The following is a 72,089-nucleotide window of genomic DNA, read 5'->3' on the forward strand; positions in this document are numbered from 1 at the left end:
TGCAGAAAAAAAAAAGCAGTTGCCACACCAGTCCTCCTTCCTTCTTTTTTTTCTCTTTTCTTTTTCTTTCTTTTTCTTCTTCTTATTTATTATTTTAAATTTTATTTACTTTAGGTCTCTTGGTTATTATATGATGGTGGTTGTTTTTAGGTAGCTGGGTACTTTTTTTGTAGTTGTTGATTTTTTTTTTTTGGTTTTTGGGTCATACCTGGCAGCTCTGAGGGGTTACTCCTGGCTCTACTCTCAGAAATCACTCCTGGCAGGCACAGGGGGACCATATTGAATGCCAGGATTCAAAACACAGTCCTTTTGATTGAAAGGCAAATGCCCTACCTCCATGTGTGGGGCTAGATAGCACAGCAGCAGGGCATTTGCTTTGCATGCAGCTGATCCAGGGCAAGCCTGGATTTGAATCCTGAAGTCCCATATGGTCCTCTGAGCCAAGAGCCATTTCTGAGCGCACAGCCAGTAGTAAATCCTTAGGATAACTGGGTGTGGCCCAAAAACAAAACAAAAAACAAAACAAAAAAACTAGCTGTTTGCGATAGAAATAAAAATATTAAAATTTGAAATAAAATAACTTATTGTATAGTTTTTGACTATGCACTAACTGTAGTGCAGAGTATTTGGGTGTGGGTGTAGGACCACACATCGTAGAGCTTATGGCTCTGTATTCAAGGATCATTCGTGACAGGAATCAAGGAAACTTATGGGGCAACAGGGTTAAAGCTATATAAAAGGCAAGTGCCTACCTGTTGTACTACCTCTTCAGCCCCTTGCCAAAGTATTTTGAGCTTTAATTATATACAAATTGATTTCTTATCTAAGTGCTTTTGTTACCTAATCCTCAGAAGGATACACCCCCAAAAGCAAACAATATCTCTGAAAATTCTTTTGGGCTGTATTTATCATGAATAACAAAATATATGACATAGTTTTTAGATACTCTGGTACAAGCTGGTGAGCTCATTTTTTGTAATTTCTTTGTTGTGAAAATGCAAGTTATCTGATGGCAAGAAATGGCTATTTTTCTTGGTATTGTCATTTACTAATACAAGTACTAGGGACACAGTATATTGGAATAAAAGTGTGTTGTCCTGATGTGAATTGTTCTAGTAAAACTCAATTGAATTCTTATAGAAATGGCTCTAAATACCAAGTCAAAGAAATTAGATGCTTTGTGGGAAAGACATACTTTAAATTATTGCTACATTTTCTTTGCTTTATGGAGAGATTATTTCATTAGTCAATCTTTCTTCAATATACTTGATATTTATATCAATAGTATAGACTTAAAATTTTTTCATAGGGTTATTTTCTATCAAATATTTACAAAACATGGAACCCTTAATTAGGAACTCAAGTAAATTATTTTCCTACAGATACCAATTAATGAAAACTCCCAACTCCAGGAACAAAAATTTGAAAGGGGGTAGTATTCTAGACTGGAATTCTTAATGTACTAGTGACAGAAACAATTATACAAATCCCATTTCATAATTTCTTATACATCAGAGAGATAAAGTACCTCATACTGGGATGAAGCTTTACTTTTTACACCACTTAACCACTGTTGTTATCACTGGAGGATTATGACTATGCTAATTCTTTGTTTAAAGATCAGACATTCGTGAGCAGAATGCAACCTATGTTAGAGTCCTATTTTATTAACTTATAGAATTTTATAAGACTATACACATGCCGATCTTTATAGGACTGAAACCTTATCACAATCATTTATGTAATCAAAATATCCAAATAAAGAGAAAAAAAAATAATCTTAAAAAAAAAAAAAAAAAAAAAAAGCCACCTTGAATCAATATCATCAAGCCAAAACTATAGTCCAATTGTTTTGTTATACGGATATACCCGTACTCCCAATTTCTTATTATCTTTTAGGCCTACATTTTTGATGTCTTTTTTTTTTTTTGGATGGGGCACATCAGGCAATGCTCAGGGGTTTCTTATGATTATACTCAGGGATCACTGCTGGCAATGCTTGGGGACCATATACAATGCCATGGATCAAACATGGGTTGATCACATAAAAGGCAAACACACAACCTGCTGTACTATCATTCTGGCCCTTTTGGTGTCTATTTTTGTTATTCAGTCAAAATCATAGCACTCCTTCCACTATCCAGAGGACACAACATATAGCTGAAATCTGTAGGATAGAGGAAATGTTTCCAGAAAGTGTCTTTACTTTCCAGATAATAAACTAAAGAAACTTAATGTTATAAAAGTTCATAAAGAGTAAAAACAGGGGCCAGAGCGGTGGCACAAGTGATAAGGTGCTTGCCTTGCATGTGCTAACCTAGGACAGACTGCAGTTCAATCCCCCAGCATCCCATATGGTCCCCCAAGCCAGGAACGATTTCTGAGCACAGAGCCAGGAGTAACCCCTGACGTCACCAGGTGTGGCCCAAAAAGAAAAAAAAGAGTAAAAACAATAAAAAAAAAAAAAAAAAAAAAAAGACTATACACATGCCATGTTAAAAGGATGGGACTTATTGCTGTAGAGGAAAAATATTAAAACCCACAAAATTTTATCAGATATCTTACAGAGACTGCCACTGATAACCATAACACACAGATCCAGTATATTAATTCTTACCCTAGAAACTGGTAAACATGAGCACAATTTTTAGTTCTCTCTATCAGAATAGGAGTGCATGATTTTATGAGGCTGCTTCCTTGCACCATCAATTTTAATAGACCTTTGTGTAGGGAAATATTTTTCAGGTATAATATAGAAAGGTCTATGAATCCTAAATAATGCAACTAATATTATTCCTTCTATAGGCATTAATAAAACAATTTTGACTTAGGATTTACTTGTACCAGCCCCTCCCAAACCACAAACAATATAACTTTCATAGCACAGGAACCATATTTTGAGCATAAAATAAGTAGAACAGATCGTGTTTAGGAGATGACATATAAGTTCTGTTATAGAAAATCACTTTGCAGTATTAAAGAAAAATTTATTCAGTCATTACTAAATAAGAATACTAATTGAATTCCTGAGAAAAAAGAAGAAAAGTTCACCATTAAAAAATGTTTGGTAAATACTGGGGCCAGTATAGTTTATACTGATAGAATAGTGGGAATGGCATTTGTCTTGCATGCAGCTAACCCTCTTTCAGTCTCTGACACTCCATGTGTCCTGTGAGTCTACGAATTGTAATTCCTGAGCAGACAGCTAAGAGTAAGTCCTGAACACTCAGGTGTTGCCCCAAAATAGCAATAACAACAACAACAAAAATAACAACAAATATTTGGTAAATATTATTTAAGAAAATATGAATTTATAAAAATGATATGCAGAGAATCATATAGATGACATAAAATTTACATAATAAAAACCACAAAGTTTAATCTATATGTCCATAATGTATGTGCTGCATTTCACAGTGAGGTCAGGTATGGCAATAGAGCCATATCTGTATTACTGAGTCAGATGTCAACATTCTATTATTGTAGGTGGAGGGAATACATTTAATTTTGTGCTTCATGTTCAGAAAGGAGTAATGCATATTGGCTTTTGACCACATCTGTCAAGTTCTAGATGGGGAAATTGAAAGATATTGGCTTTATTCATGAATAGTTTAGTACTTAGCAAATGTCTCCCATTCCATTGCTGTTTCTCCAAAATTGAAAATAAAAGGCCCATTGATCTCTATGTAATCGGCCTGCATTTACTATACTTTTCATGAGAAAGTGTCCTTGTTTTCTCAACTCACTTGGGTAGAAATACCAAGAAATTATTTCTCATTGTACATTCAGTCACTCCCTGTACTTCTGACAACCTGCTCTAGTGAGGAGAAGTCCCATAAATGAAGGGGTCTGCAGTTGTCTGGCACAGCTAATCCTGTATGGTTCTTCTTTCATCCGTTCTTTCATTGCCCCCCCATCTACATCCCTGACTGTCTTTTTTCATGTATTCCTGGGGATGCACAAGAGACATACTGCCACTGGTGGGGTCAAACTAGTGTAGGCTGATTGTTAAGAAGGCCTCTAAATATCTGTTTTGTCTCTCAGGATTGAGACTGATCTAAAGACTTCAAGATGGAAAGAGTCTTTCTCTTCCTAGAAGTAATATTTTGTTCCACTTAAACAGATATTAGGTAATATATTATCTATTATTAGTCATTTTATTTATTCTATTTATTATATTTGAGTTAACATTTCTTTATACATAATAGTAATATGCATGATTAAAGGCTTTGGATAATTGGTAATTCTATACACATTTTCTGGTACAATTAATTGCATAATTACTATTTAGATTTCTTAATTACTTGTTATAATTCCATTTTAAACCTATGATATTACATTTTAATTTAATTCAATACTTATAAAAATATTATGATTGTGTGCCTCCAGTATACATTTGTAAAGACTTTTTTATTTAAACAACTTTATTACATATATGATTGTGTTTGGGTTTCAGTCATGTAAAGAACACCACCCATCACAGTGCAACATTCCCATCACCAATGTCCCAAATCTCCCTCCTCCCCACTCAACCCCCGCCTGTACTCTAGACAGGTTTTCTATTTCCCTCATATCTTCTCATTATTAGGATAGTTCAAAACGTAGTTATTTCTCTAACAAAACTTATCCCTGTTTGTGGTGAGCTTCATGAGGTGAGCTGTAACTTCCAGCACTTTTCTCTTTTGTGTCTGAAAATTATTATTGCAAGAATGTCTTTCATTTTTCTTAAAACCCATAGATGAGTGAGACCATTCTGCGTCTTTCTCTCTCTCTGACTTATTTCACTCAGCATAATAGATTCCATGTACATCCATGTATAGGAACATTTCATGACTTCATCTCTCCTGACAGCTGCATAATATTTCATTGTGTATATGTACCACAGTTTCTTTAGCCATTCGTCTGTTGAAGGGTATCTTGGCTGTTTCCAGAGTCTTGCTGCGGTAAATAGTGCTGAAATGAATATAGGTGTAAGGAAGAGATTTTTGTATTGTAGTTTTATGTTCCTACAGTATATTCCTAGGAGTGGTATAGCTGGGTCATATGGGAGCTCGATTTCCAGTTTTTGGAGGAATCTCCATATCGCTTTCCATAAAGGTTGAACTAGACAGCATTCCCACCAGCAGTGGATAAGAGTTCCTTTCTCTCCACATCCCTGCCAACACTGCTTGTTCTCATTCTTTGTGATGTGTGCCAATCTCTGTGGTGTGAGGTGGTACCTCATAGTTGTTTCGATTTGCATCTCCTGATGATTAGTGATGTGGAGCATTTTTTCATGTGTCTTTTGGCCATTTGTATTTATTCTTTGTCAAAGTGTCTGTCCATTTCTTCTCCCCATTTTTTGATGGGATTAGATGTTTTTTTCTTGTAAATTTCTGTCAGTGCCTTGTATATTTTGGAGATTAGCCCCTTGTCTGATGGATATTGGGTGAATAGTTTCTCCCACTCAGTGGGGGGCTCTTGTATCCTGGGCGCTATTTTTTTGAGGTGCAGAAGCTTCTCAGCTTAATATATTCCCATCTGTTAATCTCTGCTTTCACTTGCTTGGAGAGTGCAGTTTCCCCTTTGAAGATGCCTTTAGTCTCAATGTCCTGGAGTGTTTTACCTACGTGTTGTTCTATATATCTTATGATTTCGGGTCTGATATCGAGGTCTTTCATCCATTTGGATTTTACCTTCTTACATGATGTTAGCTGGGGGTTAAGTTCAATTTTTTGCAACGGCTAGCCAGTTGTGCCAACACCACTTGTTGAAGAGGCTTTCTTTGCTCCATTTAGGATTTCTTGCTCCTTTATCAAAAATTAGGTGATTGTATGTCTGGGGGAATATTCTCTGAGTATTCAAGCCTATTTCACTGATCTGAGGGCCTGTCTTTATTCCAATACCATGCTGTTTTGATACCTATTGCTTTGTAGTACAGTTTAAAGTTGGGGAAAGTAATTCCTCCCATATTCTTTTTCCCAATGATTGCTTTAGCTATTCTAGGGTGTTTATTGTTCCAAATGAATTTCAAAAGTGCCTGATCCACTGTTTTGAAGAATATCATGGGTATCTTTAGAGGGATCACATTAAATCTGTACAATGCTTTGGGGAGTATTCCCATTTTAATTATGTGAAGGACCTATACAAAGAAAACTATAAAATTCTGCTCCAAGAAATAAGAGAGGACACGCAGAAATGGAAGCATATACCTTGCTCATGGATTGGCAGGATTAATATCATTAAAAGGCAATACATTTGTAAAGACATTTTAAGTTCATAAAAATAAAATAAGAACAATTATATAATTAATGCCATTCTTATTGCAGAAGTTCTACCAGTTAAATGTGCTGCAATTCCATGATCCTGGTTCTCCCACTCAGAAAAATTCTAAAAGGGTCTGCTACCTACCTCAATCTCTAAGTTTAACTTTTGGCAGTTGTACTTTATATTGAGATTGCTCTACTTTTGGAAAATTTGTTGGAAATGATTTACATTAGTCATCACTTTTTCTCTGTCTTTGTAAGTGATCACTGAATCAAGTAGTTACTTAATCAAGGGAAGCAAGGGGAGGATATACTGTGTCTGCAAAGGACATTTTAAATTGAAATCATTCAAATATAAAAGCACAAGGTCATAATGGCATGCTCGAGTTTGTGAACCTCAACTCAGGTAAAGACTCTATGGGTGTTAAAAGACAATATTTCATCACTAAAAATAACAGCTTAGTCAGTAATTTTCCATTAGGCATAGGAATCTAAATTGTTATATTTTTCTTTGACTTCATAGTAGATTTTGTGTATTTTTTTCAGTCTTTGGTGGGTATGGTAACAATACAGTTACTATAGAATAAAAACTTTGTAAAGAAAATAAGTATTGCATTATGCTTTAAAGCTCACTGCAGAATCTTATATAAATATTACATTGGCTTGATAATTTTTATTGAATAAATAAGTCAATAAATTACTATCACAGCACTCTATTAGCATCATAGTGCCAAAATCAACTGAATTTTTTCTCTAAATTGTCTCTGTTTATATACCCAGTTTACAGATATTAATTCGAAGAGGTATTGTTTGAACACAATTGTTTCTATGTCTAATATATATGATGCAGTAATCATCACTATAGAAACATATTCTTTATAATTTGTGTTAAAATGTTATAAAATTTACTAGTTATTTATCCATTAACTAATGTTTTTATTTGGTAATCATGTGATATGTTCTATGATAATTGCTGAAATATATCAGTAAGTAGAAATACACATATCTATTTCTTCCATAAAGCTCACCATCTAATGGGAGTGACATGCACTAATTAAATAGTCACACAAGCATATAAATTATGGAGTCATAAAGTTATAAGTATAGTTCAGTAAACAAGTAGGGTATCTATTTAAAGATTAGCTATAATGAAAAAATGGCATAATTTCAGGTCAAGGCCAAGAATAATTTTACTAACAAAAGACAAATAAAGCAACTCTATGAAACCAACAGAGATTTCCAGGTAGATTCAAAAGTAAGACAAATGCCTTATAAAGAAGGAGTAGGTGAGACATAAGATACTAAGAGCATTTGTAATGAGAAAACAGGGTGAGCACATCAGTGAAAAGAGATATATGGCAGGGAATAGATAAGACCAAAGTCTTATAAGTTCACAGTATACACTTTCCACTTAATCTTTGGTGCAATGGCAGTTCATTTAAATGGCTTAAGTAAGGAAATGACATGATCAGATACAAACTTTAAAAGAGAAACAGTGACTGTCAATCCCCTGCTCCCACATGTAAACCTATTTAGAAGAAGCAGCTAATTAATGGCTAGAATCACTTTTGGACTGTAATTATCTTTTCTCTCCCTTTACTCATCAGAAGAGTACAACAGAATTATCATCATTGATGCTTTAATCACTGGAGAACTGTTCCACTTGATCAATGCTTAGAGTTCTTTGAATGCTATCTATTTTACAATACCAGAAAAGCCCATGGGTCATTTCTGTGCTCCATAGACAAGTTCCATAATTATTAAACCCAAAATTCAAAGTTTGCTTACCCAAATTAAAATATTGCCTTCAAATAATTTAACAATATGGAGTTATCAATGAAATCATTAATTAAATTAGCTAATGGTGAAAATTTAGGAATCAATTACAAAATAATTAAAGTAATGAGACTAGCGACATTTAGAAGATAGTATAAAGAGAGCAATTGTGTGAGATGGCAACTGTCCCTGGACACACTTAATAATTACAAACACTTAAATGCATTATTGGTTCCAAAATGGCCCCTTGTGGAGTACAGAGAAGAGAGAGAATATCCACTCTCCAGATACTATTCCAAATTTCTATTGATATGTTACGTGCATTAATTTATAAGCATGTTAACAGTGATCACACAGATAAAATTATTATTTCCAAAATAGAAAATCACTCTCATGTTTTAAAATCAAGTACAGGCAATATCTTGGTCTTTGAGCTGCTGCATAAATTGTGCCTAAACTTTAGATTTGTTAAAATATTTCAAATATTTTTATTCAGTCACTGCAAAGTTACAAAGTTATTTATGATTAGGTTCAGGCATACAATATTTCAACAATAATTCCTTTACCATTGTCTGCTTATCTCCAAGAGTGACCTCTGAGTTTACTTTTCCTCCCATCCACCAGTCATCTTCTACAAGAGACATTATTTTTTAATAAGCTTTTGTACTGTGATTTACAATACTTTTGCTAATAGTGTTCCATCATAACACTTTACCACCTTTAACCACCATTGTCTTCTTCATGCTGAATGCTTCTCTCCATCATAGATGTTGCCCTTTTCCTATCTTATCCCTCAGACCCCTCAACTGGCTGTTTCCTACTGAATACCTGTTTTCATATTCTTATTTTTATTGTTTTTGCTTTTTCATCATTATGCTCATCTTTATGCTATATATGTTCATATATATCTTATATACATGTATGTATATATATGTATATATATCCAATATTTGTTCTGTGTTCAGTGCTCTCCTTCTGACTTCCATTATTCAGCATGCTATCCCACCACATATTAGCAAAAATGAATGGTTTAATTTCTTATGGCTGAGTAATATCCCATCATGTATAAAAATCAAAGTGCCTTTATGCGGTCATTTATTCTTGGGCAATTGGGTTGTTTCCAGATATTTTGGCTATTGTGTATAGTGCTGCAAGGAACATAGGGGTACCGATATATTTTCTCCACTTTGTTTTTTACTTTTGTAGAATATTTCAAAATGTGGAGTAGCTGGGTCAAATGGAAGCTCAATACCTAGATGTTTTAGAATTGTACATATTGTTTTCTAGAAGATCTAAACCAGTAGACATTTACAACAGCAGTGAATGATATTCCTTTTATTACATTGTTCTTGTTACTTTTGATAGGTTCTGTGGTGTTCATTTATATCTCATTTATTTGTTTTGAGGTTTTTTGGGGGGGTTGGTTTTGGGTCCACACCCAGTGACTCTCAGGGTTACTCCTGGCTATGGGCTCTGAAATCGTTCCTGGCTTGGGGGACCTGATGAGACTTCGAGGAATCAGATCAAACCATGGTCCATCCTAGGTCACTATGTGCAAGGCAAACGACTTAGCGCTTGCACCACTGCTCCTGCCCCAGATAGCTCATTCTTTTGAATTGCATCTGCCTGGTGATTAGTGACGCAGAATAGTTTGTCATTGTTGTTGTTGTTGTTGTTGTTGTTGTTGTTGTTCGCCACACCCGGTGACTCTCAGAGGTTATTCCTGGCTGTGTGCTCAGAAATAGCTCCTGGTTTGAGGAACCATATGAGATGCAGGGTATCCAACCAAGGTCTGTCCGTCCTGGGTCAACCGCGTGCAAGGCAAACACCCTATAGCTGCACTAACGCTCCAGCCAACAGAGCAGGTTTTTAATATACCTTGTGGACATTTGTATTTTTTCTTTGAGAAAGTTTCTGCTCTTATCTTCTCCCCATTGTTTGATATGGTGGGAACTTTTTCTTGTAAAGCTCAGTCAGTGCCTTATATGTCTTTGATATAACTCCTTAATAGTTTCGTTTAAGTAACTTATCCCAATCTGTGGGAAGTCTTAAAATTCTGGTCATTATTTTTTTGAGTTACAGAAGCTTCTTAATTGAATGTAGCCCCATTTATTTATCTTTGCTTCCACTTGCCTTATCAGTAGTATTTCATTCTTAAAGATATCTCTTACACTAGTAGTTCAAGGGGCAGAGGGGAGAGGTATGGGATGCATGCTGGGAACAGGGATGGAGGGACACTGGTGGCCACTATGTATTTAAATTCTTAAATTCTTTGTCACTAAGTACCTTAAATATTACTGTGAAAGACTTGTAATTCACTTTGATCACAATAAAATATTTATAAAAAGAAAGGCTTTATTATATTTTGGGACCAGAGAGTTAGCACAGTGGTAAAGCATTTGCCTTGCATGCTGCCAATAGAGGATGGATGGTGGTTCGAATCCCGGCATCCCATATGGTCCCTCAAGCATGCCAGGAGCAATTATTTCTGAGCACAGAGCCAAGGGTAACCCCTGAAAACCACTGGATGTAGCCCTCAAAACAAACAAAAAAGGCTTTATTATCTTTAACCAAATGCTTTGCATTTTTGCCAAAATTAGTTTAAAAAAAAGATACCTTTAGTTTCAATATCATGAAAAATTTGACATTTTCCTCTGTTTTCTTTAAGGATTCGGGTCTGATATCAAGGTGTTTATCCATTTTTATTTGACATTTGTGCATGACTTAAGAAAAATGTCTGAGTTCTTTTTGGGGGATGGGAGGGATATAGCTGACCAGTTTTCCCAACATGACTTGTTGAAAAGACATTCCTTATTGAACTTGTTATTTTTTGCTCCTTTATTGAAGATTAACTGATCATGTATCAGAGAGTATGCCTCAGAATATTCAAGTTTATTTCATTGATCTGAGGACTGTCTTTATTCCAATACTATGCTGTTTTAATTACTACTGCTTTGTAGTACAGTTAGAGGTTGAATAAAGTGATGCTCACCAACTTCTTTTTTCCTTTTTTTTTTTTTTTTTTTGGTTTTTTTGGGCCATACCCGGTGACGCTCAGGGGTTACTCCTGGCTATGCACTCAGAAGTCGCTCCTGGCTTGGGGGACCATATGGGACGCCGGGGGATCGAACCGCGGTCCGTCTCCTAGGCTAGCGCAGGTAAGGCAGGCACCTTACCTCGAGCGCCATCGCCCGGCCCCTCTTTTTTCCAATAATTGTATTAGCTCTTTGGGTTGGGGAGGGAGTAGTTGTTCCATATGAATTTCAGGGGTGTTTTATCTATTTCCTTAAAAAATGTCATGAGTGTACTAATTTGGAGTGAATTGATCTGTGCAATGCTTTGGGAGTATTGCCATTTTCATTATATTAATCTTTCAGTCTGTGAGCAGGTTATGTATTTCTATTTCTTGATGTCCTCTTTTATTTCTTGAAGTAATGTTTTGTAGACTTCTATGTATAGATGACTCACCTCTTTAATTAAGCCAATTTATAGGTACTTGACTTCTTTATGCACAAATAGTTGTCAATGGTATTTTAAAAATAATTTATGAGGCTGGAGAGATAGTACAGTGGTAAGGTGTTTGCCTTGCATATGGCCGAACCAGGACTGACAATGATTAGATTCCTGGCATTTCATATGATTCCTTGAGCCTGCCAGGAAAGATTTCTAAGCATAGAGCCAGGAATAACCCCTGAGTGCCTCTGGGTGTGACCCAAAAAAACCAAGAAGAAAATAATTCTTACCTTCTATATTTGCATATAGGAAAGCCAACAACTTTTGCATATTAACATTTAGCTTGCCATATTAGTATACATTTTTAAATTTCAGAAGTTTTTATATGTAGGGTTTATAAATAATAGTGTCATGTCACCTATAAATAGTGAGAGCTTGACTTCTTCCTTTAACTATCATGATATTCTTGATAGACTTTTCTTGCCTAATTATTATGGCACATACTTCCATTATTATACTGAATACAAGTGATGAGAGTGAAACCTTGTTTTGTGTCTGATCTTATTGGGAAGGCTATCAGTTTTTCCCATTGAGTACAATGTGTTTCTGTAGGGTTTTGGTGAATGACTTTGATTATGTTGATGAAAATCCCTTCAAGACACATTGGTTCAAAGATTTTTTTTTATCATGAATGAGTGCTAAATCTTGTATAATACTTTCTCTGTAACTATATATGTTTTATTTATTTTATATATGTTTTACTTATATATATGTATTTATTTTATATATGTTTTATTTATTTATATTATTTATATTTTATTATATTTATTATTATTTTATATTTATATAAAATATTTATTATTTAGTTATAAATATGTTTATTATAATTTATATTATAATTTATAATATTTATATTTATATGTATTTATTTTATATGTTTTATTTAATTTAAAGATATTGTATATTATATTGATTGACTACATCCTTGCATCCTCAGAATGAATCCCACTTGGTTATGAACTATGAACTTTTAGATGAGTTGTTCTACTCTATTTTCTAATAGTTTGTTAGGGATATTTGCATTTATTGGGAATATGAGCTTGTAATTCTTTCTCTCTCTCTCTCTTCCTCTGTATCTCTCTCTCCCTCTCTATGTCTGCATCACCTCTTTTCCCTTTAACTTTTCTGGAAGTAGTTTTAAGATTGTCTAGTAAATCAAACCTGTCATTCATAATCTATCTCTTTCTAGCACATAAATCCTCCTTCTACCAGTTTGATAATAAATAACTTCAGTAGTTTTGTCATTATTTTGATTATCTTTCCTATTCTGGGAAATAAGATTATATGCTGATAATTTAATATGACAGAATCATTATATCACTAAGTAGAGATAAAATATGGAAACAAATATATATATATAACAGCAGATACGAAAATAAAGAATCTGATACTCACCCATATAATTATGTTACCACAAGAATCAGCTATACTAGTAACAATAAAAAATATATATATAAATATAAATATATATATATATGATATCCTTGTAGCCTATTACTTCAGTGAGTAATATTCAGTGACCATCTCTCATTTCTGGCATATTGTATTTAATAATACGTAAAATTAATAATGTAAAACATTATAACTTATATTTTGATCTTCCATGTCTGATCTATTTAAATCTTTAAATTTTGTTCTAATGATTTTAGCTATGTTGAATCATGTATATAAATAATCAACCTATACTAATTCAGCCCATCAATTCTGAAAGTTGGGTCCTAAATGAGCATCTGCTCTTTCACGAGTTAACTGCTGATTGTCCCTCAGAGTGATACCGCTGCCTGACTTGTATTAAAATAAATGCACTTCTATGTCGATAGTTTATAAAATTAAAATTCTGAAAATTTGAAAACTTATTTTCCATTTTAACTAATCCTAAGTATACTGTGTTCTTAAGTTCCATTATTAAAAAACTCAAATAATAGAAATACATTCCAATAATAAATTGAGCCAGTTACTATAGAAGACAAAGGAGTAAAATTTGTAATTAAAGATGATATAGGATTAAAAATCAATGGTGATCATCAGAAATCTGAAGAATTTATTTCCCTCTCAGCAAAATTGGTGGTTTGCAATTAGATTGCTTTATTTTTCAGATGCTAAAATTGACACAGAAATATCATGCTCAAGTTTATTTACCTAGAAATAGAATTGAATATAAGTTATGGAAAACTATTCCTTCTAAAAGCCCTTAAGTCTCTCACCCATTGTTGATATATTTTCATATTCTTAACTGAGAAAAATTCTTTTTTCTTATGAAACTGCTGATCTGATTTCATTACCTTATTCATCCTTCTCTCCTACCTTGACTCCATTATTTCTTTATTTTCTCCTGTTATCCAATTCTTCTTTATCTTTTTCTACATTAGTACAGAACATCAAATAAATAAAAATACAATGCCAAATATTAAAAGCAAAACATTGATAAATAGGCAAAGAGTAGGGAAACCTATAAAATTTAAACCCAGAAACTAATCATATCTATGGAATATTTCATTTCTCTCTGAAACCTATGTATTTATTCTATAAATATAACATTAAATGAGGTTAATTTAAACCCGTGACTTGAATAAAATTCTTTTTAACATCTTAGTTATCTAATTCATATATTGCTAATTTAACAAAAAGAAGATATTCATTTACCTCAGAATCAATTAACAAACAAAAATTTTGCCTGTGTATGAACAATCTACAATGCTCTATGGATCTAACTTTTGATTCTATGCTTTGAAAAGTTGAAGCTATTAACATTAATTTTATTAAATAAGTATGCTAAATATTTAGAAAATAAAGCTAATAAGCTTTACTAGTTTGTTGTTTGTCATGTAAGGAGAGATTTTGAGAAAAGAGTGAATGATTGGAGAATTAATAGTATATTTTATCTTCAGAATTGTCTCATATTCATGACAATGATGAGATAATGATGGAGTAAATGGGGTCTATTTATGTGTGAATATAAGACCACTTTGTAAAATTCCATGTAAAGGAAGAAGGGAAATATACGCAGCATATTGTATGACAAGACTTCCATTAGCATTTTATTTTATAATGATAGAACTTTTACTCATACATTCTCAAAATCCTTTGAGTCACTCCATTTTGAGAAATGTCTTAATAATATATGTAATGGCATTTTACTCGTGATGGTAATATTATTGATCTAACACCATTAACATCTGTAGCATTTTTAAGACCCATTACCTGCTTGGGTATTAGCCCTGACTGGCAAAAGCACATCACTTTCTCTGTTAAAATTTGGCAGACAACAACACACAAAAAAGCAATTTTACCTGCTACAGTGTCTGTCTGACTGCTTGATAATGTCAATCAATAAGTGAATTCACTTTCCTATGGTATCTGGTAAACAAGATGTCTGCTCCATTTCAGATGCAAACAAAAGAGGAGACAAGATACAGGTGGATCAAAATATAGTGTTTTAGTTGATATTTAATGGTCAGTTAGGAGAATATTGCAGACTTTTGGATAGAGATTCTGAACATTAAATTTCTAAAGAAAACATTGACAAGATAAACCATAACAACAATAGCATAGTGACCTGGACATTTTCTTAAACATATTTGTTGACTCTTTAAAAGAATTATGATAGAAGATAATATAAATTAAAGTAAATCTTAAGTTATATATTGAGTAAATATAGACATCTTACTAAAATCTTATCTAGAAATACATCTTCCTTCCTTTTATCTGTTTATTTATATTAGTAGTTAATAAACTTCATCCAAATCTGTGTAGTGAAAACTCAGTTCATTGTTGTTCCCATCCATACCTTATCCATACCTTTATATAGAATGGCTTGTACATTAAGATGTAAACTATTTTACTACTGTCACAATTGCCAGATAATGAATCTATATAAAATATAGCATATCCAGGGGAAAGAAAACTAATACAGGTATTCTGACCTTTGCATTTCTTTCTAGTAAATCCTGGTTTGATCACTGGTATTATGTGGTCACTGAGCTACCCTCAAAATATAGTCTGAACTACTTAACCCCCTTGTATTGCTAAATGTGCTACCCCAAGAAAGCAAAACTAATACCAAAATAACATATTCATTTTACACAGCTTGATTCACATATTTGTACTTTGTTTTCAGAATGTTTATGTGTTTTGAATTGTGGATAATACCTAGATCTATGAAGTAAATATTAATGCATTACTAACTGATCCCATAATAAGTACAACTGATGATGACCTTTTCAAAAACTCAAATAAACTGCTGAGAACATCCGCATGCAAAATAATAAAGGTCATTCAAGTTTTATCATTTAATTTTTATAATGCAGATATCAAATAAATTCTACATAATAAAATATAAATTTTGGGGAACAATTAGATATCCTGAATTATTTATTCTGCCACAGAAATTTTGGAAGTACTATCTCCATACAATGACTTAGCTATCACCACAAAGAAGGTGAGTTTGAAAAAAGCTAATTGGGAGTCAGGGTCTTAGCCAACCATGCCTCTACTTCCAATTTCAACTATATCCTATATCTGATTCAGCTGCATCCTGAAAATGTAAACAACTTCATTGTCTCTGCTATTTGGTGTCTTATAATGAACCATGTTGGGTGACCTATTAATGATGCTTAATCACAGCTCATAATTCTGTAACTGGTTACATTTAGCAAAGCAGTTCTGTTCTAGTTGTCATACCTTTGATATCATTTACATGAGCCTACAGGTGTGTAATATCCAAGATGTCTGTGTTAGGCATTTGAAACAAGTATACTGAAGGAAACTGCTTCAGACAGATAGGTTATGTACTTTTGGGAAATAATAATTTAATAATAAATAATAATCTAAGAAAAATTACCTACCTTGATGTAAATCAAATGGGTAAAGAAAATATCCCTTTAAAATGCAAATCTTAATATTTTTGGAGATGAGGCAATGAGTTAGCACTCAGATGTAGAAATCTAAGACACCACCCCCAAAGAGAGGTGGACTCTTTGGAAATGTTACAGAAGAATCCATGAGATTATGAAAAGTTTAAGGAAGGATATTATAAAAAGTGCAGGTCTTTCCCTGTAACACACCCAGATTAATTCAAAGAACTCAAGAAAAAATACTTGGAGCAATTACATAAAATATTCTCCCTTAAAGCCATTACTTTCTCAGGCCATGTACTGCATTGAACACTTATTTTTTTCACTTGTGTCTGTATCACTTATCATTACTGGTGTGCCCTTCAAGACCTGATGTATCTCAAACACATATTTTGGTTGCTTGTCTGTCTTTTTATTGCTTTTCAATAAAAATTGAAATTGATGTCTCTCCTTTGAACAAGTATTTTCTTTACTTCTTCCCTACTCATACCTTGATAAGTAAATATTATTCAATAAAAATGATCTTAAGTTACTATTTTGCCTCCTCCTGAAATTCTGTTCTGTGAGGTAAAGGCTATGATACAAAACACCTGTGCTAAGGATAGAAGTGACTCCAGCAAAAACCAATATCTTGATCCAACCTTAGTTTCCGAGGAAAAGAATGACAGAACCATTGAACTTCAGGTGCTGCTGATCCTTGCCTTGTGGGGTCAGCAAAATATGAACATCTGTGTCATAAACCAAACATTGAGTGTGGGTGGCCGGCCGTGGTGGGTTGAGCAGAGAGCTTGACTCACTATTTTTTGAGTCTACTTCCTTTCTTCCCCACTTTAGTAAGCCATTGGCAATAGGAACCATAGTTTTTGTTCTTGTTGGTCTCTCACTTTCTCTTCATACAGCTTCTCTTTATCCAGCAGTACAATCTGAGATTCTTAACATGGTGGTTGGTTTACAAGGGACAATTGTAAACTTTCAACTTTATAGACTAACCCTAGAAACGGTACATGTCACTTGCCACATTTTATTGATTAAATAAGAAACAAATTCCTCTCTTGCGGGCCCTATATGGATTGTTGGGGGTTATCTTCGAAACTTACCTCTTCTATCTTTTCTTGCCAAAGCTACAAGTCTAGACAAATAACAAAGCTTCAAATAGATCTCAGATTCTGAGAAATATAATTTTTTTCTGGCAAAAGAACAAGAAATCACATTGTCTAGGTCAAAACGCCTTGAGATTAATGGAAGATAGTTTACTAGGGTGATGCAAAACTCAGGGCTGAAATATAAAGCCTGACATGAATTTTCTGGATTTTTGCCTTCATATTTCTCAGTCAGAAAGTTGTTTTGACTAATTCCCTTTAATTCTTTTTGTATTATTACGACTTATGGTTTAAGTTTGTCAATACAAGATCTGTTCAAGTGTTTGAATACTGTAAGAGAAGGAAAAAGTTTTGATATTTACTAAATAACTATTTTGTATTAAAAAATGCATGTTAACTTATTTACTAATTGAGAAAGATTAGTAAAATTTAGAAAAAATAATTTTAGTTCATTTGTTTTGATATGCTTTATGTTTTAAATATACTATTAATATGCTCTCAGCACTATTAGAGTATGAGCATACAGCAGGTAAAAAATAGGCAGATTTACTTTTTGTTTTTTGGGTCACACCCAGAAACACTCAGGGGTTACTCCTGACTCTACACTCAGAAATTGCTCCTGGCAGGCTCAAGGGACCATATAGGATGCCGGGATTCTAACCATAGTCCTTCTGCATGCAAGGCAAATGCACTACCTCTATGCTATCTGTCCGGCCCCCAGATTTTCTTCTTAAGGTCATATATTATAAAGTGTTATATTTATTTGTGTTTGTTCATTTTCAATTGATAGTAATATCTTATTAAGAAATTCAGAATTTGGGGTCGAAGAGATAGCTCAGCAGTGTTTGCCTTGCAAGCAGCCGACTCAGGACCTAAGGTGGCTGGTTCGAATCCTGGTGTCCCATATGGTCCTCCGAGCCTGCCAGGAGCTATTTATAGCAGATAGCCAGGAGTAACCCCTGAGCACCACTGGGAGTGGCCCAAAAACAAGAAACAAACAAACAAAAAAAAAAGAAATTCAGAGTTTTGGGGAGATTAGGAAATTGTTATTGTATTCAGGTTTATCCACAAAATTTATTTTAATATTTTATTTTATTAACATATGCAGCTAAACAAAGAGGAAAAATAGAGGGGACATAGAATATTGTTAGGGTATATCAGGCATTTTAGTGGTGATAAATTGTGGTAGTTATATCAAAATTATTGAAGATAACATTATTGGGGCCAGAGGAATAGCACAGCGGTAGGGCATTTGCCTTGCATACAGCCAATCCAGGACAGACCTTAGTTCTATTCCAGGAGTCCCATATGGTCTCCCGAGCCAGGAGCGATTTCTGAGCACATAGACAGAAGTAACCCCTGAGCATCACAGGGTGTACCCCAAAAGAAAAAAATTAAGATAACACTATTGTTAACATGTCGACTACAACAAAGATTTTTTTAAGTTTTAATTTTTACCTCTGATTATTTTAACATGAAAGTTTATCTTGGGGACTTTTCTATATATATTTATATCTTACAAAGATTTTCATTTCTTTTCATCAAGTTTAAGTCTAGACTTAAAATAAATATCTCTACTTTTAATGATTCACACATATAAAAATCATATGCATATGCACATAAGCAAAATTGGGCTCTAAAAACAAAGAATCAAACAACCCAAAGAAGAGATTTTCCACACATTCACCAAGACACATTTTGTTTTTATATTTTTATTATATATTTATAATTATATATAGTTTCTATTATAGTACTAATTCTTTTATATTACTTCTATTGCAGTACTACTTCTATTATAGTACTTTAGCTGTGGCTCATATATAGTTTATTCTTATCAAATTGGAAACGATATTTTATTAATGTTTTTAAAAATGGTATGTTATTTTGTCTTGTGACACTTGGCAATATGTATTTTTAAAGACATGTTTATTTAGGCCTTTTGTCATTTTTATTTCAACCTTTGAAAAATAGCCTTGATTTTTTTTTTTTGGTTGTTGAGTAGTATTGTTTTGTTGTTGAGTTCTTTATTTATACATTGGCTTTCAATCCCTCATAAGAGATATAATTGAAAAATGTACCCCCACAGTTCTTAAGTTGCCTTTTTTATTATTGTTATTGTATTTTTTGTTTTGTTATTTGTTACTGTCTATTTCAGAGTGTAAAGCTCATTAATTTGATGTAGTCCCACCTACTTGTTTTTGCTTTTGTTTTTCTTGCCACTGAGAGTTAAATCTACAAATACAATTTTAACTCAAAATCCAGGTATACTTCACTAATTTTGTCCACATATTTAATAATGTCTGATCTTATCTGAAAGTATTGAACTTTCTTTTATTTACTTTTATGAATAGTTAGTAATCCCTTCTTTCTTTCTTTTTCTTTCTTTCTTTCTTTCTTTCTTTCTTTCTTTCTTTCTTTCTTTCTTTCTTTCTTTCTTTCTTTCTTTTCTTTCTTTCTTTCTTTCTTTCTTTCTTTCTTTCTTTCTTTCTTTCTTTCTTCTTTCTTTCTTTCTTCTTTCTTTCTTTCTTCTTTCTCTTCCTTCTTTTTTCTTTTCTTCTCTCTTTTTTTTTCTTTTCTTTCTCTTTCTTCTTTCTTACTTTCTTCTTTCTTTTCTTCCTTCCTTCCTTGCTTTATGTTCCTTCCTTTCTTTTCTTTCTTCTTTTTTATTCCTTCTTGCTCTCTTCATACTCTTTCTGTTCTTTCATTTTCTTTCCATTTCCTTTTATCTTGCTATTGTGGCTGTCTAGATTTTGTTAAAATTTTGTTAACATTTTTTTAAAGGGCTTCCTTTCTCCAGAAACAATGTTGATTAATATAGCATGAATTGAATGACTATATATGTACTCTTTTTATTGGGGACATTTTATTTTATTACATTAATTTGTACATTTTAATTTGATATAGTATAGGGTTTTCTTTTTTGTTTGTTTGTTTGTTTTTGGACCACACTTGGTGACCCTCAGGGGTTACTTCTGGCTATATGCTCAGAAAATTGCTCCTGGCTTGGGGGATCATATGGGACACCAGGGATTTAACCGTGGTCCATTCTGGGTCAGCTGCATGCAAGGCAAATGCCCTACCACTGCACCTCTGCTCCAGACCCACTATAGTTTTGATTACTATTGGTTTATAGTATAGTTTAAGTTGACTATTGTGATTATCCCATTTTTTTTCTATTCTGAGAATGATGATTATTTAAATTGCCCATAAAATTTAAGAACTATTTTACTTCCATTGAGATTTTGATTAAAAAAAAAACTTTGTTGAATCGATAATTTATTTCTGGAAATATGAACTTTTTGAGAATTTTAAGTCTTCTAATCCATGAATACAAGAAATATTTCCATTTTATCATACCTTTCTCTACTTCTTTAACTATGTCTTATAGTTAACAGAATAAAGGTCTTTCCCTCTTTTTTTTAGTGAAACAAAATTACTTTATTTAAAGAAATTTCTTAGAAAAAAATTTGAAGGGAAAGAAAGAGATATGTGATCAAAAGAGAACACAGGATTTTCAAGAATGGAAACAAAATAGAGAATGGCTTTTGGAAGAAGGTTGTATACAAAAATTTCAAACAGTCTTAATCTATGCAGACAAAAATGTTTAACCAGTTCTAGGTGATGTCACAGGTAACAGTTGGATACTTTATGGACTTTTCATAGTCTTATCATGATGTTTAGATTTGTCTGTAGCTTCTAATTTCTTGAGAAAGCTCAAGTGATTTTATTATTTTAATATAATTGTAAACACATTTGTTTTATTTTTTCCTCTACTTCTTTGTTTATATATCAAAATGAAAAATAATTTTGTATATTTTGGTTGTTTTTGGAGATATGTCTATAGTGCTGCTTGGGGAAACTCCTAGCTCTGTGTTCATGAATCATTTCTGTCAGCGATCAGAGGAACATACATAGCGGTCAGAGTTGAACTCAGGCTAGTTGCATGTAAGGCAATTGCCTTAACACTATACTTTCTCAACAGTCCCAATATTATTAAGTAAAATAGTCCTTTGAGTTTTATCTTACCATTGTAATGTATTTATTTATAATTTCTAGATTTTTTATTTGTATTTTATCATAACATTTACATATATTTCTCCTTGTTTCTCTTTTTTTAATTCCTTTTATATCCCTTTCTTCCCATATTACTATATGACTTCAAAAATATATTAACTAATAGTAGTTTTTTGGTTTTGTTCATGACCTTTGCATGCACATGAAAAAAGAACATGTGCATGCAAACTAAGGAACAAGTTAAGATATATGTAGATGTTATGATATTAGATGTGCACTTGGCATTTGTGAGATTTATTATGTAAAGGTTTGTTCCTTCTATTACCATAATCAAAAATAGTTGTGTAAATCTGACATATTCTTTTTTTATTTAATGATATTATTATATTATTTTTATATATTATGTTATTGATATGGTATCTTACATTAATTGATTTGTATATCTTTAACCATTTTTGTATCCTGGACTGAATCTTAGTTGGTCATAGCTTATTGTTTTTTGTTTTTTGGGTTTTTTTTTTTTTTGGTTTTTGGGCCACACCCAGTGGTGCTCAGAGGTTACTCCTGGCTGTCTGCTCAGAAATAGCTCCTGGCAAGCACGGGGGACCATATGGGACACAGGGATTCGAACCAACCACCTTTGGTCTTGGATCGGCTGCTTGCAAGGCAAACACTGCTGTGCTATCTCTCCGGGCCCAGCTTATTGTTTTTTAATGTATTATTATACATTACACTGGATTTGATTTATCAAGAACATTTTTTTAATTTTGGATCCATAACCAACTGTTCTCAGGCTTATTCTTAGTTCTGTGCTTAGGACTTATTTCTGGCTATGATTGGGGGATCACATAGGGTATCTGGTAATGAACCCAGTTGTCCATGTGCTATAATGGTCCCTGCTTATAGATATCTACATCTCATATAAAAAAATATTGTTGATAATTTTTTCACTTTTATTTATCAGATATGATGGTCTATGTTTTCTCATTTTATATAATGTTTTGCTTATTTGAGATCAAGGTAACAATCCATTTAATATTTTGAAAGATGTTATTATTTTATTTTGGGGCCACACCTGGCAGTGCTCAGGATTTACTCCTGCCCCTGAATTCTGGGAGTTTGATCCACTCCTGCCAGGCTCAGGGGACATATGAAATTCTGGTGATCAAACTTAGGTTGGCCACATACAAGGCAAATGCCTTCGTCCTGTCACTCAGCCCTTATTTTGAATTTTAAAAGGAAGGAATATTCTTCCTTTTATATTCTTATTATATTCTATTTAAAGTTAGTAATATTCGCTCATACAGCCAGATGGTACTGATATTTTGTTCTTAGGGAAAATTTTTAATTAATGCTTCAGTTTACTGTACTATTTTTGTCTATTCAAGCTGTACAGTGTAAAGATATGTCATTACTTCTAGGTTGTCCAGTTTGTAAGTTGCAGCTTGTAAGTTCAAAACAGTCTCCAGTAGGCTTTTATATTTCTTATAGTAGCTGTTTTAACACTTTATTTACACATACCTTTCTTAGTACACAGGTCTTTTGAATTTTTTTAAAGTACCCATCATGCTATGAATTCATGGGAGATGGGGTTTCATCTTTCTTTCAACTTTTTTCCAGAAGTTATCTCAAAGAGTATTTCTTTGGGTGGAGCACACTGATGCTTCAATTAAACCAAGTCCCTTTTGACTTTCTTCTTTTTCTGACTGTTTTTCTTCACATATTTTTAGGAAGCTATCTTGATTCTTTAGAGTGCTTCATAAACTCTAATGAACCTTCATTATCTTGGCAATAATTTTGTCCTTTATTCATTTGTTTATGAAGATGTCAACAGGATACTGGTGTAACATTGAAGACTCTTCCATGTTTTCCTATGGGGATATATGTAGGGTTTTTCCTTGTTGAATAATACCCATTGTTTTTATGCTTAAAAATATCACCTTTTCTATGAGGAATCTTTCTTTCATCTTTTCTTTCTTCACTTGTATGAAGCCAAGGAAACATTCTATTTTTTCTAAGTCTAAAGAATATATAGCAAGTGCCTCTTATCTCTCCCCTTTGTTCTGATCATTTATGGGCAATTTACTGAAAACCAGCAATTCCAACTGAAAGATTATTCCTAGTTTTTGTCTGTTTGTTTTAGGTTTTATTGCCTTTTTGTTTTTAATAAGTTATGGATCTTTCTTTATTTCGATGGTGAGTCAAGCTAAAATGTTGGGTTGTTTTTGTTTTGTTTGTTTGTTTGATTGTTTAATTCTTCAAAGAACCAACTTTGGTTTCCATTGATTTTTTTATATGATGCTCTTGGATCTTTATACCTATTCTAATTTTAATAGTTTATTATTGATATTCAATTTCTTTATTCTTAATTTTTTAGTTTATTAACAAAAATTTAGTAGATTTTTATATTTATATTCTTTATTTTTGGGTCCATATAGCTATGACATTCTCTTATAATATCTGTTTGTTGGATCCCATAGTTTCTGGTATCTTATATATTTGTTTTTATCTAGATTATTTTTTACTCTCTTTAGATTATATTTAAATTATTTACCCAAGAACTGTTCAGAAGCCTGAGGTTTAACCTTTTATATTTGTGATTGTGTAGATATATGAATATGCAAGTAGGGTTATTTTGTTTGTTTGTTTGCTGTTTTTTTTTTTTTTTTTTTTTGCTTTTTGGACCACATCCTGTGGCACTCAAAGGTTACTTGTGAGTCTTCATTCATAAATGACTTTTGGCAGGCAGTGAGGACCATATGGGATGCTGTGGGTTCGAAACTGTGATAGGCCACATGCAAAGCAAATTTCTAACCACAGTGCTATGGCTTCAGCCCCTACAGGTTTGACTTTTAATCCCATACCCCCGTGACTAGAAAAGATAGTCAATGTGATTTCAGTTTATATCTTTTTCAGGTTCAATATAGGTCCTAAATTGTGATATATTGTGAGAATATTCTGTGTGCTCTTAAATAAATGGTATAAAGCTTTCTCTGGAGATGAACATTTTTTCATATGTAGATAAAATTAATCAAAAACTTATTTCCCTTAATACCATTATTTTCTTTTTTAAATCTAATTTAGAGTAAAAGTTTATTTGAAAAGATCATGTTTCAAAAACTTTTAAAAACTATATTCTATGCATTGTTCAATATTCTTTTTTATAATATCTTTATTTAAACATCTCAATTACAAATATGGTTGTGATTAGATTTCATTCATGAAAAGAACACTCCCCCTTCACCAAATCAACATTCCCACCACCAATGTCCCAAATCTCCCTCCATCTCACCCCACCCCAACCTGTACTCTAGATAGGCTTTTCAGTTCCCTTATTCATTCACATGGTTATGATAGTTTTCAGTGTAGTTATTTCTTTAAGTGCACTCACCATTCTTTGTGGTGAGCTTCATGAAGTAAGCTGAAAGTTCCAGCCCTCCTCTCTTTGTCTTTGAGGATTGTTGCAAAAATGTCTTTTATTTTTTTTAAAACCCATAGAAGATTGAGACTATTCTGTGTCTATCTCTCTCCCTCTGACTTATTTCACTCAGCATGATAGATTCCATGTACACCCATATATAGGAAAATTTCATGACTTCATCTCTCCTGACAGCTGCATAATATTCCATTGTGTATACTTACCACAGATTCTTTAGCCATTTATCTGCTGAGGGGCATCTTGGTTGTTTCCAGAGTCTGGCTATTGTGAATAGTGCTGCAATAAATATAAGTGTGAGGAAGGGGTTTTTGTGTTGTATTTTTGTGTTCTTAGGGTATATCCCTAGGTGTGAATACCATTATTTTCCACTTGAAACAATTACTTTCTTATTTTCTCTTTCCTGTTGATTTACCTATCATGTAAGTGGTTTTTTGCTATCCCCTGCCATTACTGTGTTACAGTTTATTCCTTGATTTAGCTCTGTTAATAAGTTTTTTGTATTTAGACACACCTATGTTGAGTACATACTTACTTTTATGACAGTATTACAACTTCCCCCGGTGATAGATTATATCCTTCCCTGTCCTTTTATTATATTTTCTAACTGGAAGTCTAGTTTATAAGTTATAAATACAATAGCTCTTAACCTTTTCTTTTTTGAAAGCTTGAAATACTATAGTCTTACATCATTAGTCTATCTTCAAAATAATAAGTTTCTTATTTTCATATTAATTATTCTTACTTTTATATATATCTTTGATTAGTGAATTCAGGCCATTCTTATTTGAGAATGCTATTAATTTATGAAGTTTGATTAATATCATCCTATTCTTTTTGAGGGGATGTTTTAAATCTTTTCTTTTATTATTTCGGGGGGGGGCACACCCGTTCACACACAGGGGTTACTCTTGGTTCTGCGTTCAGAAATGGATCATGGCTTGGGGACCATATGAAACGCTGAGGGATAAAACTGCTGTCTGTCCTAGGTTAGCACATGCAAAGCAAATGCCCTACTGCTTGCTCCACCGCTCTGCCCCCCACCCCGTTTTATATCTTTGTATGTTTTTTTTTTATGACTTTCTATGTGCCTTTTCATTTGAATGTTTTCTTTAGAGGGGAACCTTAATTCTTCTGAATGTTTTGGCTTCTGCTTTGCTATTTTGGTTATCATTGAAATTGTATAAGTATTTCTATACCAAGAAAGAATTTTTTGTGCTTGTATTGATTTGTCTTTTAACTAATTTTGTGCAATTCTTTTTCCTCCTCAATGTTTTCTTGTCTAGTTGTATTCTTATTTATTTTTCTAATTATGTACTCTCTAGGTTTTATGGTTTTCCTTTTCTCATTCTGAAGTTCTTTCAACATTTCCTGTGCTGTTGGTCTGGTGTTGGTAAATTCTATTACTTTTAACAAGGAAAGTGCTTTTTCTTCATGATAGGTAATGATTATTTTGTATTCTTGACTTTAAGTTTTTATTTTAGAATAGTGAATATATTATACCATTTTTTCTTATCCTATTGAGTTTGTATTGTGAAATTTGGTGGTATTGTGATTAGGGCACTTTTATCTTTGACATACTGACTTTTTTTTTTAGTTTTTGGACTACAAGTGGTGCTCAGAATAATTTCTAGCTCTGGATTTAGGTATCCTTCCTTGCTGTGCTCAGATGATCAAATGTGCTGCTAGTAATCAAACCTAGGTTGGCTTTGATTAAGACAATTGGCTATAAGTTGTATTATTTTACTGGCCCCACCAGTACTACTGCTTACTACTCCTTACTCCTTACTTACTCCTTACTCCTTACTTACTCCTTACTTACTCCTTACTTTTTACTACTACTAAGGTCTGGCACTAGGCAAGGATGTTTACTGTCTCCACTCTTATTCAGCATAGTATTAGAAGTCCTAGCTACAGCAATCAGACAAGAGAAGGAAATCCAAATCAGAAAAGAGAAAATCAAATTATCTTTCTTTGCAGACAACATGATGATATCCATCAAAGTTCCTAAAGAGTCTACAGAAAAGCCAATATACAAAAGACAATTGCATTTACAAATAATGACTCAGAGGAGAAAGAGATCAGTCTATCCCATTTAAAATAGTGTCCAAAATGATCAAGTACCTAGGAACCAACCTAACATGAGAGGTGAGATGCCTATATCAAAAAATGTCAGAACACTTTAGAAATTGAAGAAGACCTAAGAAGATGGAAGAACACCAAAAACAAAAAAATAAAATTGGTTAGACTGATCAGTCATTCTCTGATAATAAATTTATATTTTATGATCTACATAGATGAGTTTGGGTTTGTTTTAAGGGAATACTTTCCTAAAAATTTATTCTACCACACAATGTTAGATAACTATTAATAAAATAATTCCAAACTATTCTTATTAATAAATCTACAAAGATTTGAATTCTCTTCTGAGTAACTATTATGACATACATATGTGTAAAGTCGTTTGTCAGATACATAGAGATTTTTTTTATAGTTCTTTTGGAAAGCAAAAAATATTATATAGGATTATATTTCCTCATTTTTGGCATTAAGAGGAAAATATACTTCTGACTGCATAAATATTTTAGATTCTATCTTATAAAAAGCTACAGTATAACTTCACAAATGCTAAGCATTAACTTTATCAGGTTTAGTTCTTGTTGCAGTACTAAATATATTATAATTACGAAATATAGTTTTGAGAAGCAAATATGTAAGCATCATTATTTAAATTAATTAAATAAATTACCCAGGCATTTAGAAATTATACATTATGGGAACATACATTATTGTTTTGAATTTTGAAATATGACTACAATATCAGTGTTAAATGTCAAATAATAGAAGGGCTTTTTAGATAAAAGAGAAATATTACTAAGGTGATAGAATTGGCAGAGTACTGAGAGGACAAAATGTTGATATAATCCAGGTCCATGAAGAAATCTTTGAAAAGTTTTGATATAAATATATATTAATGACAATTTAGAACCAACAGAAGAGGGGTAAGATGAAATTAATTTCAGGAAAAGGAAATTAAAAATCTTAAATTTAAGCTGCACTTTGAATGATAGGGGGCATTGAAATGATGAAGAAATTATATAAATTAATTACATATACATAGCACTGGGGAGGAGGAAAGATAAAAGGGAGTTATACTTTAATATAAATTTTTAAGGTTTTTTGGGGGGACACGGTAAAGCTCAGGGGTTACTCCTACCTATGCACTCAGAAATTGATCCTGGCTTGGGGGACCATATGGGATGTCAGGGGATCGAACTGTGGTCTGTCCTAGGCTAGTACATGCAAGGCAGACAGCCTACCGCTTGCTCCACTGCTCCAGCCTCTACTTTAATATAAGTTATTTTAGAAAGCCACTGAATGACATTAACAGAATAGAATATCTTAATTAATCTGCAAGTCACAGTTTTTGTCCGTTTTTCTGATACTCTTAGTTTTTTTCCTGAAAAGAAAAAAGTATTGGAACTGATTGTTCAAAAATTTCTTATCAAATACTTTTTTAAAAATTTATTTTGTGTAGTAAGAGGCTCTAACAGAAATATGGACAATGAAGATGTAGGGTTTGTTCTCTTTCTTTCTTTTTTTTTATTGTAAGAATTTATTCGAGACAAAATTGATTAACATAATGAGGTAAGCTAACATAACATAATATAGTGACATAACATAACATATAATACAATTGATATAATAATAATACATGTAAGTCAAAGAAAGTTTCTGATTAAAAACATATTTTTCCATAATGGCTTACATATCTTTCACAGTAGGGTTTTAGGTACATATTAACATTGAATCATGGGAATATCCATCACCGACTATGTCCTTCCCCCATTTCAGTTTCCTTTCTACAACCCATGTACCCCACCATCGCCCCCAGGGCTGCTAGAGTAGGTGGGCCTCTCTTTGTCTGGCTTACTATTAGTGATCTCATATCAGTTTGGTCCTGGAACCCTCATTTCCCCTTCTATTTAAGAGGCAGAGCTAGAAAAATCGAGGTATGTGATTTTGTTTGAAGGCAAGAAAAGCAATAGAATGGGGTACAAAATAAGGAAAAAAAAGAAGTCAAAAGTCAAATACACTGAAAATGGGCTGAGTCTCTCTAGAGGCTTCCAACCTCAGTTTGAGAGGGTTTGTTCTCTTTCTAATATTCTTAACTTATAGCTCACTTTCAATGGTTCTGTGGCTGAGTAAATAGTCCCTTCATCCAATAGACCATTGAAGAGCATTGGTTCTTAGCTCTGCTAATTCTACATTTCTTTTCATCTTTTAAACAATAACAGTTATAATGATGTCCTGTTAATGAAAATATTCTTGTTGTCCATTGGCAATTTTGTCCTCTTGTTTTTCTAAAAACCTTTGGACTAATAAATAATTCTAAATCCCTGCTTTTGACCTGACATAGATTCTTTCCTCTAAGGCAGGGGTCTCAAACTCAATTTACCTGGGGGCCACAGGAGGCAAAGTCGGATGAGGCAGGGCCGCATAAGTAATTTCTAAATAAAAGTCCTCAAACGTCATTATTAAGTTTTAATGATTTCTTCTGAACATGAATAGAACATTGAGTGAAGATCATGAACAATTCTTCTGAACATGGCATCTTTTGCCTATTCCTTGCTGCCAGAGACTTGACAGTGCTTCTTCTCACAAATCTGAACCACATTTGGCTTTAGAGAGGAAGTAGTTCAGAACCTCAGTATGGCTTGAAGATGATCATTATTAAGTCTAGACCTGTGTTTTGACTTATTGAAGTTCAATGTGGATAATAACTTTTCACACAAATATGTGCTCCCCAAAAGGCGCATGGTGTGCTTGAACATTCAGGAAAGCTCAGGGAAGCTGGGGGGCAATTCTCTCAAAAATTGTCCATGTATGTCTGCTTTTCCACTAATCTCCCTGAACTTGGCTTTGTGGTCAGAGTTGCATTCAGGTCAATGAGCTCCATTTGAAGCACAGGAGGGACATCTTGCACATCAAAGGAAAAGGGGTCCACAAAAATTTGGAAAGTGGCTCTGTGCTTTTTGAAGTCTGCAAATCTGTGACCAAATTCTCTAGCTTAAAAATAGCATCAACATATTTCTCACCACTGAATGGTATGCCTGCATCCACAAGTTCCTTGCATGCTGGGAAATGGCAAAGGTTTGTCTGAGAGAGCTGGGATTTCCATAACACAAGTTTTGTGGAGAATGCTCTCATGTTGTCATCGGCAGCACTGATAAGCTGCTCTGGGCCTTGTAACATCTTCTTTAGTACATTCAATTTATATGTGATGTCAACAACAAAAGCTAAGTCCATGAGCCATTTGTGATCACTCAACTCAGAAACAGCATTCCCATCCTTCTCCAGGAAGGCTTTCACTTCTTCTCTCAACTCAAAAAATCTTTTCAGGACATTTCCCCTGCTGAGCCAATGTACCTCGGTGAAATAAAGCACATCTCCATATTCTGACTCCATTTCCTGTAAAAAAAGCACGAAACCTCCTGTGCTTTAAACCCCTGGATCTGATTTGGTTGATTCATTTCACAACAACAGACATCACATTGTCACACGGCAGGCTTTACTGCAAAGGGCCTGATGATGGATAATGCAGTGAAGAGCAATGGCCTTCTCTACACCCTCCTCTTCCAGTTTTTTTTGAACAAGTGCCACCAGTCCATTTTTCCTCCCTGTCATCAATGGCGCTCCATCAATTATTATTCCAACAAACCTCTTCCATGGCAAACCTGCGTTCTCAATGGCATCACACAGATGCCAAAATATCTCATTAGCAGTGGTCTGGTCATGCATTGGAATTATTGTGAGCAGCTCCTCTGTCAATTCAAAATTGCAATCAACACCAGGGACATAAATTGTGAGTTGCACAGTGTCTGTTATATCTGTACCCTCGTCAAGAGCAACTGAGTATGCATCAAAACATTTGGCTTTCTCACACAGTTGATGATAAATGTCCCTTGACATGTCAGAAATGTGCTCTGCCACAGTGTTGGCAGAAAGGCTGATTTTGTTAAACTGACCTTTTTTTTCCAGACAGATAATACTTGCAGCCTGTAATATGCATTTTTTAACAAACTCTCCTTCTGTGAATGGTTCCCTGCTTAGCAATCATCTCACTAACCATGTAACTAGCCTTTAACTGAGGCAATATCTCTTTGGTTGCCTTCTTGAAGAAATCTTGTTGCCTCATTAGACATGCTTTAAAACTGGCAACCCGCTTGGCTCTCTCATTTCCTTGATATTTTGCACATTCCTCAGCATGAATAATAGCATTTCAAGTTGTATTCCTTGTGCACTGGAACTTTTTCTGAGCAAATAAGACACGTAGGGATGCCCCTGTGCTCAACAAAGAAATACTGCATCTCCCACTTTTCCTGAAATTGTCTGTGCTCATCATCAATCTTTCTCTTCACTGCAGGCTTTGATGAAGTCATGATGAAGGTATGACAAAATCTAATTCTGTAATAAACCTCTCTCCCTTCTCTCCTTTAGGTCTCCTATAATGCAAGGGACAGCGGGCAGGAGCAGCGGAAATGACGTCTGCGCTAGGCACAAAGTATTTGTGATTATTTGCTTACTGAATATTCGCAATAAAAAATCGCATTAGTAAGAAAAAAATTGCAAAAAATCGCATTAAACATTTGCATACCCAAACGGAACTGCTGGGGGTATGCGAATGTGTAATGCGATTTTTTCTTACTAATGCGATTTTTATTGCAATTATTCGGTAAGTGAATAATCGCGAATACTGCGATATTTGAAGGGCGGCCATGGGCCACAAAATGTTTTATGGAGAGCCACAAACGGCCTGCAGGCCGAGAGTTTGAGACCCCTGTTCTAAGAGTTTATAATTAAATGTCAAGGCAGCTAAGCCTAAGACAGATTCACAAGTTGTCTTCTTCATATTCTTACACCCATTCCAAGAACTTGGCTTCTAATTTATTATTAGTCGATTATATTTTTTCACAGGTTTTAATTTTCTTGTATACTTATTGACCAGATATTGATCTGTTATCGTGTTATCTGTGTCTTCATTTCTAACTACTTGTACTTGAAAGTTATAATCATTTTTTTCTATTTTTTATTAGTAGTATTTTTATTTAAACATCTTGATTACAAATATGATTGTGATTAGGTTTCAGTCATGTAAAGAACACCTCCCTTCACCGGTGCACCATTCCCACAACCAATGTCCCAAATCTCTCTCCATCCCACCCCGCCCTGCCTGTACTCTAGATAGGCTTTCCAGTTCCCTCATTCATTCACATGGTTATGGTAGTTCTCGGTGTACTGAGAGTCTATTTTTTCACTTTGATGGCTGGTTGGTACATAGCCACATTTTTAAGGCAATTATGTTCTCACCAAAACTTTAGGAAATGATGATGATGTCCTGTTCAATGTTTTAAAAGAAACTTTTTCAAAGGTAATGTGATCTTATTTTAAATGAAAGTTATAAGCAGTTTATTTATCATATATTTTTTGTTTCTAAAATTGTTGCATACTATTGTATCAAAATTGATTATAGCATTTAAAATTATTTTAAAACATATTAGAAAATGTTAATAATGCTATTTAAGTCATTTTATATGAGCCTATCTATGAAATATAGCATACTCTTTTTTTTTAAGTTCAGTAAGTTGTATTTTTTTTCCTTAAAGGATAAGAGTAAAAAAATATAGTAAAGGTGTGATAGTGGCAATCGCCAATGTTTGCATAGGTCCATCAAAATGGAGAAAATGGAAAAAAAAGTCCTTATAATCTAACTAAATATTCTTCCATTTAAGATACAGAAAGCATCCTATTTTAAGTCCACATAACTAATCTAGTCACCTTCTTTTTAGTCAGCCCTAGTATGACATGACCCTCTACACAGACACAGAAAAACCTTTCCTTCAACACCAAATAAATGGCTGGTGTCTTTCAACTTTAAACATAGCATCTAAAATTTAAAGCCTCAATATAATGTCTTTATTATACTAAAATTTTTTATTCCTCATGTTGCAACTCAAAAACCTCTTGAATTATAATATTACTAAAAGTTTCTCTAAAATTTAATCTGACATAGTATCATATTTTAACATATTTTCATTAAGTTTAAGGTGTGAAAAGAATACCAAGATGCCAATAGTGGTGATAGTCCTGAATGGGAAAAACAAGATTTAAGGACTTTTAATATGTATAATGAACATTGGAAGTATAATTAATCATGATAATATTAAATTTAAATAGGTTGGGGGTAAATTTGCTCTTTATATTAGAAGTGTTATATATCACATGTTTTATTAAAATTCAAAATATAATAGTATAAAAATGTGTTCATCACCTGAGAAAATTATTAAAAATCTATAAAACTATGGAATTACTTTACAAATAAGTTAGACCCAGTTTAGGGAGATTTATTTCCAGCAGATTTAATTCATGTTTTGGGAAAAATATAAATACAAAATTTGGGTTTAATTTCATTGAACACTATGCCAAGCATGGTAATTTTCTAAAACATATAGTTGTTGGTTGTATGAATTAATGAACAGTTGATTTAAAAATAGTAGGACTTGATTTCTTTCTGTATTGTGGTGGTGCTTCAATTACCTTTTTCATGCCCTCTCTCAAACTGAGGTTGAAAGCCTCTAGAAGGACTCCACCCATTTTTAACTTATTTGATTTTTCTTTTCTTTTCTTTATTTTTTTACCCCATTCTATTGCTTTTCTTTCCTTCAAACAAAACCACATAACTTGAATTATCTAGCTCTGCCTCTCAAATAGAGGGAGAAACAGGGATGGTACCAGAACCAAAAGGATATATGATCACTAACAGTAAGCTAGACAAAAAGGGGACCACCTATTCAAGCAGCTTGGGGGGTGCTGGTGGGGGATATGGGTTGCAGGAAGGGAACAAGAATGGGGAGGACAAATTTGGTGATGGGTATTCACTAATTCAATGTTAATAAGTACCTAAAATACTACTGTGAAAGATATGTAAGCCAATTTGATCAAAATAAAAATAAAAAAAAGAAATAGTAAACCCTGAGCACCATTGAGTGAGGATACTTAAAAGAACAAATAAAAACTCCAAAAACAAAACAAAAAAAAAAAAAAAACAAAAAAAAATTAGAAAGTACAAGGGCTTCTGTGCCTATTTTATGCATAGCCAAATCTGGTTCAGTCTCCAGCACCACATATAATCCCCAGTAAATTGCAAGAAATTAATCCTGAACACAGAGCCAGAAGTAATCACAGAATATAATCTGGTATGGCCCACTCATCCAAAAAAAAATCTTTCCTTTAGAAATATAGCTAATTATTTCTTTTTTTTTGGGGGGGGTCACACCTGGCTGCGCTCAGGGGTTACTCCTGACTTTACGCTCAGAAATCACTCCTGGCAGGCTCGGGGAACCATATGGGATGCTGAGATTCGAACCACAGACCTTCTGCCTAAAAGGCAAATGCCTTACCTCCATGCTATCTCTCCAGCCCCAGCTAATTATTTCTAATACAAGCCTTAATTGAGAGGGAATATAAGAAAGAAGGAGGGTAAGAGAGAATGGAAAGTACTATATCTAATTATTATGTTTATGTCCATTATATTTAATCAACGTGTCTATTAATAGCATTGTGTGCTGTGAATTATCAAAGTTTAACCCATGGGCATATTTTGATAGAAAATAATCATATGATACAACATTATCATGCTTCTAGGATTAGCTGTTAGATACAAGACAATGATAACAAAGTAAACCAAATTACTAATGAAATCTGTGCATCGCAGAGGTATTTGTTCTTGATCTCTTTTATCTTTCTACAATTATGAAAATGTTATTTTATCTAAAATAAAAAATGATATAAGCTTCAATAATTACTATAATTCCTTCATCCCCCACTATTGCTAAGGTATTTCCAAAATCACCTATCTTGTTGTACTCCTTAATTTTATATGCATTACTTTCACAACTACAAGTCAGCCAACAAAGATGCTCGTAAAATGTTCACTTAATATCTTTAGTAAGATACGGATCACTATTTTTTAAACACATTAGTCACAGAGCATTTTCCCTGTAATTGTGAAATATCAAGTCAACAGGAACGATTAGTATTAAAATACTAACATGAACTCTAAACTTTTCAAGAAAATGAACACTCGGAGCTATTAAAGACAAAATATCCTATCAATTTGAATGACAATAATGGCTTGGCACATCCATTAGTACATTAATACTACATGAAGCCATTACTTTGTTTCCACATATCTATTAATACACTGTTTCCACAAATCTATTAATATAATTAGTGATAATATGGAAAGGGTTCAATAATTTGAATCTTTTAAAAATACTTTAAAGGCATTATCTTTACATAACAAGGTAATCTTTTCTTCTGTTGCTATTCAATGATGATATAAAGATATTAACAAAGACCTACTATCTAACTGATGCAATTCATGATAAAATTATGTTTGGGGAAAATATTCTGAAAGTTAAACTGATAAAACATTTGTCAGTGATGAAGGTTGTAGTTGGGAAATCGGCAGCTGCATCTTAAGTTTTTGCCATTTTATTCATTCATTTTCATTGTGAGTCACACGAAGTCAATCAAAATTTTCTCAACTTTGATTTGTTAATTTAAAATTTAGAGATTATATATAGTGCTAGAGAGATAGTACAGCAGGTACGTGACTTGCACACAGTTGATCCAGTCTCATCCTGGAATGTCATAGGGACCTGCGAGCATTACTTGGAGTGGTGCTTGAGTGCAGAATTAGGAAAAAGCCTATAGCACCACTGAGTGTGGCCCTAAACCAAATAAAAACAAAAAAAGGGATTATAATATATAAGCATATATATCATGGAGTAAATGTTAAATTACAAACCTTATGGTGAATATTTAGTACATTGCTTGGAATGTCGGATGCTTTCATCTCTAATAGGGTTGATTTACCTGTGTTTTGTAAGAAGCATGAACTGGATTCATCTATGAGTGAGCATATTGCATTAGTTAGATGCTCAGAATAGAGCCCAAAAGTATAAACAAAGAAAAATTAACATTATTTTTTCATTTCTTCATTCCTTAACATGTGCTTTCTTCTCTTCTTACTATCCCTTTTTTATAATAACTCTGCCATAATATGTAGGAAATCAGCAAGACTGGTAAAAAAAAAAGTTATCAAAGAAATGCAGCTTTTACAGTTAGGACATTTATAACAAGTCACTGAAATGCTACAATATTTGACATTGTCACTTAAATTTCATGGATCTTAAAGCTAAAGGAGCCATGTTAGACAGCAGATGAATGGCATGATTGTATTGCTTTAAATCTGATTGATGATCTGTTTGTCTCACTGGAGGTTTGGTTTTATAAAGTCGTAAAATATATCATTTCCCCTTTGTGCTAAATTTTGGCTCTTGATTCTGACCCCTGTTACTTATCTCACTTCAACTTTTGAAGTAAGTCCATTTTCTAACTTTGATCACTGAGGAGCAAAGGAGGATTACCAACCTATCCAAGTCATTCTCAGATTAAAAGAGTATTTGTGTTACCAGTTCCATAGTATCAACCCTCAATAAGTGACTGGTTTTGATTTTCTAGGTCTAGAGTCAATATATAGTGGTCTTCATTTTCATTTGTAACAAAGTAATGCCTTACAGGAAACACTTAATAAGGTATTATTAAGTGTTACATAAATCAAAAATGCATTGATATTTTTATTCCTTAATATGCTGAAGTTTTAGAGACAATATTCTATCAATTGAAATTGACAGTAAAATTTAACGTTATTAGATTTTTAAAATGTACACAAAATGGTATTCTACAATTAATTTTAGATAACACAATATGGTTAAGATTTAAGTAACATTCATGCACCATTAGTCCTCTTTATCTTAAATATTCTGTATGTTGCATGATCTACAAGATACACTGGTGTATCAAATTCTTTGCTACAAGACCTAAAATAGAACTATGTGACATATTTAAATATTAATGTATTTTAATAGAGTTTTTACATACTGAAATTTAAATTTTGGCTGAAGATTGATATATTTTAGTTGTAAAAGAATATCTGGTATCATCCAGCATAGATGTTAACATGACTCTCACCAAACCTGACCAGGCTTCTGCATTATCTTTATTCTTTTAAATCATCCTCTGGGGTAGCATTAAAATAAAATTTAAAGGAAAAGTCATAGTTTTCGCAGATAGTTTGGATATATCTAAAAATTCTTTATTTGGTTTGACCATTATAGTTACGTTATATGAAAAGGAGTGTTTAAAATATTATCTTGCTTTCTCTACTAGGGAGAAAAATAAATTGTCAGTGGAAATTCTCAAAGATTGTGAAAGTTTCAGAAGTTGATAGTAAAAATATTGCAAAAGTTATTTCTGTGAAGGTACTTATAAAAGAAATTGTTAAAGAAGTTTTTCAGTGTTGTTTTAAAACTAAATTCACAATGGCCTTGCATTTCTAAATTAAACCAACTGAGATGACAATGGAATTTTAAGTATCAGATGTTTAATATCTAGAGTTGAAGATTAGTTGATATAAACATTTCAATATACCATGATAATAAGGTGTCTGTAGTTTTTCAAGGTGTTTTTTTTGGGGGGGGGGTTGCCTGTTTTGAGTCATATCCTCAGGAATCATTCTTGATAGGGGATACTAGGCATTGGGCCTGGATCAGCTGCAGGCAAAGCAAGTGCCCTACCTATAGTACTATCACTCTAGCCCTGATAAAGTATGTTTAGCCAACAATTTCAATAAGAAACTGAGAATTCTTAGTACCTTTAAGTGTACAGGGCACTTGTGTCAATAAATATGCAAATACAATATTATCTATAGATGTTTTTCTGGATTCTGACAGTAAGTTTAATGGCCTTTCACCTGCAAATTTTATTTAGTCTCCACTATTTTGTACATGGAAAACAGAATAAGGAGGTATTAAGTCTCACAGTTCCACTTAAATGCATGCAGAAGTATTAAATCTAAGTGTTTTATAATTTTACTGGAATAAAATCCCCAGTAGTTTTCTTACTCTGGTGCTTTATTTTAATTAAATAAATGTGGATCTTGATTCAGAAAGGGTTATATATCAACATAAATATATAAGTCATATACCATAATATATTTTCCAAAATGAGTTTTATAATAATCTCTATTAGTGTAGCCTATAGCACTATTACAATTTATATTATATTATTATATATATTACAATCATATTTATATAATCAATGATAGTATTAGTCACAGTTAGTGGTCAAACAAAACATAAAGCTTGTTGAATAGATACATAGTAAAAGTAAAAGAAAATATTAACTTTATCCTGTTAGAAACTTGTAGAGTTAATGGAAACAATACTAACTTTAATTATATTGGTTATTTTTCATCTGGACCAGTAATTGCTTGAAAATGATATAACAAATATTTCCAAAATGTAAAGAAAAAAGGATGTTTTACTCAAACATTGGGAACAAGGATATACAATCTATATAGATGAAGACATTAATTTTCTGTACTTGTAGGTCTTTCATGATCAGTTAAATGTACAAATATAAGAAAAATAATGGACAAAAAAATAAAGCAGGTAGGGTTATTGTATTGTATTGTTGAATCAAATAATTAATAATGGTGGTGGATTAATCAAATAATTAATAATGGTGAAGGATTTCTCTCTGCCACCCCAGGCTCCGCAACCCCCATCCAGCCGGCGGGTCCCAGGCCCGGGTGAACAGCGGAATCACACTCATCCAGAGACAGGCATCAGGAAGCATCATCTTTATTCATGCCCTATCCACCACATGTGTGTGGCCTATCTCATAACCTTTCAAGCATTCAGCCATTCTAGGCTACCCTGCATCTTAATTCCTTTCAGCCATCTTCCTTTGACCTCCATCCTGGTCAAAGACCAAAAGAGGCAAAAACCCAAAAGCCAAAGGGCCCAGCAGAGCAGAGAGAGCCCGAATCCCCTCGGTCCAAGGCTTATCTATCTTTTCCAAGACCCCTCCCAGGAATGGGCAGGGTCTTGCAGGTAAGGTCACACATAATATCTGGTTCCCAAGACCCCTCCCAGAAATGGGTGTGTCTCAGGTAGCTACACCTAAATCCAGGGTCTCAGATAGGTACACCTACATTGTATGAGGTCAAACTGGATTTGATCCCCAGAAATCCACATGGTCTTCCAAGTCCTACTGAGAGCGATCCCTGAATGCAGTCAGGAGTAAGCCCTGAGCACTGCCAGGTTTGCCTCTAGCCAAGTCCCCCAAAAAAGCACAAATAAAAAGAAAAGAATGAAAACATTTTTGCTTTTAGAATTTATGTGGAAAAATGATCATCTCAGTTATCTACTCTTTTGGCCTGTTATTTTAATATATTCATTAATTTTTTACTTAATATTTTTACTTAATATGTATTGAACTTTACATATTATTTATCTAAATTTTATAAATTTATATAAAATTTATTTAAAATTTATATAAATTTTATACCGCAGTGCTAATTTTTTCAGAATGAGTAAAAAATAAACTAAAAACATTAATACTTATACTATTGCTGAACTATGCTCTTTTCAATAACTCGTTTTTTAAGGGGAGGCACACCCGTCTGTGCTCTAGGTTTAACTCTTGGCTCTGTACTCGGGGATCACTTCTTCTAGTGCTCAGGGGCCTAACCATATTGATGCTAAGAAGGAACTTGGATTGACTAAATGCAAAACAAGTGCCTTTCCAGCTACACTATTTCTCCAATAACACAAAATATTTGACTCTGAATTTTGTTATATATTTTCAATGAAAACATAGTTTGTCAATCAAGATCTCTATCTTTAAAGAAGATACACTCCAATTGGGTAGCTTGAAGAGATTATAAAATAATCTACATAAAACTATTTAGGTAACATTTAGGAAAAAATATAATAAATGCTACAATGCTAGCAGGGTTCATTAGAGTTGTATGGTATTTCAACCTTTAAAATTCAGGGAGCAAGAAGAGATAGTCATTTATACCCTCAAAAAATGCTGAGAGAAGCTAATTAAAGAGGGTTACTGTGACCATAAGTAGAAAGAAATAGCCAAATTAAGGAAACATAATAGAAACTATTGGGGAAGAATTCTTCACTTACATTCTAATGACATTCTTGCAGCTCCTATTGGTCTAATTCAATCACAATGTAGACATTGGGGAATCTGTTGAAGCACTGAAGAAAATTAGTCCTCAGGGCAGGAACAATAGCACATGGGGGAGGGCTTTTGCTTTGCACATGGCAGACCTGAGTTCAATCCCTGGCATATGGTCCCCTGAGACTGCCAGGAGTGATTTCTGAGCATAGAGCCAAGAGTAACCCCTGAGCACCTCTGATTATGCCCCCAAAACAACAACACATCAAAAAAGAAAGTTAGTCCTCAGGGCATAAAGGTCTAAAGTGACTATGAGGGGCTGAAGACCTGAAAGGAAGATATTTTGTACACTGAGGAAGACAGTTAAATACGCACAACTAGTTTCTATACATAAACATGCAGGCATTCAGCATTTCGCTGACTCAACTTGCAATATTCATCCAGAAGTTAGAACTGCATACAACAAACTAGAAAGTTGTTTGTGATTCTTTTTTTTTTTTTTTTTTTTTTGATTTTTAGGGTCACGACCCGGGGGCAGTCAGGGATTACTCCTGGCTACCTGCTCAGAAATCGCTCCTTGCAGGCACCGGGACCATATGGGATGCCAGGATTTGAACCACCTTTGGTCCTGGGATGGCCGCTTGCAAGGCAAACGCCTCACGGCTGTGCTATCTCTCCAGCCCATTTGTGATTCTTGATAAAAAAAAAAAAAATCCATCTTTTTTTTTTTGTTTAAGTTTCAACCATTGTCATATCTATCAAAGTTTTTTCTTTTTATATTCACAGAGATTGGGTTCCTAAGTGGAGCAAAACTGAATAGATGAAATAAAAGAAGGTATGATGAGGAAAGAGATCAAGGGATGGTTTTCCTGTAGTCCAGAGAGGGAATTTCCTGTCAATTAACTATAGATGAAAGTCAGTGAACGTGTCAAAAATCTAGAAAAATACAGCATATGTATTTGGAACAAATGATAGTTAGTTGGCAAAATTTATCCTTTCTTCTTCATATAACATATATTAAGCTAATATTTAAAAGCAGCATGAACTACTGTGTTTTTATATTCCAATGGTTTCTATTCTGTTAGATGTATATATACATATGCATACACAAATTCAAAGAATTTTATTTCCAATAGGAAATCAGTAATTCATTATATTTGAAATAGCATCGGTGTTAAAAATAAATAAGTTTGGAGACAATTTAATATGTTAAGTAAATTGGGGCCAGAGTAATATAATAGTGGTTCTAATACTTGACTTTACACAGCCAACATGTGTTTGATACTTAGCACCACATCTGATCCCTGAGCACAGAGCTAGATGTAATTCCTGAGCACACTGACTATGACCCCCCAAAATTTAAAGTATTGAGTATAGATAAAATGTGTACAGCTTTTGTTAATGACTAGAATGTAATTTCCATAGAATCTTAATAATAATTGAGACTAGTAATAAGGAACTGCTTGTTCTCCGCATACTTGTTCTAATAGCTGATAGAGTCTCCTGCCTTTTGGAGCATTTTGAATTCAAAGTTGCAAATCAGTAATAAATTTATGAGCTTTACTGTGTCTCTCACAGATTCACTTGTGAAATGAAAACACATGACCATCTTATTTAAAGGGTGAAATTTCTTTTAAGGAAAGAATGTTTGTATGTGGAAACAAATACTGTGAACTATTCTAGTTTAGGTACAAAAGAAGAAAACTTTTGTACAATTTGCATAAAATACATACTGGGGAGCCGGAGATATAGCATAGAGGTAGGGTATTTGCCTTGCATGCAGAAGGACAGTGTTTCGAATTCCGGCATCCCATATGGTCACCTGAGCCTGCCAGAAGAGATTTCTGAGTGTAGAGCCAGGAGTAACTAACTATGCCTGAGTGCTGCTGGGTGTGATCAAAAAAAATAAATAAATAAAAATAAATAAGTAAATAAACAAATAAATATAATACATACTGGAATAATGATGGAATTATTGAAGTATATTACATTAATAAAGATGTAAAATCAATTTCCCATTTTTCATAAATCATTCGTGAGCATTCTTAAACTTGTCAGTTACTATTTGGGTTGACTTCCTAACATATATCATGCTTTCCTATAGCTCTCTTGTAGGAATTTTTAGAAGCTTAGTGATATTTTATTTCTATGCTTAAAACTTACATAAGAACCAGTGAATCATCATGATCATCTTATTTATTATAAAAAGTATCAATTATCAATATATAAAGTATCAAAAGTTATTACATAGTACTAAGTATTTTGGTTTTCACTCAATTTTGTTAACTTCCTACTACTTTCTCTTTTGTAATATGCCTACATGTAAGGATTCCATTAAACTTGCATGTGGTTAAAGCTTGAATTTTAAATAAGGTTTGACTATCATGACCAAAAATGTTAATAACTACAGTTATTCAGAAAATAATAAGAAAAAAAAGTACAGCAACAAGAAACTTGTAAAACGCATTGTAACTCACAATGAGGTCATTAAGTGAGTGTTAGAAGATTTACTAAGCTTTTTTTAATTGGATCTTTCTGCTACTTCTTTTGTTTCTGACCATTAGGTGGCTTCAAATTCATGTTGGTGACTAAATTGGTGTAGACTTACTGTACACTGGGATGACAATACAAAGAAAATAAAGTTTTAAAGGATTTCCGTGCAGTGGAGCTATTATGCCAGCTTTTTGGAGGTATGTTTTCTACTGCCAGGTCTTCCAGAAGTACAAGTGGGTCACATTCACTCAAAAAAAAAAAAAAAAAAAAAAGCCCTGTTGATCCAAGCTCGAGTGTTGCATACTTGGAGTTTTGGTCAGCTTGGTGTTTTTGCGGAGAGCTGTACTTAACTGTTGAATCTAGGCCATTGGTAAAATGGAGATTGTTGGTGGTGGGTGCAGCTATCATGGCTTCTGCAGGACTAGGGCTTGGTCCACCTTTTCTCCTTAGATTGCTATTTTTAGCTGTTTTCCTGGTGTACTCATAATTTTTTATGGCATGGTTTATATCTCTTTCAAGAATAGACTGAGTCTAGAGGGCTGGCTGAATTAAGATATGACAATTGTGTCCGTGGGCATTTTTTGGCTAGGATAATTATTTTTATAAATGTTACACAATACTACCAATTAATATTGCTAGAACCAGATGGGGAAAGTTCAAGTAAAAATTTACACATGTAGATGGATGCATCACAAAAAAAGTGAGAGCATAGATAGGATGGGGAATTTCATTTTTTGTTTGATTACTATAAATGTAAGATTAATAGTGTGAAGATTTGATACCATATTATGATATGCTTGCATGGTAAGTTTATCTTTTCCTGAAATGCTGTATTTTTGTTGTTGTTGTTGTTGTTGAGGGTGTTAATTCTCATGGTTTATTACTGACTCTGTGCTCAGGCTCAATCTGATAGTCCTCTGTAGACCATTTGAGGTGCTGAGAATTGTACCTGGGTAAGCTTCATGCAAAGAAGTAGTGTTAAAGGCCAGAGAAAAAGCTTAATGGTCTGAGCACATGTTATGCAGATTCCTTTATTGGTACTATATGTTTCCTTAATACAGAGCCATCAATAGCCCCTGAGCACCAGTGGGTGAGACCTCAAATAAAAAAGAGTGAGTGAGTGTATACTCGTGCCAGAATTGTTAACCCCTTTTACTACATTCTTAAAACCCTACTAACTTAAACAAAGTCATTATTTGACATTCTGCAAATATTATATTCCAAGTTATTTCTTGGAGTTAGTTATTGGATATTATGGGGGTTAAATGTTTACTTTGCTGATGAATGACAATAATCTGATCTCTGGTATGGTATGGTCCCCCCAAGCACCAGGAAGCAGATCCCTAAGCAAACAGCTAGCAGTAAGCACTGAGCAGTGTTTTCTGTGGCCCCCAAACCGAAAAAATAGATATATTATTTTCCACTTCCACTTTCAGAGGGGTTATCTTTTCACTCTAAAGTATTTTGTGACGTTATCTTAAGTTTTCTTGGGGTGTGGTTCAGCCATTCATTGCCAGAATTCTAGGGTCAACCAGGTCAATTCTTGGATCCATTCATATGATGCTTCTAAGGTGGATCATTGCTGAGGGCACAGAGCCAATTAGATAATGTTCAAGGGCCTGCACAGCTGCAGCTAGTGGTGCTCATAGTACCTTTCTGTACCAGGGGCTGAATTTACATTGCAAGGCATGTGCTGCTGACCCCTGACATAGTTCCATGGCCCTTAGTAAAGTTTCACATTTTTACCTAATCTTGTTGAATATACAACTTGCTGTTCATTAGTGTATAAAGTATTAATTCTTTTTCTTTTCTTTCTTTTTTTTTGGGGGGGGGTTTCTTGGGCCACACACAGTGACGCTCAGGGGCTACTCCTGGCTATATGGTCAGAAATCGCTCCTGGCTTGCAGGACCATATGGGATGCCAGGGATTGAACCCAGGTCCAACCTGGATCAGCTGCGTGCAAGACAAATGCCCTACCTCTGTGCTATCGCTCTTACTCCTAAAATATTAATTCTTAAAGTCAAAACTATGCAATAGATCTATTTACAAAGTGTCTTTATTCTCTACCCACAATTATTCAAATTTTATTTTTCTCATATTACTCTCTACAGGTAAGCAATCTTGCTAAACTTGTATTGAATTTTAAATTAACAGATTGTTTATATTAGCTAATTTATCTTCGTATCTTTCACAATGAGAGCATTCCACATATATCCCGAAAAAGTTTGTTTTTTCTTAATGCCATATCTTAGAAATTTTTCCCACTGGTTTCATAGAATTGCACTTTAAAAAAACAGATACATACAACTCTTTGGATCTGTCTAATCATTTTCAATCATTATTTAATTTAAGGACATATAAGAATATAGTATTACTGGGTATAGTTGGGTGATAAATTCCTTCATATGGCCCTACCTATCTACTCTACATTGTATTATTTTGCTATCAGGATTTTCAACTGCCAAATCAATATAAGTGCCTGAATCAAGGAACCATCAGGATCAGAGGCTCAAATTTTGACATACTCAGTTTGATAAAAAGCAATATAAGGAGTTCATAGTGGATAGTCTCACCTATCTTGTGAAAATACTGCAAAACACCTCTTGAAGCTTGACTAGAATCTCTTTTGTTCTACTTCCATTAGAATACTAGGTATTTTGCATTATAATAATTGATTTTGTTGTCAATCTTTCCTATATGCCATCTTATTAAACTCCTAACAAATAATTATTGCAATTTTAGATGCCGAGGAATATAAATATAAAACAAAACAAGACTAAAGACTGGGTAGGAAAGTAATCTGTACTTTATTCTTTTGGGTTGTTCTAGTTTTTAACCCAGATCCCTATTATAAACTTCATAAAATTCAATGATTTATTCAAAGATTGAGGCAAATGAGTTTATAATCTTCATGTAACCTAGTAATCCAAGAAAATCTGGAGTATTTCAGAAACCACAAGTATAGGCAGTTTTTCATCTCCCATAGGTTTTAAATTAATATGACCAATATCATGTGAAGGAACTGGACAAATATTTTTTATTAAATGCTCTAAGAAAAGTTCCAATATTTGAAAGTTTTATTTAATATTTTAAATTCCAAGTTCTAAGATATTTAAACAATGTAAGATCTATTTTTGGAGCATATCCATATCCATGTCCATGTATTTATTCTTTCATTAATGTATTTTTGTGGGAGCCACATCAGTGATGGTTGCTCAGGGACTCAAACTATTCTCTCAGTGCTCTGACTACCAGTGCACTCCCAGAGGGATAAGCACCAGTGTTCAGCAGTCATATATATGACTCCAAATCCAGGCTTCCATAGATGTATTTTATCACTTGATTGACATTCCTGACCCTTAAAGGGCAATTTATCTTTTTAAAAAATGTGATTTTCTTAGAGATTACTATGGTACCGGTGTTTTCAAATAAATAAACAAACTTGATTTTAAATTAAATTAAATATAATTAATTAATGAAAATAATTTTTACCTGACCTAAAAAACTTTAAGATAGTTTATAAAATATACTAGAAATTTTTTAATGAAATAATAGCTGTTCAGGCTTACTTTTGTCTCTGTACCTCAGGGAAAACTCATGGTCAACATATGGGATGCCACAGATAAAACTCAGGTGGACCATATGCAAAACAAGTGTCTTCCCTGCTGTACTAGAACTAGCACTAAGTAAAATGAATTCAGAGAGATGGGTAGTTGCCTTGAGGAGATTATTTAGTGCTTCCTTTACGGAAGATGCTTGAAAAGCATGGACCTCAGTGTCTAGTGCCTGAAGTCAGAAAGGGGAGCATATGCCACTGCAGCATTATTCACAATAGCCAGGTTCTGGAAATAACCAAGATGACCTTAAACAGATGAATGGCTAAAGAAACTGTGGTACATATACACAATGAAATACTATGCAGCCATCAGGAGAGATGAAGTCATGAAATTTTCCAATACATGGATGTACATGGAATCTATCATCCTGAGTGAAATAAGTCAGAGGGAGAGAGCTAGATACAGGATAGTCTCACTCGTATATGGGTTTTAAGAAAAATAAAAGTCATTTTTACAACAATCCTCAGAGACAAAGAGAGGAGGGCTGGAACTTCCAGCTCACTTCATGAAGCTCACCACAAAGAGTGGTGAGTGCAGTTATAGAAATAACTACATTCACATAACCATGTGAACAAATGAGGGAACTGGAAAGCCTGTCTAGAATACAGATAGGGTGGGATGGGATGGAGGGAGATTGGGACATTGGTGGTGGGAATGTTGCGCTGGTGAAGGGGGGTGTTCTTTACATGACTGAAACCTAATCCCTCATACATTTTCATTGTTAGGATAGTTCACAATGTAGTTATTTCTCTAACTAAACTCATCACTCTTTGTGGTGAACTTCATGTAGTGAGCTGGAACTTCCAGCCCTCCTCTCTTTTGTCTCTGAAAATTATTGCAAGAATGTCTTTCATTTTTCTTAAAACCCATAGATGAGTGAGACCATTCTGCATCTATCTCTCTCTCTGACTTATTTCATTCAGCATAATGGATGGATATACATGGAGGTAGTTATTTTTGAGGAACACAGACATAGTAGGGTTAAGAGAAATTACAGGAGTTAAGGTCATTGCCTTTCTTCCTTGCATTTCTTGGGTTTGATACCTGATATCTCACATGAAAACTCATATTTCCACCAAGACTGATCCTTTAACACAGATCCAGGAGTACTAAATGCATACTAATATATACACAATAAACACACAACACACATACAGCTTGGATAACAAACACTAATCATTCTCTCCTCTTTTTTTCTTCCTTTTTTTGGGGGGGGGAACCACACCTGGCAGTGCTCTGGCATTATCCAGGCATTATTCTCCTAGATTACTCCTAACAATGCATGGAAAACTTCTTGTGGCACCAGGTATCATATTGGAGTATGCTGCATGCAATGCAAGTGCATTAATTCCTGTATTAACTCTATCACCCTTTTCTATTCATGAAATCATTTGCAAAAATTTTTATTCTCCAAGATAGGCAAAGATCAGATTTTCAGAAAATCTTACTTATGGAGAAAGCGTAAACAATCTCTATATCCACCATTCTCTCAGGAACCTGTTTACTTGACCTGCCCAAAATGAATACCCAAGTCTTCCCTTTCCCTAAACAAACCTTCCTGGGTTTTCATTTGATGATATTTAGGAGGTGTTTGTGGAATATTGTGAAAACTTAGATTTCTTGAGTCTCTCATAGGCATGCAGGAATAACAGAAGATATTGTGGTGCATGGTGGTGAAAGAGATTGGGCATCTCAGCCAACTATTCTAGACCAGTATAAAAGAAATTATCTTCCTCTCCTACAGGAGCTGCACCAGTAATGTTTTATGCTAAAAAATGTGTATGTATGACTACTGCTGGGTTGACTCAATGCTACATAGAGGACAAATTAGAATAGTTGGAAGAAAATCAGTTTGTCAGAAAGCAAACCTCTACCTCCATCTCATCTCCCAACCCCACAGTAAAAAATATATAGTCTATTAATTAAGCTTTCCACTCAGGGTTCGAACTCATGGGTTTTATTCTATTGATTTCAACTCAGAAGTTAGTTATTTCATTATTAAATTTTTAAAAATGTTTTCTAAGTTTATAGCCAGGAGTAACCCCTGACCGCCATCAGGTGTGGCCCCAGCATCAATATCAATGTCATTTGTTATCAATAATAATGTATATAAATTAGTAACTAAGATTGATAAATATGTATATTCTATTTACCAATGTCCAATATCTATAACTTAACCTATATTATTGGCCTATGTTAGATATTACTAAAACCTTACTCTCTTAGTCATTTCTAAATTTATAATCTGATAAATCTGGGGAAGACAAATTACAACTTTAAACCTGATAATTTTCATAATCTTGCAAAATATGTGATTATATCTGTTAAAAAGTCCACACATTAAACAATAGCACTAAAATATTTTCAAGTCCCTGAAAGTATTGTTATAATAAAATTTCTAAATGACCTCATAGTTGAGTGAAATAAATCAATAAATATTCTGTCCTTTCTTTTTTATTTTTTATAATGAATATTTTAAAATTAAACTTTTAACTCTTTAGAAAAAAAGTTTTACTTAAACTATTCTAAGCACAAGTAAAATTAAATAGCTAGGATACCCTTTACCACTTAGACTCTTTCTCTCTTATTTCAAATTTTCTTAGATTTAATATTGTCTTTGTGTAAACAAATTATTGTGGAAGTGAAATTAGTGTTACATAATATTACATAATACTGAATTGTGAAAGAGAAACAATGGTAGAAGGGCATCATTCAAATTACAATATAGAAGAAAAAGACCTGGGTATTCATTCAGACTTTGTCTCTAATTTGTCTATGTCATTTAAAATTAAAAAGTAAATAATGTCTTATCTCTTTTTTAGAGGCTGAAGAGATAGACAGTGCTTACCTTGAGTTTTTGTTTACCTTGCACAAAGCCAAACTGGGTTCACTTCCCAGCATCCCATCTGGTTCTCTAAAGATAGCTAGGAGTGATTCCTTAATGTGGAGCCAAGAGTAACCCCTGAGCACTGCTGGGTGTAGAACCCCCAAATCCAAACCAAACCAAAAGAAAAACAAACCAAAAATAAGCTAATAAAATAATAAAACCATTAATAAAAACTTATTTGAATACAAATAAGTAAAAGAATCAACCAACCATTAATTCCAAATTACACTCAGAAAGTCTATACTTACAGGATAGCAGTGAGGCTATTTAGCCTTATTTGTAAATATGTTAAGAATTTTAAACATTTATATTCATGTCAAAACATTCTCATTTTTGTAAGATTGCGCATCCTTATGAGCTAAGCTTCATAATTTTACTTTTTATGTAAACAAAATGATTATTTGTGGGTTATATATAACTTTGATTAATAATAAATAAGTAGTCAATTATTATTTTATATACTCCATGGGTTTTGAAGATCACAGCCAGATGGTCCTGTGGTTCTTGACCTTTATACCCTTCACTTCATCAAACATCTAATTGTTATTTTCTTCTCTTTTTGGGGAATAATTTTAAATAACTTTCAATATGTATGTATTTTAGTGAGCTACAGATTGATATATTACTTATAGATATATAAATTATCAGTTGAATGCTCCTTTGACATATAGTTTCATCACCTATAAAATGGGGTTGTTAGTAAAAGACTTATTCTGAAACATCAAGGAGATTTTGTTTCACCATCGTTTACGATTTGTAAATGTTAGTTTTTTTTTTTCTATCCCCAAATTAGTTGATTTCTTATGACTACCCTGAGTGTTGTATTTTACAAATCCTGTAAGAGCACAGCTTTTGCTAGAGCAAAAGAAGAATGTTGCTTTTTAGAAATAGGTTAAACAAACTTGACTAATGAAACACTAATTGGAGTTGGTGTACATCTAGGAAGATTATTCACATAACAAGTCTACAGAAGGAGAGAGCCACAATTAAGTAATGCAAAACCCTATGTCACAAAATGTGTAAGATGAGAACTTTAATTAAGACTTTAATGAGTTGTTAACACTTAAAATTTCAAAAAAAAATTACCACCAAAAATCATAGAACCCAGTCAAAAACTTTAGAATGTAAATCAAATCTGATGTGTGAACTACAGCATATTACAAAAGATATGCCCCTGAGTCTTTTCCTATCTCAGAGTGAGAACTTTTTCAAAAAGATGCAAAGAAGCAAGAGATGTTTCTGAAACATCATACTGTTTGTTTTCTAAGATCAAAACAAGATGAAACATTTTTATGTGAATGATATTGACCCAGTATTTGTTTTTCTATATATTATTTATTTATAGACCATCATTCCCTCCCTCTTCTACTCTGATTTAGTAGTTTAAGTGGTAGTATTTCTGAAACCTGAGCAATAGTACAGTAGGTATTGTATTTGCCTCTCTTTCATGCAGTCAACCTGTGTTTAATCACCAGCATCCCATATGAACCCCCAAGTAGCACCAGGTGTGATTACTAAAGGCGGAGCCAGGAGTAATTCCAGAGCATCACCAGATGTAGCCCAAAAAGCAAAAATAAATCAATAAATTAAGGCAGTATATGATCTTTTTTGTAGTATAACAGATTCCATTGCACTTTAATCTTGAAGGTTCCTTTTTTGAAAATAAAATTCATCTGTATTGTTAACAGAATTAATTAAATTAATACTTTTAAAATACCCAACCCTTGATCTAAAGACTTAACTCTTCAAACATATGAAAGTCTTTTAATGTCCATAAATTTACCTCAAATCTTAAAAGGTTTTATAGAAAAACTAGAAATTCAGTTAAATAAAGGTGCATGCTGATGATAAACACCATGGTAAGATCATCATTAAGTGCACAAGTCCTTGAAGTGGATTAATGTTTTTTCAAATCTGTATTCTTTTTTACAATTTAGGAGGAAATTGTTTAGACATTCATGCAGAATGAGAGCAAATCTATAGATACTTTTCCTAAAACATTCATGTATGCACAGATACACAAATTTTTAGAAGAGCATCAGGAGTTCAATGTTTCTATTATATATCATAATAGGGGTTTGGTTTGTTTGTTTGTTTGTTTGTTTAAGTGCTGTTCTACATTTTACCTTTGCTGGGTCAATTACAGTGTTTTCATAGGACATAAATGTGTCTGACAAGTTTCATTGAAAGGAAAATTCCTCCAGATTAACAATAAATTGATTTGATTACCCATTCCTCATATCATTCAGAAGAAAAATGCAAGACTGAAGTGGAGGTACAATCTTTTTTTAATTTTTTATTTAAAACAAAACAAAACAGACCAAAAAAAACCTTTAACAGTGCAACATTCCCATCACCAATGTCCCAAGTGTCCCTTCTCCCCACCCCTCACTGGCCTGTGCTCTAGACAAGCTTTCTACTTCCCTCATTCAGTGGCATTTTGTTATGATGTTTCTCAGTGTAATTATTTCTCTAACTACACCCATCACTCTCTATGGTGGGCATCAAGTCATGAGCTGGACCTTCAAATTCTCTCTTTTGTCTCTGAGAATCATTGTACAAATGTCATATGACAGTTTTCATAATTTTGTCCACTATATTGGCAGCGTTTTTATCAGTAATTGGCCTTTCCAGGCAATGTTTGTTATTGAAGGGGGCACCACAAGTGTCCCTTTCTTCAATGCAGGGAACTAGTAGAGACATCTGCTTGGCTGAATTCTATAAAAAATTTTGTCATGTGCCCAGGCATGGCTTTTCCTTAAGGGAGTGAGAGTCTAAGTACTAAACTCAATATGTCTAGTTCAGAGTCAAGGCACCTGGCACATTTATTTTATTCACTGCCAGCTTCATGACTTCCAGGACTTAAGAATATATTTTAAATTTCCAGAAATATACTTAAAAACGTAGGAGTTCTTGAGGCACAAGGCCCCAAATATGTTGCCCTTGCTGGGTCCAAAATAACACTATGTCTAAGAACTTATAAGTTTATGAGACAGATTTATACTACCAAATAATAAAGCAAAATACTGACATGAAGAATAAAGTTTCGGAGAAATAAGAAACTAGAAATAAAACTTAATTTTTAGAAACTGTAGGAAGAATGAAATGGAATGATGTAAAGTCAAAAGGTTCTAAGAAGTTGTAAGTTATAAGAGTAATTTTTGAGAATACAGATGAAAATAATAGCATATATTGGGTGACTACAGTTAATTAGACTGGGCTGTACACTTGGAAGTTATAGTGATTGATAACAATAAATTGTTTTCAATAACAATTTATTAATGGTTTTGGATATGATTATTTGAATGCTTTGTTAGTGCATTCTTACAGCACATACAAATCGGACTTAATAAATTATCAGAGGTTTGTTGCCTTAGTCTTCTTTTTCATTTCACAATGCATATGATTTCAAATTACTATCTTGAATTATAAATATATTCTAGTTATTTTGACAAATTTTTCTCCATAATAAATTAGCTGTTGGAATATAAGCTTTGCTGAGTAAAATGTCTTTTACCTATTGTGCTAGAAATCAAGAAAAAAAGTATTTTTACTATTTTTGTGAAATTCTCTTTGTCAGGCAAGAAATATACCTCAGGCACTAGGCTGGACACTGTCTGTATCAGTGATTTTCAGCCAGAGACAATGTGGTTATTTCCGTTCTAAGAACTATTTGTCAATGTCTTGTGACATTTTTGTTTGCTACAATGAGAAGATTGATACTAATCCATGAGGTACAGACCAAGAATACTGTTAAGCATAGTATTATGTGCAAGATAGCCTTGAAAACAAAACTATTTCCCACTCTCAAATGTTAGTGGCATTGATGTTGTGAATCCCTGTTATACATGAATTATTTCCAGTATCATATGCCTTGAGGATCTCAAGATTTCGATAATTCATGTATAAAACAGGCATATTAACTAAAATATTCTTATCAAATACCTTAACAAAAATCTAAACTAAGACTCTCTTCATGATCAGTCTCACTCTACTGTATTTCCATTTTAGGCATTTTTTAATATCTCCAAATAAAAGAAATTCCTTGAGTATGATTTTCATCAATTTAAAGAGTATCTCATTGATATGCCTCAGCAACATTGATTTCCCACCATCAGATTCTGAAAACTCCATAAATCTGTTACCTTCATATATGCACTTTGTTTTACTGCGCACTGAGGATTTCATTTCTATTGTAGGAGACTTGCAGTCTTTCTTTGAATTGAATGCTGAAGAAAACTCAACTTTAATTAAAATGATAGTATCAACATTTAAAGGCTAAAATACCTGCAAGGACACAAGTAATAATGGCTCACTTTTATGTGGCTTGGCGGCTGACTATCGCATGAAGGCTTCTTAGGCTCCTAGTTTGCTCTGAAAGAGGAAGGCTGCTTTTCTAAAGATATGAATTCGGGATCTGATTGCTTCTGGGAAGAACATTTAAGCAGGGTTAGGCACCTCTGGCTGAAAGAAATTACTTTGTGCAAAAAGTTTCATAGTATTACTGTAGTCAATGTAAGTCCTATATACTTTTCCTGAGCATACTTTGTATATAGGTATCATAGAGCTGAAGTAGGAACAGAGCGAGGAGAGTTTCCCATGAAGGGGGTGGGAGTGTATATGAAAAAAGGAGCAAAAAGAAGATGATGAAGAAGAATCCTTATTCTTAGTTTTGTTATCCATTTTATTGTTCTACATGGCTAATCCACTATCAATCTATTCTTTACATTCTATTTTAACTTTTATGCCAATCATGTCCTACTAAATGCTTGTATTGTTATAACAGAATCACATTTATTCTTCTCTGTCCGTATTCCCCCTTAGAGATCTGCTTTCTCTTCTATCAATTTAGGTTAATTCTGTTGTTATCTCACATCTCAGATGTTCACAAACATACTGGATTCTCTCTTTACTCTTCACTAAACTCAGTTCTTGTAGTAATCTGAATTTTAGTTTCTAAAGCTAAACACCATTTTCCTATGGGTTTTCTGTAAGATTACTTAAACATACTTTTAATTTGCCCACAGTAAATATTGTCTTTCCCCTTCATCATATCTACACTTAATTTCTTGGTGGTAGTTTTGTCAAATTCCTGAAAAGGTATGAGCTTGTAAGGTCTAAATTAGATCATATACACTATTATATACCATCTCATGTGGAATAAAGCCATGCATTTACAGTGGTCAAAAACTCCTATGACTCGACCCTCCTACTTTCTCCCATACTTTCCTCTCTCTTACTCACTTCACATTGAGGTAATTTCATGCAGTTATTAGAAGAGCTCAGGCACTTTCCTCTCTTAGATTCCTTGTGCTTGCTCTTTTCTCTTAAGAGATAGTTTAATCATAGGTTATTTTTTATAAAGGGGTTCTGGGTTTGAACCCTGAAGTGCATCAGATTCCTGACCACCACTAAGTATAATTCCTAAACCTGGGGAGAGGGGAAATATCCCCTCAGTACCATGTGGGTGCTCCAAAAAAAAAAAAAGCGAAATAAATAAATAATAAATAATTGATAAAAATAGTATTTCTCTAGCCACTGAAAAAGATCGCTTTATCTCTTTCTCAGATCTTAATAAACATCCCCCTTTTGATCACATTTCCTTCTGACTCCTGTCTTCGTATTAGAGTATCCTCTTGAAAGCCCCTTGTGCTGTAGTTTCCTTCATCTTTTCTGCACTTGCATTACTCCTCATTTTATGGGTCATAAGTAGTCATGTAATATTCTTGTTAATAGTTTTATTCATAGAAATGAATGTTCCGAGAAGGTAAGGAATTTATGATATATTTCATTCATTACCGACTCTGTTACACCAATAAAAACACATAACACATGGTTGGCATAGAAAGTTGGAATAAAATGTAAAGTGTAGCTAGAGTGGCTTGCTCATACAGAGCAAAGCATATCAGCTCAGATAAAAAGCACCATTTGTGATTCCCATTTGCTTATGCTATACCTGTTTAGATAGTCTAGAAATGTGATGCTATGAGTAGCACAGTGTCTAAATATTTTTAATCTCTCAAACAGCCTGAATAAACCATTTAATTTGGATATGAGTCCAATCTGCATCAAGAGCTAATGGACATTATTCTAAGAAAAAAAATCAAGTCAAAATTAACTAGCAACTGAACAGAATTCTGTATGCTGTGCTATTCTCAAATTAAGAAATTCATGTTACTCTGGTTATTTAGACTTTTAGATACTCTGTGAAAACTTGAGTTTTTTTTACCCCAGTCTATTATATAGATCATGATAATTTAATTATAGGTTAAATAGATTCTATTTAAAATAGAATCTTGGGCAGAATATGTTAACGCACACTCTCTGAAATCTAGAATAATTCAAGCTCTTCCTTCTATGATGAGATTTCTGGTTAGGCCACTAGAAACTTATTGGTGGTCAAGATTTCAGCTTCATTTCTTCAGTAATGGCCAGAGCTCTGTCACAGACAGATTATATTATTCCACAACCTCATATAGTGCCTGTTATACCTATAAGGTGATTGTTTTAAAGTGGAATTATAGCCCCTTTCAATAGCCAACAAGAACCAGGACCCTGGTAAAAAAATTTTTTTTGAAATTTAGAGCTTATAGGTAATTCCAAACCTTTAATATCTTAATATGACCAGGAGCTGTTATTTTTACCCCATCATAGTCATGCTCTTTACACAGAGTACTATTCCACACTTATCCAAAGAAGCTTTCAACTATAAGTGTCCCAGAGTAGAATCTAGTGTTATATTAACAGTCATGTCTTTTCCCGTATGTGAGTAAAAAAAAAAAAACAAACAAACAAACAAAAAAAACAGTGAAAATAGCCACAACTTCAGAAACACAGATGCTTCAGTTAGACGCTCTGAGGTCATTATCTTGTGTTTCTAGTGTATGGTAGCCAGATGCACATGGAAAATGCAAAATAAAAGAGAAAAATTTAAAGAAAGAGTTGAAAAATTTCCTAGGATCACTGAACACATTTTTGTCTGGGCATGAAGCATGCATGTCTTCATTATTAAGGAAGCACACACCAGACATGGCTTTTGGCTTTCCTGGTGCAGTGCCTAATTTTTCTCCCAAGAAATATTCTGCCAGAAGGCCCGTTAGAGAAGTCAATCATTGACCCTTGCATGGATTACTGGCTATAATTCTGACACGGCTATGACATTACATGTTCTCTTTTCCTTTTATTTGATTTTTGTCTCCTTTTCTACTACAGAAATTCAGCCTTAGCCTTTCCACACTCACAAAGAAATTTCAGTACCAAAGAAAGCCCACCAAAAGCTCCCCACTGGCTAGTTTACTTGTGACTTTACTCCGAGTAAAACCTGGCACCAGCAGCTTGTTTTTCTCGGTCTAGCTCCATGATAGTAAACAATCATTTCCATCTTCCCTAAAATCCATTTTCCGCTACTGCAAAAACATTTCTTCCAAAACCTGTATCTCTCCTCCAGTTTCTTGAAAAACCTGTCTTTTGCTTTCCCAAAAACATCGTCAGCTCATGTTTCCCCTTTCCTCTAGCAGGGCTCTTTTTCACCTACTTCCGGTAGTTAATAGATATGTAGAGTCTAGACTCCCGGTCTCATTGTACTGTCCCTCTGGAAGATCTCCTACCCTTTGTTTTCCCTGTAGACACCTTGCATACCAGAGATGTGCTTAAAATGGCATCAGCTGAAAAATAAAATTTGTCTCTTGTCTCATGGATGTGGGTCCTCATACAATGAATTTTGTGTGGTCTCAATTATTTCATATATCATATTCATCTGCCTTGTGTACTCACTTTCTTCCAGTGAGGATTTTCTGACCCCACTAAGGTTTTGCTTAGGGACGCAAGTCATCTGCAGCACATTTTATTTTGACTCAAAGTTTAAAGAACAGTGCAAGTATTAACACAATAAAATTTGTAAAAGCTAGAAAACATTCATTTAAAAGGGCCAAAGTTGGGCTTAATATTGACATTATATAGCACAGCAGTAGTGAGTTTGTCTTGCACGCGGCTGACTAGGATGGATCTGGGTTCAATCCCCGGCATCCCATCTAGTCCCCCAATCCAGAAGTGATTTCTTATTGCATAACCAGGAGTAACCCCTGAGCATACTGGGTGTGGCCCAAAGACCAAAACAAAACAAAACAAATCAAAATATTGCCATCATAAACCAGATTGCCAGAATGCAGATTATACACAGAGAACACATTTGTATCAATTCAATTCTATTTATCTATATTTATAATTTTATTTATATTTAATTTTTATGTTAAATACAGTAAATATGATAAAATTTAGTTCATAGTAATTAGGGACTATTATAGAAAAGACCAGCATAGAAAAAGTGACAGGGTAGTTACATTGTGTGCTGCCAGTCTGATTTCATTTTCAGTAATACATATGGTCCCACAAGTCCTACTAGGAGTGATCCCTGAGTATTGCCATGTGTGGTCCATAAAACAAAAAAAATCCACATATATGCATTTATTTAGTATACTTAATAACTCCCTGCACCAAATAATTAAAGCATTCAAATATATATTCATCATTAAAATTTTCTTTGAATAGAGTCTTATGATGATGTAGGGAAAAGGATGAAACTTAGTGCAACTTCTCTTGTCAATGGGGATTCTGGGGTACTCTAGGAAAAGAATTGCTCTTTATTATAGATGGCAGAAATATTCTAGATGCAGTTGTTTCTGCTCAAGAAAACACCCTTCTCTCTTCTGCTTAACAATCTTATTTCCTATGTTTTCTCTGGTCACTATCTCTAAACACTCTGCTGAATGTAGAGCAAGTCTGGCAGAGAGCTCCAGTTTAACAGTCTGTATGGGTTTAATGCTTTCCTTTAAAAAAGGCTCCTTTAGGGCCCGGAGAGATAGCACAGTGGCGTTTGCCTTGCAAGCAGCCAATCCAGGACCAAAAAAAGGTGGTTGGTTCGAATCCCATATGGTCCCCCGTGCCTGCCAGGAGCTATTTCTGAGCAGACAGCCAGGAGTAACCCCTGAGCACCATTGGGTGTGGCCCAAAAACCAAAAAAGAAAAAAAAAAAAAAGAAAAAAAGGCTCCTTTAAATCTCCAAAAAAAAAAAAAAAGCTGAGAAAAATGAGTCAGACATGGAATGATGGCACTCATTTATGGGTATATAAATAGGTAGATGATGATGATGAAGAAGATAGATGATAAATAGATAGGTGATAGAGATAGATGATAGATAGATAGATGATAGATAGATAGATAGATGATAGATAGATAGATATAGATAGATAGATAGATAGATAGATAGATAGATAGATAGATAGATAGATAGATAGATAGATAGATAGATAGATAGATAGATAGATAGATAGATAGATAGATTATAGATAGTATAGTAATAACAATACCCAATACTGAGTCAGGAGCACCAGTCCATGAGGAAGGAAGCTTGCCACAAAGAAAAAGTTCAGAGTTAGGACAGAGAAAGTACCTCTGTGTCACTGATAGTTTAAAAGAACAATTATGAACAAGTACTGGGGAGTAAAGGAGGTAAATTGATAGCAATATTGTAAATCACAATGCTTAAAAGAAAAATAGAGAAGAGACTTGGAAAAAAAGAGAGACAGACAGAGAGAGAGAGAGAGGAAAATACGTCTGCTACAGAAGCAGACTGGCTAAGCAGGAGGAAAAGTGGGGATTTTGATGGCTGAAAATGTACATTGGTGAAGAGATATCTTATTTAAACTGGTATAGCAATTAAACTCTTTATTCTTTAAAATATCACATAAAACAAAAAAAATTATTTAACAAAAATAGACATTAAATGCATAGAGATGGATTCCTTGCTTAATCACTGTTTGCACTGAAAAGTTTGACAATTAAGACCTATCAAGTTGTTTTTAATAAATGAAAAGGTGTGATAAAATTCAAGTTAAACTAAAAAGTGGATGACAGGAATGAGGAGTGAAGGGGAAGACTAGAAATCCTGTAAGGACATTGTGGAGAGATTATTGAGCACTTTTCAACTTTAGTGGTGACGGATTTCAGTAACTTTGCAGCTCACTGCGATAAATGTTAACACTGTTGTAACCAGCTTACCAAATTACTTTTAATTAAACAAAAGAAATTGAAGGGTGGAATCAAGCACCTTTATTTTTGCTTGATTTTACTGACCTCCCAAAGCCTCTATTACAATGTCTGCTGGGCTGCCACCTGTTCCTAACAGATGCCTCTTTATTAATCCTCTGACAGCCACCACACCATTGCCAACTACTTCCTTGCCTGAACTCAGGCAACTTAGAAGAAATCTTCTTTATTTAAGTTTTTTTCTCTCCATCACTGCTCTCTTCCCTGCTATTCTTGCTGTCTTTATAGGCCTTTCTTTTCTTCCACAGACCCCAGGGAGGAGGGGATATGGTCTTAAACTCCTTGCTTATTTGTCAGATTGCTTTACATGCTCCCAAGGAACACTGCCTCCTCCTCTCTGATTGGTTTTCTGACCTGGAGGAAAATTGCTTAAGAAAAGAAATAAGCTACATATTCTCTAACGCTCTGGGGAAAAACAAAGAAACCTATAAGAAAAACTAAGCTTCTTTATAATTATGTCATAACTATTTCATTATATTAAAATACAATAGCAACTTTGCATTTGTCTTTCCAAACTACAGCATCCATAAATCACCCCTGATCACTATTCCTCTTTGGGGAAATTATATGCTATAGTTGCAAGAGCAAATATTTCTGTGTCATTTTTTAAGAGGAACATTTTCCTGTAGCTTCCTATCTTCATGAAGGAATATACACTGACTCTGAAACTTTGCAGCCTCCTCTGTGATAAGCCTGTCTGTTGAACTCAGAGGTAAGAGTGATAATGTTCCCTCTTTAATAAGCTTCATTACCTGGAACTAATTATCTAACAATTCTCTTCAGTTTCTATCTGGAAAATGGAGATTGGTAATACTGTACCACAGAGGATATCTGAAAGATAGAAAGATAAGATAGATAAAAGGCACCAAATATATTCATGACATATAATAGGTGAACATTAATATTCATAGAGAGTTAATATACATTTTCACAGTTTTAGTACCTTTCAGTAATGCATGCTCCTTGACTCAAATAAACCTACTACAATTACTTCAGTCTGTTCTTTTTTGGTGTAAATATTTACTGAAATAGTGATGCAAATGTCAATATAGTGTCTGTCTTAAATTATCAATGATAATAATTATTAATATATTCATATCTTTACATCTCACAGCTACATATTTTATACCCTTTTATCCAAAAAACATAGCTTTAGTAGGTTATAATCACTCTTGAACAAGTTGATTTGTCAGCTAGTAAATCACAATTCATTTGTCCCAAGTAAAAATTTTGACCAAAATTAGGCATAAATTAGGGAGTGCATGAATTCATGTCATTGAAATAAGGTGGATTATAGAAAGTAAAAGTGATTTATAGCATTCTTCAATTCACAAGCTCTGAAGCTTATTGGGAACATCTATGAAAGATTGATATGAAATGAACATATGCCTTTTGTTGTTTGTTTTGTTTTGTTTTGGGGTCACACTCAGTGACACACAGAGGTTACTCCTGGCTCTGTGCTCAGAAAGTGCTCCAGGCTTGCGGGAATTATATGGGATGCCGGGGGATTGAATTGTCTTTCCTAGGTCAGCTGCATGCAAGGCAAATGCCCTACCACTGCACCACCCCTCTGGCCCCAACATATGCCTTTTCATTTAATTTTTTAGTTGTATGCAAAGACTAACAATGCTTAAATATTTTAGTAAAGTCAATACAAGAGAGCATTATATTAAGTAATTACTTCATAAAACTCAAGGAAATAAATCACAGAATTGAAGAACTATCAGGAAATAAAGGCATAAATCTTCCAGAAGTGCCTAGAAAGAAGTTCCTGAAATAAAATACTAAAATCATAGAAAGCTAAAAAGGAGAGTAGAGTAAACTGAAAAATTCCACCAGACTTAATACCTTTCTGGGACAAACTGAGCCTCAAATAACTGAAGCACACTATATGCATTTGATCTATGTTACTCAGCATGTGTCATTCCTCAAACTAAATGTTCACAAAACCTGGATAGAGTTATTATGAGATCTGGAGATGTAAGTATGGCAACTGCCAGTAAACTTCTGTAGTGACTGACTATACAAAGTTTCATAATCTTGAGTGTAGTGGCTAGTGGTTGAGAGAAACATTAGATGGTAGAACTAAGCAAAGTCATGGTTTTGATCCAAGCACCACTTTTTCCTGTCCCCAGAACCACAGAATGTAGCCCTGGTAGCCCTGGAAAAACTACTGGATCTTTGTGGCTCTTGAGCACTGGTGACCCAGCAAGCTGAGTTCTATTTTGATTGGCCCCAGCCCCATAGCCTAAAATTAACAGGTATGTCCTCTTAAAAAAAAAAAAAAGAAATGAAAAGTAGTTGTGAGGACGATGAGGGTTAACTATAAAATTGACACATACTTGGTTCTTCTTATGTGCTTAAAATTCCAGTAAGAATGTATCTTGCATGCATCTTTTTCTAACCAGTAGAAAGCTACTTCTACTCAAGGTGTTCTAAGATGGAAATGAAAAGATAGAAAACTCAGTATCACTAGATCAAAGCTGAGATACTGAAATCGACCCCTCAGGGAAATGATGGGGAAACAATCAGTATATTCTAAGTGTTCAAAAATATGTTTGCTTCAGTTCAGCATTTAGGATTTAGCTCTTATTCCTTGGAGACCACTTCTTTACTTGCAAGATAATTTCCCTCAGGAATCCAGGGAGAAAAGGAGTTTCTGAACAAGTTTATCAGCCCAGTCATATTTAATGGAGTGCAAGTATTTGTCAAAAATAAACTGTCAGTATACACTAAAAAAAAACAGTTACTATGCATTAAAATGTAAAGTTACTGAAGGTTGTCAAATACACAATAAATTGGGATTTGAAGTTAAAATTTCTTAGAAAAGTATTTCAATTTGAGAACTTAGTTCATCAAGTTGAGAAAAGCAGATCAATCAGAACCATTTAGCCAAAACATTCCTTCAAGATAATCTAGTTAAGCATCAGGCTATATTTGCAAAGACACAAAGAAGTCAAGTGATTTTCTAAGTTCTTATTTATGTGCCCCAAATGATTAAAACATATGATTAATTCAGCAATTTACAGAAACCCTTTCCCTAAGTCATAGTACCCTCCCCCTCCTAGCTCTTTAGCTATAAGTAAGACAGATAAATTTGCCCAAAATGTAATGTCAAAGTAGGTCAACATTTAAGAATCTAATATCAGAATAGAAACAAAGTAAGAAAACCAAGAAGTATTTTTAGTGTTACATGAATGCTTTGGAGAAAAAGATGAAATGAAAGATGGCTACAACTATGAACAACTACTTATTAGTGAGGTAGACAGTGAAGAAACTCATAGATGAGGTACCAATATAGAAGACATAATGGTGTTTTTTTCTATCTGATTATCCATTTAAAGTTTTGAAAGGATGTCAAAGCACAAGGGGGAAAGCATACATGGATAGAGTCCAGGGCATAGCGAGTGAGGAGGAACTAGCTCACTGAATGAAGATAGGCTTCTTTGTGAATGCAGAAACATTAACCTGTTGTGCCAGATGTCTATTTTTCTTGAAGAACAATGAATTAATTATCTTTGGTAATATTTTCACTTTCCTCTAGAAGCATGTATGCATACAATTTAAAATGGTTTTCAGTAGATTCAACTGTAAGTGACTACTTCAAGCATTTTCACCTTACTATCATCATGTGGCATATATAATAAAACCTCTGAGATAATTGACTGTTCATCTCTTCCCATTTTATCTGGGAAATATATCTGTAAAAATAGACATACAGAGGCACAGGAGAAAAAAGTCAATACATCGATGAAGGAAAGGAAAAATATATATACCTTTAAGAAAGAGAATATGGAGATAGTCTATCATTAGAAAGTAGGTAATGTATAACAACAACAGTGATGAAACAGAAAAAAAACTCTTTCCTAGCCTTCACCCTTTCACCTATACAAACAACAAGATCTTCAGCTACAAAGATGGGATGTCATCACCCACACTGAGTGGAAAGTTTCCTGGCACCATAAAAAGACCTTGGAGTAAATGAGTGAGCATGGAGTCTGTAGTTGTTCTCATGGCAGTATGCTTCAAGGGTGGTGAAACCCTGTATTTCTTGGGCCAAGGGAATTCCCACTGTAAATTCCCCAATATTTACCATGCCTATGCAGGAGGGAGAGGAGGAGAGAAGAAGGAGGAGGAGGAGGAGGAGGAGGAGGAGGAGGAGGAGGAGGAGGAGGAGGAGGAGAAGGAGGAGGAGGAGGAGAAGGAGAAGGAGAAGGAGAAGGAGGAGGAGGAGGAGGAGGAGGAGGAGGAGGAGGAGAAGGAGAAGAAAAGAGGAAGGAGGAGAAAGAAGAAGGAGGAGAAAGAAGAAGAAGAAGAAGAATAAGAAGAATAAGAATAAGAAGAAGAAGAAGAAGAAGAAGAAGAAGAAGAAGAATAAGAAGAAGAAGAATAAGAAGAAGAAGAAGAAGAAGAAGAAGGAAGAAGAAGAAGAAGAAGAAGAAGGAAGAAAAAAGAAGAAAGAGAAGAAGAAAAGGAGAGAAAAAGAAAAGAAGAAGAAGAAGAAAGAAGAAAGAAGAAGAAAAGAAGAAGAGAAGAAGAAGAAAAGAAGAAGAAACAACCCCCCCCTTTTTTTAAGAAGTTGCTGGTCTAGGTTTTTGTTTGTTTTTTGTAGCTGATTGTTTTAGCTTTTAGATTATTTGTTTATTCTTTTTGTAAATTTGTTAATACTCCCTTATTTTTTGTTTCTGCTTGGGTTTTTTTTATTACTTTTTTCTTCTTTTTTCCCTTCCTTCTTCTAAATGGACTATTTGTAACACCTTAGAAGGACTCCTCCTAGTTTTTCTCTTTTTTGTTTGCCTTATATTTTTCTTCCCTCGATGGTACCAAGATCAGACAGTCGAATGTTCATTTGGAGGAAATAAAAACTGAATACCAAATCCAAAGTCAATGACAACAGAATCAATACCCAAGCTACAACAAGTTATACAAGGGAGGGGGGCAGTTCGTTGCACTAGCATTACGGGGGTAAAGGAGGGAAATGTGGGTTGCATGCTGGGAACAGGGATGGAGGGAGGATAACACTGGTAGTGGGAATGCCCCTCACTCATGGTTACTATGTGCCTCAAATATTACTGTGAAATAATTGTAAATCACTTCTACCACAATAAAAGTTAAAAAAAAAAGAAAGTAGGTAATTAAGAAAAACAATACAGCCAACTGTTTACTTCACTAATCAAAAGAGAAGAAATGGGAATTAAATGTTGAGTTTTTTGTCATTGATATTAATACCTTGAGTTGTCTTTAGTGTTGGAAAAAATTACAGCAATCGCGAAACCCAACTGTTTCAAATATGACCTATTTGTTTCTATCATCTCTCCCTATGTTGGGCCGAATAAGTTCCAGGACTTTGTTATGAGAAAGGGAATTGCTAAATTACAGTTAAGGAAAATTATGCTAGGTTTTTAACAGTTCAATTTAGTAATTACAATGATGACATTAAAAAGAATAGAATGAGTTAGGGAAGAAAATCAACTGATATGGGCCTTCTGAGAAATTTGAATACCACTCTCTATACTCCAATCTTACCATTTTTCTTATTAATAACTTTTTATTGAACAACTCTTCTGTATTATTTACTATTTGAATATCTGAAATTTCTAACTCTCATTCTTTTGTACTCATTTGTATACTGGGCCTATTATTAAGATTCACCAGAGAAATCAAATTTGTTAATTTATTTCACATCTCGCAGATAAACCTGATTTCAAGCTGCAGCTCTGGTATACTATCCTCCACATACTTTGAGAATTGAATCTAATGTTCTTTCTATCTTTCTCTGGCTCTTTGGTGTTTGTGGCCAAATTTGGGGAAATTTTCTAATGGATGTATTGGACATTTTTGACATGCAAAAGACCTTGAGCATTTACTGATGAAGAATGTAGTTTTCATATGAAGGAAGTTGGCATTCCATTTTTGTTCCTTCAAAATTTGCTGTCTCTAGCTTCCCTAATTGAAAAGATGACTCCTGAATTCTGCAGTGACTGTTTTTCCCTAGGTCGTCATTGTTTCATTTGCAATTTCAACAGCATTTTTGATCATTTCAAAGTTCAAATATGCTGGGTGTTTTTAAAGCAGCATACAACGAGAAATAGCTGAATGTTTGATTTTCTTAAGTATTTTCTTTTTTTTTTTTTTTTTTTTTTTTTTAATTTTTTTTTTATTTAAACACCTTGATTACATACATGATTGTGTTTGGGTTTCAGTCATAAAAGGAACACCACCCATCACCAGTGCAACATTCCCATCACCCAAGTCCCAAATCACCCTCCTCCCCACCCAACCCCCGCCTGTACCCTAAACAGGCTCTACATTTCCCTCATACATTCTCAATATTAGGACAGTTCAAAATGTAGTTATTTCTCTAACTAAACTCATCACTCTTTGTGGTGAGCTTCCTGAGGTGAGCTGGAACTTCCAGCTCTTTTCTCTTTTGTGTCTGAAAATTATTATTACAAGGGTGTCTTTCATTTTTCTTAAAACCCATAGATGAGTGAGACCATTCTGCGTTTTTCTCTCTCTCTCTGACTTATTTCACTCAGCATAATAGATTCCATGTACATCCATGTATAGGAAAATTTCATGACTTCATCTCTCCTGACAGCTGCATAATATTCCATTGTGTATATGTACCACAGTTTCTTTAGCCATTCATCTGTTGAAGGGCATCTTGGTTGTTTCCAGAGTCTTGCTATGGTAAATAGAGCTGCAATGAATATAGGTGTAAGGAAGGGGTTTTTGTATTGTATTTTCTTAAGTATTTTCAAAGAGAGACACTCTTTCCCTGGTTTGTCATTCTTTATCTTAATGAGCCTTCATGTGATAGATTAACCAAGCCAAACTTAAGAGATTTTTCTGTTAAACTTAATATTTTACAAATAGATTTGATATAGCCTTCAAATACCCACTTTAAAAAAGAATCAGTTGTAATTAGGAAGAGAAGTATTAAAAAAAACAACAACAGCACTGGGAACCTGAGAGGCAAGGTATCTTTGGAAAATTATTTGAAACAACTCATTTTAATGAATTAAGCAAAATTCTATATACTGGGATCATAATTCATATTAAATAATACCCACATGACTCATATAGTTATGGATATCATAATTGTGAACCTTCCTAAAATAAATTAGATAACAACATTTATAATGCAGACTCATGATTATTTTTAACCAGAATGCCTTATAGGAGAATAGACCTATTAAATGGAAAGTTATTTTGTGCTTCTAGATTTATAAAAAGATGATCTCAAACAAATTCAAATAGAAGGAGCAAGAAAAATGAATGTTGTGACCTTATTTAGTAAGAAGACTCAACAAACTCCCAATCTATGTGGGAGTGAAGAAGAGAGATGGGAATGGAAATGAAGGGAGGATACCTTGAGAAGATACAGTGTGGACAATTATGATTGAAAAATAGTTTAAAGTTTTTCATGTTGAGATAGTCAAAGTCTATTTTAAAGGCCATTTAGTTAATGTGCATTTTAAAGTTATTTTTGAATTGATCTCATCCAATTTTCTCAGGCCCAACTCCTACATTCTAGGCAGGAATCTATTTTTCTGTATTCTATAAAGTAGTCTGCACTACACAATTTATAGTTATATTTATATAAATATAAATGTTTATATTTATATTGTGGAATCTATTCTCTATTTTCCTATACACACATATACCACAACTACAATAATGACTACCACTATTTTTATTTTGCTTTCCACCTCCTGTATGACATCGTATTTTCATATGGACTGAAATAGAGGATTAATAGATATTTTCTTTTGAAAGGTGTTAGAAAATTTCAGTTGACATATGCAATGATATGATGAAAATACAAGTTTCAGTTTAAAACAGTTATCACAAACTTGTCTATTCTTTAATGTTGTACAAGTCATAAACATTAGCAGCTAATTGAAACAAGATATGGAAGGGAAAAGTTAGTACTATAGATTTGGAGTGAGGAAAAACATCTACCATATTTTCCAGCATATAAGGTGACTTTTGAAACTAATAAAAGTCAACCGAAAATCGGGGGTCGTCTTATACGCCGAGTATATTCCGAAAAACGTTTCAATATGCTGCTAAATAAAAATCATCTAGATATTGCCACAAAACGAATTTTCCAACTCTATCCTGCACCAGTCACTGCAAGGCTGCTCCAGACCACCTCTCTAACTCAGCCAATCCAAGCAGGCTTTTGATGCATGCAAATTAGACAATGTTCTGTACCTGAATCTGCACTGTAAAAAGCCTGCTCAGACGGGCCTGAGTCAGAGAGGAAGCCTATTACAGTAGGAATGTTCCTCTGCCTAGAAAAACCTCTTATCATCCCAGTCAGTCACAAACAAGCATTCTCTGCAAGTTCTGCATGTAATTTTCTTTCCAGATGATGCCATCATTGTTAATGTTCTCTTTTGGATTTCTTGTTTCTCAGTCAAGTTCATGGCATTGCCATTTGTAAAGAGACCTTCTATTTATTGTATCAATATATGGTAAGTTACAGTATGTTCATTAAAAATTTAATTAAAAAAAGAACTGGTGTTGCCTCGGAAGTGGGGGATAGTCTTATGCAGCGAATGTAGGCCTAAAGCTATGTTTTAACTGTAAAATTAGGGGTCATCTTATATGCGGGAAGATATGGTAGTTTAACAGTCCCCATGGTTATTGCTCTCTTTAAAAAATGATTTTACAGTTGTGAAATCTTAGATTTCCCCTCTACCACCAATGTAATAATGACTATGATGCTGCTACTGCTCATGTTGATGATGATTGATAATCCATTGTGATTTAAGCAAAATCTTAAGAATGGTGACTGATGCACAAATTTTTCATCTGGAAAAAGAGAAAACCACATAAATAAAAGGGCTTTTGCACATATTATAAGACCTATAAAAGACAGAATTGAACTTAGGAACTAATACATCTAATATATCTAATATAATCATATCAATCATATTACTGTATCTATCTTGCCCAAGATGAATATAGATTACAGCTAAACTATTTCTTTCACATTGTTATTACTGATCTTCTCTCACTCCCCATCATCAAATAAGGTCCCTTGTATTTGAATACTCAACATTATTGAGTAAAATATATTTAAACTAAATTTACTACTTAAATTTTAAGTTACATAATCATCATCATACCTATTATTACTACTGCCACCATTTATTTTCACCTCTATTTGATAGAGAATGTATTATTTTTAATCCATTTTCCAAATGGAGGGTTAAAAAATAAATTTTAGCAACAAGTTGCTGGTGAGACAGAAATAACTTGAGATATTTAGAATGCTTTGTATGAGAAAAACAGGAACAATATTCTTAGCAGGAAAATAAAGAGTTATTAAAGAACAGAAATTGCATAATATATGGCAATCAGCCTCCTGCTCTATTGTCATTTGTAGCTCTGAGGACCCCCCAAGTATTTAGGGATTAGGGATATAACTCAAAGGAAGAACAGGAGCACTATATATGTGAAATCTGGTTTTCATTTTGTAATTGAAAAAGAAAATAAAAGACATATATTGTCCAAGTTGGATTGGGCCAATAAAAAAAGTTGCCATTGTGAGTACTCTACTAGGTATGATAGTGAAATTTAAAGTATTGAAATGCTATTAGTGAATAACTCAAAAGACTGAGTACATATTTAGCATACAGGAGGCTCAGATTTGATTCTCTGCATATATGGTCCTACAAACACCACTGAAAACAATTTATGAGCCCCTGTTTGGGGTTACTTTTAAAACCCACCAGCTGTGGCCTAAAATATAATTTTTAAAGGTATAATGAAGCATAGTGGATACTAAAGTAATTTACCATATCTTTCTTCTTTATTCTTTTCTCATGAGTTATATGCCTTAATCAAAGAGCATTCTAGACCAGTGTAGTTTACAATAGAAAGTGGATCATGATAATAAAGCTGTACAAATAAGTTCTTGTAATTAAAAATAGAGAGAGATAAGTGATATCGAAGGAACACTGAGTTCCTTCTCTGTCCTCATCTAATACATCTTTGTATTATTTTTCTCTAATGTCTAAAGAAACAGTTACTTAGCTCTTATTTTACTTGTCACTGAACACACTGATGTTTCCAAATATTAGATAATACGACACATTGTTAAAATCAAAAGTCGTCATTCATTTGAATTGAGCTTTCTGTTTGCTTCTATATAGAAGCAAAAGGCAAATAAACAAACTTGACACATTTGAGAGAAAACAATGTTAAAGAAACTGACAAGCTCTAAATATTGTTCTTTCTTTTTCTTTCTTTCTTTCTTTCTTTTTTTTTGTTTTGTTTTGTTTTGTTTTTGTTTTTTGGGCCACACCAGACACCTTACAGAGGTGTCTCCTAGTTCTATGCTCAGAAATCTCTCCTGACTCTCAGGGAACAACCAGGGGATCGAACCGGGGTCTGTCCTAGGTAATCTGTGTGCAAGGCAAACACCCTATCACGGCCCCACTACATATTTTTCAAGTGAAATATTTACCATAGTCCCTATTTTATAAAGAAACTGAGCTTCGATATTTTAAGACACTCTTCTGTGAAAGATATCATCAATAGCTATAAAATGTAGATGAGAGAAAATGTTCTTGATGGTCTTGAAATACAGGTATGTACATGGACCTAACAACTAAGAATATAGAAATAGCTGTCAATTATTTTTATAGATATAATGAGGAAGGTTGTATACTTTAATATCATAGACTTGACCATTGTTTGTTTTAAATTCTTTTTTTCTTTTTTCAGTTTTTGGGCCACACCCGGTGACGCTCAGGAGGTTACTGCTGGCTATGCACTCAGAATCGCTCCTGGTTTGGGGGGACCATATGGGACTCCGGGAATTGACCCACTATCCCTTCTAGGTCAGCCACGTGCAAAGCAAACGTCCAACTGCTACGCTATAGCTCCAGCCCCTTGTTTTGAATTCTTCTTCTTCTTCTTCTTCTTCTTCTTCTTCTTCTTCTTCTTCTTCTTCTTCTTCTTCTTCTTCTTCTTCTTCTTCTTCTTCTTCTTCTTCTTCTTCTTCTTCTTCTTCTTCTTCTTCTTCTTCTTCTTCTTCTTCTTCTTCTTCTTCTTCTTCTTCTTCTTCTTCTTCTTCTTCTTCTTCTTCTTCTTCTTCTTCTTCTTCTTCTTCTTCTTCTTCTTCTTCTTCTTCTTCTTCTTCTTCTTCTTCTTCTCCTCCTCCTCCTCCTCCTCCTCCTCCTCCTCCTCCTCTTCTTCTTCTTCTTTTTTTCTTCTTCTTCTTCTTCTTGCTTTTTGGGCCACACCCTGTGATGTTCACAGGTTACTCCTGGATCCTGGCTTGGGGGTCCATACTGAATGACAGGGATAGGACTAAGGTCTGTCCTGGATCCGCAGCATTCAAGGCAAAGGCCGTACCACTGTGCTATTGCTCCAGCCCCATGTATTCTTAATAACAAAGGAGACCCTAAAGAATATACAAAGTGTAAAGTATGGACAAAGATTCAAATACTACCTTGTTGGGAAACATTCATCAAGTAATACTTGGATTCTCATACTCAGTGAGATTTCTCATTCATTTTCAGATTCTCAATTTTATTCTCATTCTCTCAGAATTATTTCAAGATAAATTTGGTTAAGGAAAAGATTCAGCATATAGTGTTTGCTTGACATGCATGAGACCCTGGGTTAGATCCTTATCTCTGCAAACAAACAAAACAAACATATCAATGAAACCTATTAGATTCAATGTGTCTTTTAAATTATCTGCTTCTAGACTAGACAGACAACACACTCATTAAAAGGCTACCAGCTATCATTGTTTAAGATGATGAGGAGTTGTATCTCAGTATTATCTTTTGAAACTGTCTATAAAATGATTTTAAGCATAGGGCATACTGATGTAACTTTTGCCTCTTGAGAAACCCCTTTAAGAAATCACACTTTCCTTATATCAGACCCTACAAAACTAATTTAGAGCAATTGAAAGGCAAATATTCTAGTACATCAGTATAAGAAAGGACAATCTATATGTAGTCAATTTTTAAATTAGTAACTAAAAGTTTTTTTTTCTAGTTTTGCACATCACACCCTTAGTACTTCATTAAACGAGAGTTATTTCTTTTGCACCCTACAAGGAGGAGTGCAAATTGGTAGACCACTTCTGAAAATTTGTTGTAAGCAAGAATCAAAAACCTGTAAAATACTCATACATCTTGATGAATAATGATGATTTTGCTAGTACGAATGTTTTCCTGAGGGAAACATCCAATGATCAATCAATAATTATATGTAATGGTATTGCTCCATCAATAAAAGTATAATAGGACAATTGTAAATAGCCTACATTTTCCAAAATTATACAAAACATATTAGAAAATTATTACATATTATTTATATGAAAACATGAATTACACGATAAATGAAAATGCAATATTATTATAGAGCCTAATATTATCATTATATCCTGTAAAACTATATGTAAACATACCATTATATATAATTATCCACTATATTATATAATACTCTTTATTAGGGTAAAGAGAATAGGCAAACAGGAAAAAATACCTTAAAGAAAACTATTTTAATTTTAATTTTTAACAGATGAAGTTAGACTGTTTTGTATTTATTTTTCTTTGTTTTTTACATTGGAGATATTTTCTGAAATGGTAAAAATAATTTTATAATAAAAATAATCATTACTAATTTAAATTAAATAGGGTATTAATATATGGTATTGAGATTTAACACTATTTATAGAATAATAGATATGTAAAGAGTAATCTTTTCAACAAATGTTGGGAATATTGGCAAACACCATAAAAAGAAAAAGGAAAAGAAAAGGAAAATCTTAAAATGAATTCAGAGATCTAATAATTACAAGATTTATAAACTATAAAACTTCAGTTAGATATTTGATTCAGTAGTAGTCACTTATAGTGCATGTGTTGTATATAATTTCTTAGAAGAAAATATAGGGTC

This window comes from Suncus etruscus, chromosome 14, assembly GCF_024139225.1.
Source record: "Suncus etruscus isolate mSunEtr1 chromosome 14, mSunEtr1.pri.cur, whole genome shotgun sequence".
NCBI lineage: Eukaryota > Metazoa > Chordata > Mammalia > Eulipotyphla > Soricidae > Suncus > Suncus etruscus.